The following is a 72,089-nucleotide window of genomic DNA, read 5'->3' as shown; positions in this document are numbered from 1 at the left end:
AGACCCCCCTCCAGCAGCAGACAGGCTCATCTTCGCACTAAGGGAAAGAAAGACACACAGAGGCAGAGTGAGTGAGTGAAGCCCATCTCAATCAAGGTCATACAAACTTGCAGCACTGCATAGCATAGTACTGGAAGTGCCCCACTCGTTCCTAGGCCATTATCTCAGCAATGAAGACTTCATGAACCACAATGCACATGTAATGATCTGGTTTAACAAGAACACATTGTGTGGTCACCCGTAGTTTGTAGAATACTTCTTGTGACAAATGTCCATGAAAAGTATCATAACATTTGGGCTAGTGGTTCCTAAGATATAGCCTTGAATAGCTCAGCCAATCAAAGGCTTTGTTTTTTGCATTTTTATTTTGCTAATGCCATTTCCATGTTCTACATCTACAACATAGTCCTTGCTGCTATCTTCACATTCCCACAATATGAGTGACAAACATTTAAAATGTTTGTACTAAGCATAACAAAAGAGCAAAAACCAAATCCAACTACCAAATTAACAATCAATTGAATCTCATTATCAAACAAGTATTAATTCAGAAGACATGTTTTATTCACAGAACAGGAGCAAGGGCTGCGAGGAGTAAGCCCTGGGACTTGAAATAGGAATTCTGTGTTTGTGAGTTTAGGAAGATGACATGCTTTCCCCTTGGCTCGCGGAGAGCCACCCTCACGAAGGTGAGACCGAACTGATCAGTCTCGGAAGCAAGCATTACTTCCCCCAGGGGAAAATGAAGCACGTGATAGAGGATACATTAATCGCCCCGATTAACAAGGAACACCTACATGCAAATTAACATGCAAAAGGACCAGAGAGGAACACTGGCATAGATGAAAGCAAGTTTTTAGTAAAGAATACAGAGTTTCCCCCTGGCTCAGGGAGAACTGTCCTCTTAGAGGTGAGACTGAACATGCTGCCCCCAGGGGGAACCTGGAATGAGAGAGATTGTTAGATTTGGTCGGGGGTCCCTCTGGCTCTCAGAGGTCGAGGACAGCTCGGCTGGGCCTAAGCTTGGGAAGTGAATGTCACTTGCCCCCAAAAGAGGACCCCCCAGCTTCCCGTACCTGCGTCACAAGAAACACATAGGTTAATTAGTGAATATGAATACTGAAGGATTTTTTTTTTAATGTATATAATTAAAGGACTAATCTCACTGCTCAGCGGAGAGGGAAAAAAAACCAAAATATAACACTGTGTATGAAAACTTTATTATATGTTTATTTAAATACAAAAGTGAGTTTAAAGGTTGTTTTTTTTTAATAAGATACTATTATAGAATTTTGAGTACCTGAAGTTTTAAATTTGCAGGACCTGTGTGATTTTGTACAGTGCTGTGACACAGCAATAATATACAGAAATGTAAGTCCTCTCATTCAGGAAATGCAGTGCTCCGATTGGCTTTTTTTACACAACGTCATGTGCATCTGATTTTACGTGTAGTCTTCCTGTCACCATTGGCATAAAATGTGTGCAACATTTCTGTTGTGGAGAGATCAATCTCATCTCTGGAACAGTGCAGCAGGGCAAGACCACAAAGACGATCTCCAGACATGGAAGATCTCGTCCAGTCCTTCAAACAATGAATAATAATTGCGATGATTAATTATTTGTTTGCATTATAAGAGCATTACTTAAAATGAAGAGCAATTAATTTTATTCCGCCGCCTTCGTTCACTGAAGTAGAAAGACGTCTCAGTTAATTGCCTCGTTTCACTTAATAAAAATAGTCGTCAAAAAACATATTCAAAGGCAAGTACATTCTTCAGAAATAAACCCCAAAAACCAGAAACCCTAGATATAATTTAAACACCGATATGAAATTGAAATACAGACAGCACTGAACACATCAAAGCAACTGTCTGTATACCTGCCACTCACAAAAGGAGAGCAGTGGGGGCTATACAGAGACTCCACATAAGCAAATAGTCACAATGTAAGCAAACAGCATGTCCAGCTGCACAGTGCTTGACAACACGAAATGACCATTTATACACACAATTTCCACTGTGTATTGGCCTATTCATCACGGTGCCCAATGTTTGGGTCTCGGGACCCAGCTGTGGCGACACCACAGAAGGCCCTACATGTATGAGGCATATTAATGTATAGTGAGTTACAGTGCCTATCAGGGGCAAGCCCAACAAACCCCTGCCTAAAATGACGTAATAATATTCACAACCTGCATCCTCTAAACTATTGTATAGAACTGTTCAAATGTGCATAACCTGGGTCCTCAAGTATTGTATAGAATTGTTCAAATGTGCATAACCTGGGTCCGCTAAACTGCAGTTTACAAGCCACTTCTACTGGTGGTTTAGAATTTAAATAATACGCTGGGCTCGCTAAACTACGGACTATAGAGGGAATGCATTTATTATTATGCCGATATGTACTTCTTTCTAATTAACATTATTACTTTTTCCTCACCTTGTAAAAAAGTCGCTAATAAGCCTTGGTGGTTTCAAAGCCATTGGAACACGTTTAACTAGCCGTATGAACTGAACTGAGCCGTATGAACTGAACTGAGCCGTATGAACTGAACTGAGCCGTATGAACTGAACTGAGCCGTATGAACTGAACTGAGCTGTATGGTGTCGCTGTGGTCTGCAATGACAGTAAAGATTCTGAAGAGCACAGAGGCTACAGATATCAGTGGGACCTTTGTATGCAGCAAAGCAACATGTAAGAGAGCCTAAATAATAATGAATATGATTTTAACCGAGGTCTGTTCTGCTGTCGATGCACGTCAGAAACAAACTACTTGATGTTCAGCGCTAGAAGAGAGGATGCCAAGTGCGACCGTTGCAAATGTGAACATCTGAAAAAAAGGGTTTAATAAATTTTTTGCCTATTCTTTAGAGCGTCGGCTGCTATTTTCATTTTATGCTTTTTGTATTTTTTTGCAGATTGCAAAAGTAAAAAAAATAACCTTGCTCCTTTTACATTCATGGTCCATCTCTCACTCCTAAAGTCTATTTCGTACATGCCAATGTTGATCTTTCATATCGACCAAGGGTGGACTGTAGTTGTGTGTGTGTGTGTGTGTGTATTCTTCTGCAGCGTCTCTATGTAGGGCAGAGTAGGATAGGGAGCTGACAGCTTTAAATGAATTAGCGTCTAAAGACGAGAAGTCAGCTGTTCCACTTTGGGGTGCGGGGGGAACAGGCCACCTGTCTATGTGCTCTATGTGCATACCCCCTCTTCCCCAGCCAATGTGAGCATTCCTGACAAGCAATTCAGCTGAGAGGCAAACACACAGAATTTCCCTGCTACAGAAACTGCGGTTTAGATCTCTACAAGCAGCATGTCTATCTGAGAGCTTTTCCCTGATGATGCAATGGGTAGGGGTCTAATCATACAGCTTGTCATGATACATATCACAATACGAACGGCATAAATCGGAACAGTGCAATTTGCTCAGTAATTTGTTTAAATGAATGCAAGACAGATTCCAATATGAGATCCGACAAAAAAGTAGTCCTGAAACATTCTTGCAGTAGCTCTTCTGTTAAATGAGGATGATCCGATTACGGATGAGCCTCCTGAGAGACATTTACGGCTGTCCTCAGGAGTAAAATAAACAGCACTCCATTAACGTTCATGAAGCATTCTGTTTATATAACAAGTACTATGAAAAGAAAGCTATGTTTCAACCTAAATTAAAACAGCTGAATTCAGAGCATTACTTTCCTTACACCAAGCTCTGCATCTGCTGAGCAACGTGGCAGTAATTGGAGCGTTGCGATTCACTGGGTCATTCTGTCATTGGATTTGAATGAATTCAATATGAGATCTGCAAAAAAACAGGTTTTACTGTAGTTATTCCACAAATGAGGATGCCCAAATAACCAATGAGCACTCGAAGGGGTGTTTACAACCATCCTCATGGGTCCTCTGCTGTGGAAATCATTTATTCCTCATTTAAGAACCATTTGGTGGGCTAAATTAGCTGCAGACAGTATAATTAATCTGCTAACGTCTTTTTACTGCCACTTAAAATGACATCTACCTCCAGCTTCAATTGCACTAGATGCTGTTCCTTAAACAAAGCTGAATGCTCTATCCTGCGGGGAGGGGAGGGGGTGATCAAGGAGCACGGGAGGTTGAGCCGGCATCTGGAATACCACCACCACCACCACCCTCAAGTAGATCAGGGGGAACCAGTACAGCCTACCCCTCAGCCAGAGACGGCTAGAGATCAGGGGGAACCAGTACAGCCTTACCCTCAGCCAGAGATGGCTGGAGATCAGGGGGAACCAGTACAGCCTACCCCTCAGCCAGAGACAGCTACAGATCAGGGGGAACCAGTACAGCCTACCCCTCAGCCAGAGACAGCTACAGATCAGGGGGAACCAGTACAGCCTACCCCTCAGCCAGAGATGGCTGTAGAGCAGGGGGAACCAGTACAGCCTACCCCTCAGCCAGAGACAGCTAGAGATCAGGGGGAGCCAGTGCAGCCAGGGACTGCGTCTCCCAGCAGCAGCTCTTTACAGCAGCTACTTTACCTATATTGCTCCAGTAAAAACCCAATTGTATAAATGGGAAATTGTATTTAAAAATAATGTGATATCTTGTAACAGTTGTAAGTCGCCCTGGATAAGGGCGTCTGCTAAGAAATAAATAATAATAATAGGGTGCTATATATTGTGGACAAAAAAAACTGTAGTAGGCCTGTACTACTTGAGCCTTTGTAGCTTACTGTTTAAAATAACTTAACTATTTTAAAAACAGCAAATCCTATCAGAGCCATGCTATTTCTGTGCCTGGAGATTGCTGTGGGTACTGTGTGCTGCACAGGCTATATACTTACTTGGCTGTGTTGTTTAGCTGCTACACGTCGTTGTTTTATTGGGGTTTTCGGTGGATTTATTACTGTAGTGAATACCTCTGATGTACACCTGTGTTTGGGGGATTCATTAAAAAATAATAATAATTAAACATGTAAATAAATATTTCTGTTGGAACCCTACGCAACTACTTGAAAATAACATATCTTCATCTGAAGTCCAAAACCATTGTTTTAATAGAATTAAAAGTAAAAATAAATAAATAAATTAAAACATCTCCCCAAATCCACTTACCTCTTGGCGAGCTGTCTGTCTCTCGCATGGTCCTGCATCCACTCCCGTCGCCGAGGCACTGTTTTCTGGTTACAGACCCGTTTCGCTCCCCTTATCTTTCCGTCAGTCTCAGATGTTTTAAACAGCAAATCACTTGTGGACTAAATGCCACAAGTATTTGGGACTTGCTTTTATAGTTGTGATCGGGCAGGTGTCGTTGCTCGTGGTTGCGGCAGTTTTTGTTTCAATAGCCTACATACACATTTTTAAAAGTTTATTTAATTTCAATTACACATTATTCATTTTGCTGTCGGTTTCGTCTTTACAAAAACGTTGTTGTTCTTCTTTTGTGCAGTATTTACGAGAATGCTGTTAATATCATCTAGTCTACTTTACGCTCAAGCAATGCTTTTCTTTATTTTTTATAGGCTACTCTTTAGCAACGTGTTCCAATTCAGAAGGGTTTTTTTGTTTTGTTTTGGGGTTTTTGGTTTTTTTTTTTTTTTTTTTTTTAACAGTTTCAATTATGTTTTTCTAGGAGTCTTGCATTGTCAGTCTTGTGGTGTTGGTTGTCTCGTCCGTTTTATTTGGCTCCTTCGTCTGGTCGCTGAAAGCTGCGACGTTCCAGTTGAATCATAAGGTTACTGCCAATTCGGAAGCTGGCGTTCTCTGTGTACAGACAGTACACTACTTTCTCATGCAAGCAGTCTCGCTCGGCGTCCCGTCTTGTCTCTGTATAGTTCCCTGTGTGAAAGAAGCAACGGCCAATCCCAACATCACCTAGATTCACACAAGTGCCGACATAATTTCTTTAATTTACTTTTGATTTCTACCTACATCTTTCACTGCTCACTCCGAAAACCATTTTTTGTAGTTTTGCTCTGTTCTCTCCACCTAGCTCTCGCTTGTCCGTAGCGCTTGGGGTTTCTTTGTTGTTCAATCCTTATGTTTTTCCCCGATTAGGATTTCATTCACAATTATTTCAATTCATATACCTTTCTTTGATCCTATCTGTCACACGGAGTCCGCCTCCCGCAGGCTCCTCTAGCTAACTCGCGGGTCCTGTCGCTGTCAGGCAGAGAAAAAGGACGTCAATGAATCTGGTGTTTGTGTTTAGCATATTGTAGGACAGAGGCGCTGCAACAATTTTTATAATGGGGGTGCTGAAAGCCATTGAAAAAAAAAAAACGGTAACCCCTGTATATGATGGAAGCAACTAGCACCCCTAGTTCCAGCGCCCCTGCGGGTGCATTGTGGTGAGTGTAATTACTTCCTTTTAAGGGTAAAAAAATACGTTAAATCGACACTTTGTGACATCTGCAACAATATAACAGACACAAACAGCCTGATTATCAGAAGGGGCAAAGTGAAAAACACGTCGCAAAACACCTTTGCGACAGCAGATAGGTGGCAAGCTATTTTCAAAAGTCGTATGTCAGTTGCGCAATGGCATTTCAGGGTATGCGCTTTATGAGAATCTACTCGTAATTAGTTCTATTTAGGAAATAGCATCTTATTTTCAAAAGGTACAACACACTCACTAATTAAGACATATCAAAAAAGGCATGTCGTATGCAGACAGGCTAAAAGAACTGAATCTATTCAGTCTTGAACAAAGAAGACTACGCGGTGATCTGATTCAGGCATTCAGAATCCTAAAAGGTATAGACAATGTCGACCCAGGGGACTTTTTTGACCTGAAAAAAGAAACAAGGACCAGGGGTCACAGATAGAGATTAGATAAAGGGGCATTCAGAACAGAAAATAGGAGGCACTTTTTTACACAGAGAATTGTGAGGGTCTGGAACCAACTCCCCAGTAATGTTGTCGAAGCTGACAGATCATTCAAGAAGCTGCTTGATGAGATTCTGGGATCAATAAGCTACTAACAACCAAACGAGCAAGATGGGCTGAATGGCCCCCTCTCGTTTGTAAACTTTCTTATGTTCTTATGTCTCGACATGTCGTGTCTTATTGTGCGACAGCCGATAGGATTACTCAACAACAAAGAACGATATCGAAGCGCTTTTAGTTCTCCGACTACAGACGAGAGGGAAGAGAGGAGGAGAACACGACCCGACCCTGAACCCGTAAGAGTTTGTCCCCGTCAGACAATTCTAGCGCTAACTCCAATACAAGTTATGCGTAGATACGGATTGGATATATGGGGCTATAACAGACGTCTGCTTACGTCTGAATCACAAACAGACCGCGTCACGTCGTACCTGTAAGGTTACAGCAGCCCTACATTATGCAACAGATGCCACCCGGACAATAGATGCGGACAGACCAGGCATCTATCTTATGTCAAAGATACGGGCTGATGTCACAGATGGACTTTTCGGTAGGGCAAGGGAGTATAGAAGATTCCCTATTGAGGAATTAGAACAAAATCGACCCAAACACAAATGCTTTCAGTTGTCTGGCTTCCCAGGCGTGCTCGGTGTAATAGATTGCACACATGTTGCAATATCCCCAGTTTCAAGGGATGAAAATGCTTTCTGAAACAGAAAACATCATCATTCTTTAACTGTGCAAGTGTTGTGTGATGCTCACTGTATTCTCACGGATGTAGCTGCGAGTACCCTGGCACATGCTACAACTCATTTATCCTTGTTGGGCCCACATCTGCGCCTCCTTACCGTTTTTCCAGTTAAATGGAAGTCCAGCCTTTTGAAATGTGACTAATTTGCTTATTAAGGAACCTGAAAATCAATTGCCGTTTCAATTTAATCAGTCGTAATCAGAAGTCGCAAAAGGTTTTGCGAGCAGGAGAAATTAACCTGCCTCTGTTGAATATAAAGACGCACAATTAGGTGGGAAAAAAACAAAAAAACAACCTCAGTGCAAATGCATTGCGACCTCTATTTTCTCTCTAAAAATGCGCCTTCTGAAAATCAAGCCCCAAGTTCTGTGTACATACCGTATAAACAGTAAACCAAGGGATGCCTAAATCTGTTACCAGCACTGCAAGAGAGAAACAGAAAGGAGACCCATTTATAACCAGCTGGGGATCAGGAAAAACTGCTTTGGCAATACTTGAAGCTATGTCATCATGCATAATGGTCATTCGAATTTGAATTAACTTCATCCATGCTATTTTTTATATTGTCCTAACAGTTTACCACATCTGGCTTTATTCATTGTAATTATGTTTATTTAATATTTTTATTTGCCATTGGTGCCTTTTACATCTGGGGGCCTGGGTTTGACCCCGACACGTTGCAAGAGAATTGAGTTTGGCGGTCTTAACGCCCCCCAGTGGACATTAGTGTAATGCACCACACAATTCAGCACAATTACCAGCCTCTGCTTGAGAGAGACCTAGAAACTGAATGCCAAACAGGGGGTGTTCAGTTCAGGATCTGTCACTTGCAAAGCTGGGGTGGTGCCTGCCTGTAGCTATTCTGATGAGTACTATATTCACAAGCACCATAAATAAATAAAATCCATTAAGCTATATAAAGTAAAAACATATAGTTGGTATGCAAATAATCTAAAAACATGGCTTTATTACCCCCCTTGAGTGTTTTAACCAAGCCCGAGGTAATTTTGCTAGACACTTCATTATATCACATTATATCAAGTTGATGAGTTTTAGTCAGACAAGTTGATATATCAGTATTCCTCTGTGTTCTCGTAACCCTTTCAGTCCTGAATTATTTTGTAGAGCTGACGAGTAAACTCTTTATATTGAGTTTACATGAGAACAGGACAAACATTTTTACATTTATTTACACACTACCTCAGACTGGGACCTAGGAGTCCCGTGAGGCTCCAATGTGATTTCCGACAGCATGTGTAAAAATAGCCAAGAGTTAAACACAGCAGAATGAATACAATCTGTTATGCAATATACTGTAAACATGCTGATTTGTTCAACTTTTCTGTAACAGATTTTTACATTTATACTCCAAGCTTAAGGTAATCTTGTTTTGTTCCGTGTTAAGGTGGTTTGACTCAAACTCATTCTCACCCACAGGGTTGTTACATATTCTGCAGCTGTCATGAAGGACAATAAAGGGAGGGTTAATCATTTAAATGCAGCTTTTAATATGTAGGGAAATGCATTTTAAAGCACTCGTTTAATTAGGAAATAAGGAAGACCTGTCTAGTACTGCACAAGAGGACTTGATTCGCTAAACGTATCCATGTATATATGAACAGTTTTCAACGGCCTCAAAATTACCAGACAGCATGTGACAGAGCAGCGGTCATCTGATTTAAATACTTCACAGACATTGGTCGTTTTGTTTTGCTGACTATATGTGGGGGGAAACTCGCACAAATAATGTAATTACTGTTGTATTGTTTTGTGCTGCGCCTATGTCATGGTGGAGTGTGAGGCAAGGAATAGGAAGTTCAAGGATGCCATATGGTTGAGGAGTGCTTAAGAGACATCCAGTGGGCTGGGATTCCTGGTTGCAGGGGAGCCATTCAAGTAGTGAACAAAGGAGGGGGAGAACTGTATTTATATTTGTGTGTAGATATCATATTGTTTTTATAGGGCAGCAGTGTAGAGTAGTGGTTAGAGCTCTGGACTCTTGACCGGAGGGTTGTGGGTTCAATCCCCAGTGGAGGACACTGCTGTTGTACCCTTGAGCAAGGTACTTTACCTAGATTGCTCCAGTAAAAACCCAACTGTATAAATGGGTAATTGTATGTAAAGATAATGTGATATCTGTATAATGTGAAATAATATATAATGTGATATCTTGTAACAATTGTAAGTCTGCTAAGAAATAAATAATAATAATAATAATATTGTAAATTGGGTGCATTTAAATTGTGTGGGGAACAATAATGAAGCAGGTGGACAATACCCGGACGATATCCCTCTCTAACCCACGGGAGACTGGAAACCTGAATGTGTTTGAACCAGCAAGCTCCTCATCGTATGACTCGACTTGCACCCCACCCAGCACTCCATAGCCTGCCATCAGCATTTTAAAAGGTACAGGAGTATTATTATAATAAGCATTTCTGAATTATGATGCATTAGACAGTGGATGCACTTATGGCTGGTAGCTGCAATTAAGTCCGTTTCACTGTGATTTCAATCTAGCAGTTTGCCTCATGATAAAGATCATTAGTAAATTGCTCTAGTTTTACACAGACATTTTCTGCATGAGGAGAATGGGTTCCTGGATGTGGTGGGAAGGCAAAAGAGAATACATTGATTAGACTCCCACCTGGAACAGCTATTCCTGGAATTAAGTCAGATCCCCATTTGAACTAATGAGTGGAAACAAATATCGTCAGTCTGAGACTGTTGTATCATATTAATGCTCTGCAGTTCATATACAGTCGTGTGCAAATGTATTAGAACGCCTCAAGATTTGGCATTTATATCCTTTATATATCTACATGCATACAAACCTCAGTGGGAGAATTTCCAGGCAGTAATCAGTGATATAGAAACACTAGGCACCCGTGTGTGAAAATGTAAGCCCACTTTATGCTTTTAATTAGGCATCTTAAACAACTTCTAAAAAGTCTCATGCATTTTACCATTTGTGGCTATGTGCTCCTTTTCTCTTACTATTCTAAATGAATTGTAAGTGTGGCCTATTAAAGTCATCAATTAAATTAGACAATTGCTAATTTGCTTATTTTGACAATTTCCCAAGATTTTCAGTTCCAGTGGTTTGATTTCATATGCACTACAAATCAAAACTCCAGGAGCAATGGGGTGCTGTAATAAATGTGCACACTACTCTAAGTGCTGTCCTTATAAAGTACTGACCCCAGTGGTTTAGATATCCAATCAATTGCTTTTCTGTGTGAATGTGGTATTAATTAATTCACTTCAAATGTCATTTAACACATTTATGATATTTTCAATTATTCTAAGTAGTTCTGGGTTCTGAGCGCCAATATTAAATCTGTGATACTATCACAGCCCCCCCCCCCTTTATTTCAGCTGAAGATCTTTAGGTTCTTTGTTTGTATTTTATTTTTCAATATGCACATATTTTTGTTTGTTTTGTTTGGGGTGTCCAATCACAGTCCTGGTTGGCCATTCCACTCCAGGTTAAACAGGTAAAACTAGTATAATTAACTTCAGGTTAATTGGAGGTTTTATTGGTTAAATTAAACTATTTAGAAGAGGGTTGGTACAGAGACCAGGAGTGAAATAGTCTCCTATCTTTATAGAATATTCTTCCACTCAGAGAAGTGTACATCAACACTGTACCTGGTTTTATCCTCACAAGGAATTGCTGTGCAAGAGCTCCTCTTGTGGTTCAAAATAATACTGCAGATTTTAAATATATAATTACAGGTATTTTCAATGTTTATGTTTTTTAACTATGGCATTGTGCTTGAAGAAGCTGCAAATCCCTGTAGTCCATGTCCCTTATAAAGCCTTGGTTAATTTGATCAATCTAAGCCACAACATTTAACTGCACCAAGGAATCCTGCTGGATCCCCACTTATGTTTATTAAAATCCTAAGACAACCACGGAAAGGTGGTTGATACAGTCTAAGGTGATTCCCCAGTGCTGTAAACAAGTCTAACACTTCTCTTTCTGTCTTTCAGTCCCTCCATTCTCTGTCTGTCTTCCTTTTTCCACCTTCGTGCTGCCAGCATTGCTCACCAGTGGAGGTGTGATTGTTGGGTTGCAGTGGTATGATTGTCGGGTTGCAGTGGTATGATTGTCGGGTTGCAGTGGTATGATTGTCGGGTTGTGTGGAGGTGTGATTGTCGGGTTGCAGTGGTATAATTGTCGGGTTGCAGTGGTATGATTGTCGGGTTGCAGTGGTATGATTGTTGGGTTGCAGTGGTATGATTGTCGGGTTATGTGGAGGTGTGATTGTTGGGTTGCAGTGGTGTGATTGTCGGGTTGCAGTGGTGTGATTGTCGGGTTGTGTGGAGGTGTGATTGTCGGGTTGCAGTGGTATAATTGTCGGGTTGCAGTGGTATGATTGTCGGGTTGCAGTGGTATGATTGTCGGGTTGCAGTGGTATGATTGTTGGGTTGCAGTGGTATGATTGTCGGGTTGTGTGGAGGTGTGATTGTTGGGTTGCAGTGGTGTGATTGTCGGGTTGCAGTGGTGTGATTGTCGGGTTGTGTGGAGGTGTGATTGTCGGGTTGCAGTGGTATAATAGTCGGGTTGCAGTGGTATGATTGTCGGGTTGCAGTGGTATGATTGTCGGGTTGCAGTGGTATGATTGTCGGGTTGCAGTGGTATGATTGTCGGGTTGTGTGGAGGTGTGATTGTTGGGTTGCAGTGGTGTGATTGTCGGGTTGCAGTGGTGTGATTGTCGGGTTGTGTGGAGGTGTGATTGTCGGGTTGCAGTGGTATAATTGTCGGGTTGCAGTGGTACGATTGTCGGGTTGCAGTGGTATGATTGTCGGGTTGCAGTGGTATGATTGTTGGGTTGCAGTGGTATGATTGTCGGGTTGTGTGGAGGTGTGATTGTTGGGTTGCAGTGGTGTGATTGTCGGGTTGCAGTGGTGTGATTGTCGGGTTGTGTGGAGGTGTGATTGTCGGGTTGCAGTGGTATAATTGTCGGGTTGCAGTGGTATGATTGTCAGGTTGCAGTGGTGTGATTGTCGGGTTGCAGTGGTGTGATTGTCGGGTTGCAGTGGTGTGATTGTCGGGTTGCAGTGGTGTGTTTGTCGGGTTGCAGTGGTGTGATTGTCGGGTTGCAGTGGTGTGATTGTCGGGTTGCAGTGGTATGATTGTCGGGTTGCAGTGATGTGATCGTCGGGTTGCAGTGGTATGATTGTTGGGTTGCAGTGGTATGATTGTCGGGTTGTGTGGAGGTGTGATTGTTGGGTTGCAGTGGTGTGATTGTCGGGTTGCAGTGGTGTGATTGTCGGGTTGCAGTGGTATGATTGTCGGGTTGCAGTGGTGTGATTGTCAGGTTGCAGTGGTGTGATTGTCGGGTTGCAGTGGTGTGATTGTCGGGTTGCAGTGGTATGATTGTCGGGTTGCAGTGGTATGATTGTTGGGTTGCAGTGGTATGATTGTCGGGTTGTGTGGAGGTGTGATTGTCGGGTTGCAGTGGTATGATTGTCGGGTTGCAGTGGTGTGATTGTCGGGTTGCAGTGGTATGATTGTCGGGTTGCAGTGGTATGATTGTCGGGTTGTGTGGAGGTGTGATTGTCGGGTTGCAGTGGTATGATTGTCGGGTTGCAGTGGTGTGATCGTCGGGTTGCTGTGGTATGATTGTCGGGTTGCAGTGGTATGATTGTCGGGTTGTGTGGAGGTGTGATTGTTGGGTTGCAGTGGTATAATTGTCGGGTTGCAGTGGTGTGATTGTCGGGTTGCAGTGGTATGATTGTCGGGTTGCAGTGGTATGATTGTCAGGTTGCAGTGGTGTGATTGTCGGGTTGCAGTGGTGTGATTGTCGGGTTGCAGTGGTGTGATTGTCGGGTTGCAGTGGTGTGTTTGTCGGGTTGCAGTGGTGTGATTGTCGGGTTGCAGTGGTGTGATTGTCGGGTTGCAGTGGTGTGATTGTCGGGTTGCAGTGGTGTGATTGTCGGGTTGCAGTGGTCTGATTGTCGGGTTGCAGTGGTGTGATTGTCGGGTTGCAGTGGTATGATTGTCGGGTTGCAGTGGTATGATTGTCGGGTTGTGTGGAGGTGTGATTGTCGGGTTGCAGTGGTATGATTGTCGGGTTGCAGTGGTGTGATTGTCGGGTTGCAGTGGTGTGATTGTCGGGTTGCAGTGGTGTGATTGTCAGGTTGCAGTGGTGTGATTGTCGGGTTGCAGTGGTGTGATTGTCGGGTTGCAGTGGTCTGATTGTCGGGTTGCAGTGGTGTGATTGTCGGGTTGCAGTGATATGATTGTTGCAGTGGTATGATTGTCCAGTTGCAGTGGTGTGATTGTCGGGTTGCAGTGATATGATTGTTGCAGTGGTCTGATTGTCGGGTTGCAGTGGTGTGATTGTCGGGTTGCAGTGGTCTGATTGTCGGGTTGCAGTGGTGTGATTGTCGGGTTGCAGTGATATGATTGTTGCAGTGGTATGATTGTCCAGTTGCAGTGGTGTGATTGTCGGGTTGCAGTGATATGATTGTTGCAGTGGTCTGATTGTCGGGTTGCAGTGGTGTGATTGTCGGGTTGCAGTGGTATGATTGTTGCAGTGGTATGATTGTCCAGTTGCAGTGGTGTGATTGTCGGGTTGCAGTGATATGATTGTTGCAGTGGTATGATTGTCCAGTTGCAGTGGTGTGATTGTCGGGTTGCAGTGATATGATTGTTGCAGTGGTCTGATTGTCGGGTTGCAGTGGTGTGATTGTCGGGTTGCAGTGATATGATTGTTGCAGTGGTATGATTGTCCAGTTGCAGTGGTGTGATTGTCAGGTTGCAGTGGTGTGATTGTCGGGTTGCAGTGGTCTGATTGTCGGGTTGCAGTGGTCTGATTGTCCAGTTGCAGTGGTGTGATTGTCAGGTTGCAGTGGTATGATTGTCCAGTTGCAGTGGTGTGATTGTCGGGTTGCAGTGATATGATTGTTGCAGTGGTCTGATTGTCGGGTTGCAGTGGTGTGATTGTCGGGTTGCAGTGATATGATTGTTGCAGTGGTATGATTGTCCAGTTGCAGTGGTGTGATTGTCAGGTTGCAGTGGTGTGATTGTCGGGTTGCAGTGGTCTGATTGTCGGGTTGCAGTGGTGTGATTGTCGAGTTGCAGTGGTATGATTGTTGCAGTGGTGTGATTTTTTTAAAAACTTTAAAAGAACCCTAAGGTTGCACAATATATACCACAGTATGAATTATTCTATTAATAAGATATATAATTTGCTCAAAACAATGTGGTGCAGCAGTTTGTTAGAAAAATTTTATCGTGTAAAAAAAATAAAGTACTTTCTTCAGCTGGTGGTAAATAAAATTAGAGAACGATCGGTTATATTGCTTAAAATACAAATATATTTACCAATACATGCTATTAGTTAAGAGCAGAGATGAGTGGTTTATTTTTGGCACGGGATAAATAAAATAGCAACACCATTAAAATGTAGTTTATGCTAAAACCGTACGTTATTTGATGTTAAGTAAGCTTCCAATTAATAACTATTACACATGGAGTTTGTACAAAAAAAAATATTATTAACTTACCTAAAAAAAAAAAAGTTTGAATACTGTAAATAACTTAAACATCACTACTTTGAGAAAAAGTAAACTATCCTGCTGCAGATTTTAATTGAGATATTGAAACCTCTATGCGTCGTTGACAGTTTCCTTCAAACCCATTATCAAAATACTGTACTGATTGACATGATCTTCCGCGCCTGTCTGTCTCTGGCTTTACACAGAGTCAAGCCTAGGGGTAGAGTTTAATGATTTAAGCAACAGCAGATTTAACATAGACCTATTTCTATTGGGTTTGTATTGCACACAGCATTGACAACAATGTTAATACGGGAGGATTAATACATTGCACCTGTCATGACATGCATAATACCTCCTATGTCCTCAAAGTGGCAGTATTTGTTGTACAAATAAATTATAACTGCTCTCCTTGCAGGTTCATTAGTCCATCATTAACCCAGTCATGGCCCGCTCCATTTCAGTTCCCCTAACTCGTGATTGGCCTGCGTCTCGCCCCACTCACCAGTGGACCTACCCGTGTAGCGACATGTGAGTGAAACTCACCGTTATCATCCACCTCAGCAGTGTCTGGCTTACAGGGGCTGGGGTGGGTAGGGGTGTACCAACAAAATGGTCCCTCATTGAAGGATCATTTGATCTCATTCTGCATTGTACAAGTATCCCATCAGGACCATCACGTATTGTGACACATCCCTTATAAAAGTGTACCACTGTATTTTTGTATGTTATTTTTGTAGTTTTACCATAGTTATCTATAGTTTTACTATGGTTTGCCATGTTTTTTTTGTTTTTTTTTAATATGCTTTACCATACTTTGCTGGTCTTTACAATGCTTGCCTATACTTTCACTGTGCTTTATTACTTTGCTGTGATTTTATTATGGGGAACTAAGGGATATCTTATCATAACCTGCATATCTCCATAAGTATCATGACATCAGTGTTCCCATAGCGTAACCGAGCTGTTAACCAGCAGCAACAGTTTCACGAATGTCAAACAAAATTAATAATATGCATCTCTGTGTGTACTGGTAGAAGACTATTGGATTACTAATATGCCCAGTTGTCCTGTCCTAGGTGTAAGGGAGAATTTACACCACTTACAATGATACGATTTCTGATTGCCATTTAATTATAGAAATACAAAGCAAATATATGCATCACTGTAATGCTATTAAAACTGCATGCTATGCTTAATTTTATTAAACATATGAAATTAATACCACGGCGCCAGACTTTCCTTGATGAGGGAGAGAGGGGGGGGGGGGGGGGGGGGGGAGCACAACAAAAAATGAAGGGGGCTACACCCCACTTTGTGCGCGCCTGCAAGCATAATGCATTCCAATCATTTTCCTTTCAGAAGTGGACCAGGGTGAACAGCAAGCATTCAAACAGCAACCCTAAGGAAATATACAAGCTACAGCAGAGGAGTCATTATTTGAAGAAGTTAAATAATAATAGTAAACTGTAAAAAAAAAAAATTCGACATTAGGTTATGGAGTATACTGACGCTAATGGGAATGAATGTGCATACCGAGTGTGTGACTAAACTGACGTTTATTGATTGAGGGTAGCTTACATACAGAGTGTGTTGTAAACAAGAAAGCAGAAGCGTTATCACCAGATAAAACGCAGTGAACATTTGTTGCTGTATTATGGCGTGTTGCCAATAAATATCGCTTGTTAGGGGACATATAAATGCCCTGTAGATAGCGGCGACCTTTCAAATGCGTATCTGCACCTCGCATTTGTAATGCAGGACAGCTGAGCAGGGCTGACAAATACTATCACAAAAACCTGCCTACTTCTTCCTGAAAAAAACTTTAATAATAAGAAAAGCATTTATCACTGCGGTGCATTAAGTTCTGTGCAGCTGGATGTCTTTGAGATCGGCACAGTTTGTGTCATTTACAATGTCTTTGACGATCTCAGACAATAATGCACAGTGGAAATGGAGGTGTGATCTGCCCTTCTCTTTTTGGTGTTTATCTCCAACACGGGTGCTACTTGCAAGCAGTTTGTTATTTTATTCAGGGCAGAATGTGCAGTAGCATTGGTAATATGTTTCATTTTTTTATGTCATTATGGTGGACTCCTGGATCAGCAATTAGCCACCCTAAAAAAGAAGACTTTATTTAGCTATTTACTTTCACTGTTTAAAGATGAGCTCTCTTAAATTACTTATTTTCAAATACAATGAAAACTGAAAAATATCAGTATGAATAAAAAGCTCTGTATGTTTTATTTGAAAATAAGCCATTTTATAAGGGAGTTGCTCTTAATCATGGTCAATTAGGGGTCATTTATTTTATTAACTGTTAAAGTTAATTTTGTTAATTTTCATTTAAAGTAGGAGGCTAGAATATATTATTATTCATTTCTTAGCAGACGCCCTTATCCAGGGCGACTTACAATAGTTACAATATCACATTATACATTATTTCACATTATACAGATATCACATTATTTTTACATACAATTACCCATTTATACAGTTGGGTTTTTACTGGAGCAATCTAGGTAAAGTACCTTGCTCAAGGATACAGCAGCAGTGTCCCCCACTGGGGATTGAACCCACAACCCTCTGGTCAAGAGTCCAGAGCCCTAACCACTACTCCACACTGCTGCAGGGGGCCTACTCTATATGAACAAATGTGAATTTTAAATATCTATATATATAAGTGACCTACATGTATTTAAAACTTATTTAAGTTTTATTATTATTATTATTATTATTATTATTATTATTATTATTATTATTATTATTGTTATAAGGGAGTTAATTTCTTCTGCACCTTAATTGTTTTGACCATTTCTTTATGCCGTTTCCCTTTTAAGTCTAATTGTTTCTGTATTTTCACATAATAAATAGTTGCACACCCTCTATTTTCAGGATCCTGGACAGCAAGCTGCCTCTCAAGAACCTCAAGCTGAATTTAATGAATTTGAACTTTCACACACTAATATGTGAATATCTTGTATAAAATAAAAAATAAAAACTTGAGAATTTTGAAGAAATATGGCATAAGGCATCAGCTTACTGACATTGCTATTCATTAATACCTCATGTTACTATTTTCATGTTTGTATTGTTTCTTGTAATTAATTAACATGTTCAAGTAAAGGGTTGAATATAAATATAAATTGAACTGGATGTAAAACTAAAACTTGATTTCTTTATTTATTTATCATTACACTTTTATGCTCTATAGACAGTTGCGAAAGTATTGGCACTCATTGGAAACAATGTTATTCTCTGATTTATTTAGTTTAATAAGTATTGTATATTAAACTGTGCTTATTTAGCAATGCTATGTTTTTTGTAGTTTGTTGAACACTCACTCATGCTGGCGAGTACTGTACAGATTGACAGGAGCTGCCAATACGTATGACCGCCACGCCATAGATTTCTGAAAAGATATCATTGATAAGTATAGTTTAATGAACAATATTTATTAATGAACAATATTTATTAAAGTAAATGAATCACCAAATAACATTGTTTCAAATGAAGGGTGTCAATACTTTCAACCATGACTGTATTGAATGTATTTACTGATTGGGTTTATAAAAAAAATCAATACAAAAGGTTATAAAAATGTCATATAGATGTTCCCACATGGTTGTGGAAATGTCCTACAATAACAATGTTGAGGCAACGTTCCAGCTACCTTCACATTTATGTTGTTACAGCGTTATATTGCAATGTTGAGGCAACGTTGCTGCAATGTAATTTTGTTAGCTGGGTTGAAACATCTTTCAGATCGCCACCCTGATCTCTTTGCTGAAGTTGACTTTTTTTCTTTTACTGTAGTTTCTTCCGTTCTTTTAGTTTAAGTGAGTGAATCCCCTGTGCGTATTACTAATATAAAAAGGCACAACAAAAGATAACATATAAAACAGGAATGCACTACAAGCTGATCAAAAGGGAGTTTGTTAATGCTTGTTTATTTCGTCATTACAGTGCATTTGCTACAAGCTGAAAAATGTACTTTGCAGTAAAACTACCGCATGTCAAAAATGTTAGTGATGTTTTTATATTGGAGCCAGAGCTTTTTGCTGTTGTGCTCCTTGGTTGTGGAACTCTATTCTGATTACCATTAGGCAGGCTGAAACACTGGATTCTTTTAAATCTAAATTTGAAAACATACTTTTTTTTTAATTGGTTATAACTGGAGTGTATTGTACACATGAGCTGTTTTGGTTTTAACTTTGTACAGCGCTCTGGGATGCCTTGGTGTGAAGGGCGCTTGTGATCCCGATGTGAGTGATGTGGTAATAAGTAACTGTCCAGAAGGTATTCCTCCATCCATGTTTATTACAATCAAAATAAGAAGAGCCACCCCTCTACCAACAATGGTATCGGGGGGGGGGGGGGGGGGGGGGTGTACACGGCGGGCTTGCAAACCCAAACACAAACTACACAATAAATCCCCAATCCACGTCCACTGTGCACGTAACTGTGCTCTTCAAATCCAGGTCATAATGGTGAGTGCAACCACTCTAATTTCAGTGCCTGGACATCGATGAGGCGATCGCTTTTCCTTGTTGTGTCAAGGCAATAATAAGCCGTGCAGAAATCAAATATTTTTTTCTGCGCCTTCAAGCAGTGTTGCCAATTTAGCGAATTTCTCGCCAAATCTAGTGACTTTAAAGGCTGACTTGGCGAGATTTCTTGTCAAAAGCAACTAGCTATAAATCTAGTGATTTCCAGGACAGTCATCAGAGAATTTTAGAGATATAAAATCGGTAAAACGTTTCGATAATCCTCTATTAGCAACGTCCTTTTATAAGAATCATTGTCAGGGTAATTAAATGAAATCCAGTAATGGTCCGCCCCATTTGAATACGCGAGGAACTTCAATGTCCTTTGCTGAGCAATGGGCTCAACAACCATGAGCCTGTTCCCAGGGGAGATCAGATTTCACGTGACACCGCACCGGCATGATCACCCCGCCCTCCCAGCGTTCCTGTACTTCCAGATTTAGGACTACACCACTGCTCATGATATGGATCCATAACATCAGCAATAAGTTTTTTAGAACAAGAAACAGTGATCTAAGATGTTGAACATTTTACGATTAAAGAAATGTGAACATTCCTGTTCTGCCTCTATAGTTACACCGGCCCTGTCTGTGTCTGTACAGTGAAGGAAGTGCCTCGTGCACTACTCACCCTCTGCAATATACAAAACAAATAACGCCCCAGCCGTAGATTACGTGTTCAGTGCAAAAGGCCGTACTCACGTAGCTGCGTCCTATTTGTACTGCCCAGCTCCTCCCTGCAATCAGCCCGGCGCCCCGGTGTAACCAATCGCTGCCTGGGCCACAGCTGATCGCATGGGAATCGTTTCGCGTACGTGCAGCTACGCACTTCCTCCAAGATGGCTGACCTGCAGCTCCTGCAATTGATTTTAGTCACCTTGCAGTCCCTACTCCTGCCAAAACAGATGCTGTTCTTGCTCATATGAGTTCTTTTTTCAGCATTTCAACAATCAATTTCAACTTTAACAACCAGAATTTCTGCCATTGAATTCTTGAGTCAAAATAATATTTCCGTGCCTCAATCTACAGGTAGTGGACAGAAAAATGGAAACACCTGGGTAAATGAGGGACACCAAGTATATTGAAAGCAAGCTTACTTCTATAAAGATGGAACAGCTCTTACTTCTATAAAGATGGCACGGCTCTTCTATAAAGATAGCACAGCTTCTTCTATAAAGATGGCACGGCTCTTCTATAAAGATGGCACGGCTCTTCTATAAAGATGGCACGGCTCTTCTATAAAGATGGCGCAGCTCTTACTTCTATAAAGATGGCACGGCTCTTCTATAAAGATGGCGCAGCTCTTACTTCTATAAAGATGGCACGGCTCTTCTATAAAGATGGCACGGCTCTTCTATAAAGATGGCACGGCTCTTCTATAAAGATGGCGCAGCTCTTACTTCTATAAAGATGGCACGGCTCTTCTATAAAGATGGCACGACTCTTCTATAAAGATGGCACGGCTCTTCTATAAAGATGGCACAGCTCTTACTTCTATAAAGATGGCACGACTCTTCTATAAAGATGGCACAGCTCTTACTTCAATAAAGATGGCATGGCTCTTCTATAAAGATGGCACAGCTCTTCTATAAAGATGGCACGGCTCTTACTTCTATAAAGATGGCACAGCTCTTCTATAAAGATGGCACGGCTCTTACTTCTATAAAGATGGCACGGCTCTTCTATAAAGATGGCACGGCTCTTCTATAAAGATGGCGCAGCTCTTACTTCTATAAAGATGGCACGACTCTTCTATAAAGATGGCACGGCTCTTACTTCTATAAAGATGGCATGGCTCTTCTATAAAGATGGCACGGCTCTTACTTCAATAAAGATGGCATGGCTCTTCTATAAAGATGGCACGGCTCTTCTATAAAGATGGCGCAGCTCTTACTTCTATAAAGATGGCACGACTCTTCTATAAAGATGGCACGGCTCTTACTTCTATAAAGATGGCACAGCTCTTCTATAAAGATGGCACGGCTCTTACTTCAATAAAGATGGCATGGCTCTTCTATAAAGATGGCACGGCTCTTCTATAAAGATGGCACGGCTCTTACTTCTATAAAGATGGCATGGCTCTTCTATAAAGATGGCACAGCTCTTACTTCTATAAAGATGGCACGACTCTTCTATAAAGATGGCACAGCTCTTACTTCAATAAAGATGGCATGGCTCTTCTATAAAGATGGCACGGCTCTTCTATAAAGATGGCACGGCTCTTACTTCTATAAAGATGGCACGGCTCTTCTATAAAGATGGCACAGCTCTTACTTCTATAAAGATGGCACGACTCTTCTGTAAAGATGGCACAGCTCTTACTTCAATAAAGATGGCATGGCTCTTCTATAAAGATGGCACGGCTCTTCTATAAAGATGGCACGGCTGTTACTTCTATAAAGATGGCACACTCTTCTATAAAGATGGCACAGCTCTTACTTCAATAAAGATGGCATGGCTCTTCTATAAAGATGGCACGGCTCTTCTATAAAGATGGCACGGCTCTTCTATAAAGATGGCACGGCTCTTCTATAAAGATGGCACGGCTCTTACTTCTATAAAGATGGCACGGCTCTTCTATAAAGATGGCATGGCTCTTCTATAAAGATGGCACAGCTCTTCTATAAAGATGGCACGGCTCTTCTATAAAGATGGCACGGCTCTTCTATAAAGATGGCACGGCTCTTACTTCTATAAAGATGGCACAGCTCTTCTATAAAGATGGCACGGCTCTTCTATAAAGATGGCACGGCTCTTACTTCTATAAAGATGGCACGGCTCTTCTATAAAGATGGCACGGCTCTTCTATAAAGATGGCACGGCTCTTCTATAAAGATGGCACGGCTCTTCTATAAAGATGGCACACTCTTACTTCTATAAAGATGGCACGGCTCTGAATAAACCCAGTGGTGATGGTATTGGATTGAGCAGAAAGCGCTGGGCTGCAGTGTGGAAGGCATTGAGTTTGAGTAGCTCAGTGGTTAGAGTGCTGGGCTGCAGTGTGGAAAGTCGTAGGTTTGAGTAACTCAGTGGTTAGAGTGCTGGGCTGCAGTGTGGAAAGTCGTAGGTTTGAGTAGCTCAGTGGTTAGAGTGCTGGGCTGCAGTGTGGAAAGTTGTTGGTTTGAGTAGCTCAGTGGTTAGAGGAAGTGCTGGGCTGCTGAATGGAATAAAACAACTTTTCTTTGCTGTCCTCTTTTAGTGTGCATTGTTTTCATTATGAATAGAGTAACCAGACGTCCCGGGAAAGAACCCAGTTTTCAGCATTCATTTTTTGTCCCAGTCAGAAACAGTAAAATTGTTAAATCTTCCCGGTTTTGCTATTTTGTATTCACAATTTTTAAAAGTACAAAACTCGAGCAGTGTGCTCAGCAAGTTAGCAGCACAGTAATTTATTATACAAAAATAAAATAAGCGTATGGATTATACCTGTGTAATAATTCTGACTATGTGTTTAATAATTAATATTCTGTTTAACTTCCATATTGTGTTTGAATTAAGTTAACACAGCCCTTTTTTATAACTGATTTACAGTGACCCAATGTTTACTTTTAAAATTATGACTGTGTTATTATATAATTATTTTAACTGCTTCAGAGATGCTACAGCTTCATTGGATTGAAGAAAATCTACTAACCCTAATTATGAAATAGTTTGAAAACTCATAAACGCACACACGAATACGAACACTGTGCCTTTAAAATGCGAGATGTGTGTGTGTCTCGCTGGCTGCAGCCGGTTCCATCCGGCCCGAGATTAACATTTCACGTCCGGTGGGGAGGGGTTGCTAGGGGAGGAAACTGCGAGGCCTGATCAGTGAAGAGAGTAGATTAGACGAGCAGTTGGCTAAGGCACTGTGGAAAAGAAGTGAAAACAGCAAATAGGGACACTGTCAGCATTGTTTTATAGCTTTTAATATGACAGAGATTTAAGCCCTAAGGTCCGCTTGGTTAGAAACGCAAGAAGTATCGTTGCCCCCGGCCCCAGTGCTCAATATTGCCAGGAATAATAATTATAAGAATAATACTAGTATATGGTGGCGTTCGTAGTAAAGGGGTGCCATGAGTTTTTAAATAGTTTAATATAATATTGATACATGTATTAATAACGGCTCCGGGAGTGGAGTATGAGCTGTAACCGGGAGCAGCCAGCAACACTTCAAGTTCAGTAACCGCTACCGTATTGAGAAGCACAACCGTGAGAGCCATGGTGAGTTTAACATGTTACAATGAATTATGTGTGTGTGTGTGTATTATAACGCAGCTGATTCTTAATATTTGCAGACCTGTCGTGTCTGGTTGTTTATTTGAAATGGAGAGGACGGCGCTGCACGCCAGTGTTCCGCTTTATTCCTTTCTTGTGATGTTTCTGAGCCTGGTCTGTCGCAGTTCAAATCTACTTTCTTGAGTTAGTCAAATGGATGCTAAAATGGCATTCCTTTAGCCTGTAGAACACGAAGCCACTTTATCAGGAACAATGGCCTGAAACCTGGTTCCGGGAGACCTAGTTTGAGGCAACTTTGCTGTAACTCCCCCGATTGTCCAAAGCAGTCGCTTGAAACCAAATTCCAAACCAAACCAAAGTCCTCAGCATTATTCAAATTTAGGAAATGAGATGCACACCAGACAAATGTGCTAAATTTGCAGGTTTTTATTTTTTATTTACCTTGGGTGCCACTTGTGAAGCATCCAAATTTTACTCCCAGTTGTGTTGTATGACAAAATAGCCAGCGTTCAGGTCTATATCCTGTGTTTGGGATGTAAATACTGTATATCAATTGTTAATTTAGGCTAGAGACATACATAGTTAAATTACAATACTGTTTTACAAGCTCTGCTGTAGCATGCTCTGTAAGTCTCACAACAGTGTATATATGCATCACTGAACCAATGGTGTTCCAATTACATAATGAGTAGAACGGAATGTCAAGAAGGTAAAAAAACGTTAGCTCATTACTGTTTGAGATGTAACAGTGTTGGGGTTTCACAACGAGAAGTCCATGTGAGTAAAGGCTAGTTTATTGTCACTATTCCTCTATGAATATTCTACTGCTGTGCAGTTATTGGTAACAGATAAAGGAAGGAAAGGCCCAGGAAATACAATGCAAATTCACACAAACCATCTTACCAACTGTGAAGAGATGCTGTGCCTTAAACCTGCCTTTTTAGATAGCATGTGTAGCAGTATTTTGTAGGGGTTACTGTAGGATGCAGTAAAACCTGAAATGGATCAAAGTGCTATGCAGGAAGAATCTTAATTAATCCATGGACCTTGGTAATAGGGCATTCCGCCTATTATTATTATTATTATTATTATTATTATTATTATTATTATTATTATTATTTATTTCTTAGCAGACACCCTTATCCAGGGTGACTCGCAGTTGTTAAAAAGTGTTGCATTACAAAATATCACATTACAGATTAGAGCAGTTATAAAATCAGTAGTAAGTAGTGCTGGGACAAATATTTGAACCAATATTTTTTGAGCATGCCAGAGAGTAGGAGAGGGAGGGGTCGAGGGTGACAGCGAGGTTTCTGGTGGATGAGGGAGAGAGGGTTGTGGATTCAAGAGGAATAGAGATAGAGAGATCAGTAGTGGGGGAAAAAAGAATGGATTTCCATTCTATAAAAATACAAAATGTACATTATAAAAATGAGTAATTCCAATTGTATGGTAGCACACATTGATATAATTCCATCTAAACCTTTCGACACCCCCACTCCGGGCCTTGTGTACTTTCAATTATTATTTTCCACTCTCTATTTATGCCTACATATTTGTTGAATTAGGTCACATTTTAAAACACACAAGAACCAAAACATTCTGTTCCTTGAACTTTCAATAAAATCGCTAATTGTACTGCTGCAACTGATATAACAGTCGTTGAATCTTTGGCAACATAAACTCATAAATGTGATTATAGCAAGCCACCAGCTTCAACAATTCTTAAAGATGCAGTACCACATCCCCCGCCATGTCTGTATGCATTGTAGTCTATCAAAACATAAAGCAGAATTAGCTCAGAACTGAGATCACTACCCACAGCAGTTTGTGCTGGAATGAACATGGGTTTTTCATGTTAGAATATTCTTTTAGAATGCCAATATGTTGGGGGTTTTTTTGTGCCTCCAAATACATGATACATGGAAAAATGTACATTTATTTCATACGTACATCCCAGTGTTCTCCCAAGATTTCATGTCAGGGAGGCAGAATAAGCCTGTTGTCTAACAGCTGTAAACAGTGCCAGCTGTGGCTAACGGAAGTAATTGGAAGCGTAATCCTTCACTATGGTATGATACTAAAACACCATTGCAGCGCAATTTAATTAAGAGCTTATTTTTATTTAAAACGTACTTGCTGTAGGTTTACTGAAGTATGAAACATGCAAACAAAATTAAATGTATATTAATCTTTGACCCTGTCTTAAATATCTGTCGTTTGTTCGCTGATACCTAAATAGAAGTGTCCGAGCCAGCGTTGAGGTGCGGAGTCAGTATTGAACGGGAGATGGGTGGTTTAACAGTCATGATGGCGAGTTAGGACGTGGAGCTCTGAGCTGCAGAGACATCTAAACCCCTTGAGGTTAACAGTGAGCACTGCGTATGAAATGGGCCTCTTTGGAGACCTGCCTGAAAAGGAAGTGATTTTTTTTTTTTTTTTTTTTTTTTTTTTTTTAATGAGGGGGAAGATGAAGCTTCAATGAAAGCCTTTTATCAGCTGATTACAAAGCATACAGACTGGCTTCCTGGTGGTCCATCTGGAACCTGTACCTTCAAAATAATGTGTGTGTGTGTTAAAGGTGGTTAATTTCCAATGAACTGGTTATGTACAAAGCACTTCTCTAATATACAGTGCCTTGCGAAAGTATTCGGCCCCCTTGAACTTTGCGACCTTTTGCCACATTTCAGGCTTCAAACATAAAGATATGAAACTGTAATTTTTTGTGAAGAATCAACAAGAAGTGGGACACAATCATGAAGTGGAACGAAATTTATTGGATATTTCAAACTTTTTTAACAAATAAAAAACTGAAAAATTGGGCGTGCAAAATTATTCAGCCCCCTTAAGTTAATACTTTGTAGCGCCACCTTTTGCTGCGATTACAGCTGTAAGTCGCTTGGGGTATGTCTCTATCAGTTTTGCACATCGAGAGACTGAAATTTTTGCCCATTCCTCCTTGCAAAACAGCTCGAGCTCAGTGAGGTTGGATGGAGAGCATTTGTGAACAGCAGTTTTCAGTTCTTTCCACAGATTCTCGATTGGATTCAGGTCTGGACTTTGACTTGGCCATTCTAACACCTGGATATGTTTATTTGTGAACCATTCCATTGTAGATTTTGCTTTATGTTTTGGATCATTGTCTTGTTGGAAGACAAATCTCCGTCCCAGTCTCAGGTCTTTTGCAGACTCCATCAGGTTTTCTTCCAGAATGGTCCTGTATTTGGCTCCATCCATCTTCCCATCAATTTTAACCATCTTCCCTGTCCCTGCTGAAGAAAAGCAGGCCCAAACCATGATGCTGCCACCACCATGTTTGACAGTGGGGATGGTGTGTTCAGGGTGATGAGCTGTGTTGCTTTTACGCCAAACATAACGTTTTGCATTGTTGCCAAAAAGTTCGATTTTGGTTTCATCTGACCAGAGCACCTTCTTCCACATGTTTGGTGTGTCTCCCAGGTGGCTTGTGGCAAACTGTAAACGACACTTTTTATGGATATCTTTAAGAAATGGCTTTCTTCTTGCCACTCTTCCATAAAGGCCAGATTTGTGCAGTATACGACTGATTGTTGTCCTATGGACAGAGTCTCCCACCTCAGCTGTAGATCTCTGCAGTTCATCCAGAGTGATCATGTGCCTCTTGGCTGCATCTCTGATCAGTCTTCTCCTTGTATGAGCTGAAAGTTTAGAGGGACGGCCAGGTCTTGGTAGATTTGCAGTGGTCTGATACTCCTTCCATTTCAATATTATCGCTTGCACAGTGCTCCTTGGGATGTTTAAAGCTTGGGAAATCTTTTTGTATCCAAATCCGGCTTTAAACTTCTCCACAACAGTATCTCGGACCTGCCTGGTGTGTTCCTTGTTCTTCATGATGCTCTCTGCGCTTTAAACGGACCTCTGAGACTATCACAGTGCAGGTGCATTTATACGGAGACTTGATTACACACAGGTGGATTCTATTTATCATCATTAGTCATTTAGGTCAACATTGGATCATTCAGAGATCCTCACTGAACTTCTGGAGAGAGTTTGCTGCACTGAAAGTAAAGGGGCTGAATAATTTTGCACGCCCAATTTTTCAGTTTTTTATTTGTTAAAAAAGTTTGAAATATCCAATAAATTTCGTTCCACTTCATGATTGTGTCCCACTTGTTGTTGATTCTTCACAAAAAATTACAGTTTCATATCTTTATGTTTGAAGCCTGAAATGTGGCAAAAGGTCGCAAAGTTCAAGGGGGCCGAATACTTTCGCAAGGCACTGTATCTTTCATTGTGCTCACAGTTATAAAATAAAGAGGACTGAGTTGCAGATTTGTGGCATTTGTGAAGATCTTCCCTGTTATGCAATGGCTTCTTTCTTGTCGTTAACCAACCAGCTGCTTCGTCTATTGACTGACCTGTTTTCAGCCAGTGACATGCTTTGACCTAGAAGCAGAGAGTGCGAGTGGGGAGCGGAGCGTGCCGATCTGTATATGGAGTGGGGTAGTTGCTGGAGCGGAGCGGACATTTCCGGCCCGCTCTTCCACATCTCTGGGAAGAACTAAGCACGGTTACATTTTTTTTTAAATACATGTTCGGCCATGGGGGGGCAAATACAGATGCAGTCACTTTTAGGGCCCTATGAAATCCTGTTTATTTTGAATTTCCTAGGGCCCTACACTTTGCAGTATTTTCCATCATGTGCATGTTAACCATTAATTTTCCAGTTGCAAACCAAAATTAGGCACTTTGTTTTGCAGACTTGAGATTTACATTTTTTTAAAAAAGCTTGATTGGCATTGCACTTTATAATTCATTATGGAGGGATTGTGATTCTGATTTTGGAGCTGCATTTGTGCCATATAAAAATGTGAGAAATGTCAGTGTGTCCATCTGTCTGTGGTTATTACATAGCCTATTTAAACATAGCACGGTTTATGTTTTCTGCATTCAGGGGTGTGCAATTTTTGAAAAAAATGATTGTCCGTGGGACAAAATGCTAAAAAAAAATATACTTGTCCTTAAAAATGTACTTGCCCCCTGCCCGTCGCACAAAAAACACACACACACAAATATAATATAACTTTTAGAAATTTGCTTTATTAAACAATAAACAATCGATTGGGGAGTAATAGTTTTTGCTTCATGAAATCAAATAAAGAAAACATAATTCAGAACATACTTGCCAAAACTGAGCCCATCTAATTTTTGTGCATTGGCAAGTCAGACTCCACGCACCAGGCCAGTAGAGATGCATTTTAATATGAGGTGCAGCATTTCATCATCTTAGGTTTCAGTTTCGATTTCCGTATACCATGATTTTAAAGCGCAGCATTACTGGAGAGCATACTGAATTGCTTTACACAACTAAGAATGCTAATGCTGAAAGAGAATATATTTTTTACATAAGATGCTAATAAGTTGACAGATCTATCTGATCTAACTTCTAAACATTACACACCCGTCAAACAGTTTGGTGTAAAATGAAAGCCAGACACGGTACTTGCCACATTCTTTCTGATCCTACTTCCTGTGTTGTGGCTACCACTGATACTTTTACAGTTTGTAGGTAAGAGACCTCTAAATTACACTTAAGGAAACATTTCTGAAGAGAAATGAATTTGAGTACATTTTAAAATGTAATCCATAGGGTATATTTCATCATAGTGAAAACGTTATTCTCTTAATCATCTTCAGATTCTCAGCTGTTTAGAAAGGTGTAATACGCTGTACTTTTGGTGGATATTTGTCCTGATACACAAGCCGAAAGTCACGTTATGTCAGTCAGACCTCAACCAGGTAGACTGTTCACTGGAGTGGAAGGGTTAAAGGATTGGTTTGTAAACTACATTACCCAGAACAACAGCAGTGACGCTCTAAACTACATTACCCAGAAGAACGGCGATTGCACTCTAAACTACATTACCCAGAAGAACGGTGAGGACACTTGTTTAAGACGGTTTTGTTTCCTATATGACTACTGGATGAAGATAAATCATTTTGCTTTGCGCTGTCGGTCTCACAGCACAAAATTGTATTAAATAGTCAATCCTATAGCTTTACAAACCTACTGCCAACCACCCGATTTTAAGTAGCTTTTTAAAAAAATAAATTGCCAAGCCGTTACATATAAAATAGTTTATATAGATTTTTGTAATTATTAAATATTCTTCTTAGAGCTGGTGGTCAAACATTACTGGGTCCTACTGTAGACAAAAGGCAATGTAATAGTATTGTTGCATTAATTTAAATATGTTTTGTTATTGTGTGTGCCCTGATGGTTTGTTAATTAAAATGTGTTTGTGTAATTCTGTAGGGCTGCAACGAAGGGTACATTTTGACCTTCGAAGGTTTGGAACACATTACCGAAGGAAGGTTCGACCCTTCAATGGTACTCATTTGCATAATTTACTGGTGACGTCACCATAGCTACTTGTTTATATTTGATTGAAAATCCTATTTTACAGGTCATCCATATAAATTGAATAAAACATTCACATGTCGTTTAAAAATGTTATATAGAACAGTAATCGTGTTATAGTTTCGATAAAAATACATGTTTTATATACACTTAATTGATGCTGCATTGCAGCAGCACCAACTGCAGCTGACTTAGACAAAAAAAGCTTTATTTAACAGTCATCGTTCCAAGCAGGTTATCGGTCACATTTTACTACTACTAAAAATATTAATAATATTGTAGCGTTTCAGCAGGGCAGTCAGAAAACAGGAGAGACACTTTTTCTTTTTCAAAGCTTTATTCAGCACGCCTTTCTCCACACACAGTCCAGAGCTCTGTCAGCTTCTCAGGTTACATGCACCAAATACAGGAACCATGGCAACCAGAACAGAACAACATAAAATGGCTGCGCAGTGTCTTCTTATAACTCTAGCCCCGCCCCTTTATTCTAATAGGGTATTGGAACTTACACCTCCCATTGGTTCTCAGCCGCACACCTCGGGAACACACAGTGACTCAAACAGGACCAATCACAGGGGCGACACAGACCACGTGCAGCACGACTGACACGGACAAACAGAGGACCAATCACAGGAGAGACACAGAACATGCACTACGAGACTGATGCAGAGGGACGGCAGGAAATACAGAGCTGGGAGGGAACACAATTACAATGGGAATTGCAGTACAACACAAATGCACAGTTCTTTACAATATGAACTTAAGCTTGTCAACTGACCCCGGATATTGGTTGTGCCTCCATGATACTTTCAATACATTACTTTCAATGCAGCTTACAACGCTTTGCTGTCGAGATGGCGAAAGAAGAAATTAAAGGTTTGCCTTTGGATAACACAAGCTGGAGGGGGAGGGATGGCGGGTGATGCTCAGTTTTCAAAATTGAAATTTTTAGTGTTGGCGTATATTTTTTGTATGTTTCAAGCTTATTCTACCATAGCACTTTTCTTGCACTTTCTGTACAGTAGGTATTCAGTACATATTTTACTGAAGCGCTACATCCGCTATAGGTACCTCCCCAGTGCTTTGGCTACTATATACCCTGCTCCATACATGGCAGGGGCGCCATATAGAGTTGCTACGGATAATGATTTGGTATTGGATTTTAATACTTTAAAACTTTTGTTTACATTATAAATCACATATGAGAAATCGGCGAATCACAGAGCAGCATTTCCAAACATTGCTATACCTCTTATCTTGTGTATAAATGTCATCCCGTGCATAGAATCAGCGGTATTATAAAAATAAAAACACAGCAAAATGGAAAATCCTGTTATTAACTTCGACCTATGTTTTAATCTGGATAAGTAATTGGGACATATTACTTCCTGATGTCACTGGCTGTGAATGTGTCACTCAAACATCAGCATTACAGACCAAAAATCACCAAGGTGGTCTTAAAGTCCCAATATCACCGATATACAAATGTACTCTCAGCCAGATTTCGAAAATTGCCCTGTAAAAAGCTATATGTTTTCAAGCTTTAAGCTGTACAGCCATGGCTTTTTCAAATTTCCACAAAAAAATAAATAAATCTGATGACATCTGGTATGGGAAGCATCCCCTCGGTGAACGTTTTATTGGCAGTTTGATGTAAAACATCTCCATAGAAGCTGCTCTCTACAATATACACCAACCACTGTGTTCGTGCCACTTGTTGCCAAGTTTTAAGTGATGCTGGAGTTGAAGACAGGCACATTATTTCTGTTTCTGGACACAAGAGCGAACTCAGTCTCAAGCATTACGTGACAAACACGGAAGAAATAAAAAAAAGGGAAATAAATACATTTCTTCATGCAAGTCTTCAGGAACAAGCTCCCCCTGCTGCGACAGCGATGCTAGTAATACCTTTCCTACACCAAATCGGAGCAACTGTTTCAACTCTTCAGTTACTAACGATGCTTCAGGACACTTACATGCTAGTGGTGCAAGCTTTACAGTATGTGCATTTGTTTAATAAATAGCTTAGTTTATTAACTAGCCTGAAAAAACAGCGCAGAGCAGCTACAGTACGTCAGTTACGGTCAATCCTGGACCAAACCATTATTAGACTGGGAGAAGTTGAATGTTATATTTAATGAAAATAAGTTATTTTCATTGTAAAGATATTTGCGTGTTTGCATAGCTAATGGAAGTGCAAAACGGGTGAGATTCATGCAATTTTGTTAGCTACTGTACAATTACTTTTGAGGCACAGTTCGCACACAGTCGCTGCACAATAGCGCGCTCTCAAAGAGATTCCTGCTCCCCACAGTACAGGGGTTCCATATGAACGCCACACTAATTCTGAATGCTTCATGCAGGACTGTTGAGTAAAAACATTTGCTCTAGTTTGTTTTTTTCTTTTTTTTTCTTTTTATTTGAAAGCATATATATCCCATCACCAAAAAATGGTCCCCTTGAAATGGAATGACCCCCTTAGCCTTTTGAAATGCACAGTAACCTGTAATGAGAGGGCTTGTGTGTTGGGACTTGCTTGTGTTGCTCATGTTCCACTCTGCAGGACTGAGCGGGGATGTTGGTCTAAAACTGCATGGGAAGTGTTGGTCAACACAAGGCTCTCGGGGACATGGGTACTCGTGTCCTTTATGTCCTCAGGAAGCTAATGACGCTTTGAAAATGGCTCCCTGTAGGACATGGATGATTCGAGATGGGGCAGTAAAGCTTTGGTTTGTTTTCTCAGCAGTAGGTCACGTTGCTGCTTGTGTACTCGGATAGTCTTTTGTTGGCGATTTTTAATACACGCATCACTATACTGTTCTCAGATTTAAGAAGTAGGATATTTTAGAAGCAAAAAATGGTTCAAAAAGGACATCTTAAATTCGAAGGAATGCAATATATGTTTTTAAACCATGCAAGGGAATACATTTGCGTTGTGTGAAGTGCGAAAAGGACTGAACACTACTGAGTTCGCCTTTCATGTGACCTCCAGTGAACTGTTGCGTGTTTTACTGAAATCCATTTCAGGCTTTTGTGGATTCTGTGCAATTTTGTTATTTGTTCTTTTAGACAGAAACATTATTTTTGTGCTTTCACTGTTTGTTTCATATTGTTAAAAAAAGTTGTTAAACCTTTTAAAGAAAAAAAAAAAAAAAAAAATTACCATACCATTAAGACTTTGTATTGGGGTTACCAGATGTCCCGGGAAAAGTGGAATTGTCCCAGTTTTCACCTTTTAATTTTTTGTCCTGGTCGGAAACAGTAAAATTGTTAAATTGTCCTGGTTTTGCTATTGTATTCAAATGTTTAGAAGTATAAAACTAGCAGTGTGCTCAGCAAGTTTACAGCAGAGTGATTTATTATTCAAAAATAAAATAAACCAACTTTTTTATGAATTGTTTGATAATTCAGTTATCTGTTTAATAATTGATATTCTGTTTACAGGGCTCCAGACTACTAAAATGGTTGCAATGCGACTACAGTTTTGTTTTGGCAACTGTCTTTTTGGATTTATGGACCACGGGCGCAAATGGTTATTTCCCTTTGAAAACGAGTGTCAATATTTATTATGACGTCGGTATTGCAAAAAAGAAAAAATGCCTGACGTGCGAGAAGAACGTTAACAATCTGATCGAATATGAGTTAGAAACACCAGCAGAAAATGTAATAGTTACCCCAGTTTCATGCGACAGGTGTGATGGTGACCAAACGAGAGTGAGTACTGTTGTGTAAAAATGTACCTTCAAATGAACAGCTTTCAAGAAATGTAGAATAAGAACAATGAAAAACCAAAATCAAAATACATGAAGGGTTATGTGTTGCTCACGAGCCATTAACATAGTGACCAATAACTTTAAATAAAGAAAATAATTATAATGAAGAGCTGAAACACAGCAAAAAGGTTGAATTAGAAAATAAATACAAAAAGCGGGAGTGAAAAGGTTACCCTACCAAGCAGAAAAGTTTTCTTTGTGAACTCCAGTAAACCAGTTATCTTTCAGTGAAATTGTAGGGTACCTAAATAAAATGAATCAACACATTTTTTTTCTTCCACCTATTGCATCATCTTTAGCAGCCACATCTATGACACATTTAGTGTCATAACAAGTTGTACTTTTAAGCCGTTGAATATGGTAGCAACCAACCTGCTCCTACAGTAGCACCCAACAGTTGAATATTGGCTCTTAGGCAAAAGTTTAGAAGCCCTGTAACTTAGTTCATTTTTTAATGATTTTAGGCTTCGAGATTTAAAGAGCAAGTAAAAGTTACTTGCGTGTCTATGAAAAGTAATTACAAAACAAAGTATTTATATTAGAATTTTAAAACCACAAACTTGTCTTTGCACACAGTACATTTTAAAGTGAAGTCCACATATTAAAGCAAACTTTTGTTTGGTTTTGCAATAATTGCACACAGAAAAAAGTGGTGAAAGAAAGGCCGAACCAGACACCAATGAAACAGAGAAATTATATTTCAGGCACAAAAACAATGTCACATTATATAGATACCGTAATACCAAGTGAGACTGAAGAGAAAAATGTGAAGCAATATCTAAATTAAAGACGATAAGAAGCAGTATTAATTGGTAGTAAATTTGAACATAGAAAGGGTAAGTCATAAGCTGTATTTTGTTTTCTAAATACATAACTATAAATAATGTATTGGCATTTACTTGAACAGCGCAGCTTGAAACTAAAAGTCCAGTACATAAATATCAAGTAATAGGTATATGAAATGGAAATGACTTCTCAAATGGAAAATCACTTTAGTGTACAAATTACATACACAAATGGTGTTGGATATTTCTTATTCATTTTATTAATGCAGATTCACACAAACCGACATACCACTTTCTTAGGAGATTAGCATGAGCTACTATAGGAAATCTGGAGCAGCTTCCCATTTTGGTTGGTGGTTGCAGTCTGATACAAAACACATTAGCTTTAATTTGTATTAAATTAAAGTATGGCTACTTACTGTAGAAATCAAATTAATGTTTATGTAGTTCCCTGGTCAAGGGTAAAAGTTATTACCATAGATTGTATACACTCTATTTTAGACTTTCAGTGAAATACTGTTGTAACTCAACAGAACAGGAGGAAGAAGAGATTCATACTGTACATAAGTTTAAACCTACGTTTCCATTTGACTTGAACTTCTTAAAGGGAATTTAGATAGTCTTCTAAAAATAACGAACTTAAGTACCGTTCCTATTTAAACATATAGATAATCGCAGTATGTGCTTATGCGTATTTTTACCTGTGTGTGTGTGTGTGTGTGTGTGTGTGTGGGTGTACTTTTTATCTGCATTTTGTTGGAACTGTCAATAATATTACTTGACCACAGTTTTACAGCAACTGATTATGCAGCAAAAGATCTGACCAGTACATCTTGTAGCTCCTATAGTGATATTTTTCATTTAATAAAGACTGAATCAGCAAACCAAAGCACATAGAAATAAAATAATCAGTCATATTCATTAATTGAGGAATGTGATTATCGTTTCCTGAATTAATTGTTTATGCTAGGTTTCAGATTGATCTAATAAGTCAATGCATGACATTTTACAATGCTGCAACATATACTCACTATTTTGTACAGAGTAAAAAAGAGGATCTAACATAGAAAACGTAGGTTTTTTTTTTTTTTTTTTTTAAACAAAGTTATACAATGTCATAACTGCACTGTTTGGCCAACATTGCTCGTAAGCTCGAAACTGATTGGTCATTCGTGATTGTTTATTTTGTTCCCGTAAAACAACCATTTTGAAAACTATCAGTGGAACATACAAGCACTGTAAAAACTAGTTTTTATTTATTTTTGAAATAACTGTTTTAGCCGGCTCATCTCTCAAATTAGACGGCAGTTTAGCCGGATGCTGGCTGGAAATGAGAAGGCTGGTCACGTGTTTCAATGGGAATAGCTGATACTTTTTTGTTTTGTTTTTGTACATCCTAACATGTTTTGGTCAGATGACGTTAGAAAGAATACAATACATTTTTATGATCTGCAATAAATACACCTGGTATTACAAACTTAATTTAACTGCTTCAGAGTTGCTACGACATCAGCAAATGAAAGAAAAAAATATCCTGGTTTTTCACTCTGGAAATCTGGTAACCCTACTTTGTACTTTACTGGGACCCCCAAAAATTCTTCTGGGACCGTCCGTTTTATTAATTGAGAGTCCTGGACCCTCAATGGGGGAAAACGTTTGAGAACCCTGTCACCACTCTGTGCTCAGCTTGTTTTACCACTCTTAGTGGTTTATTTTTTTTCCGGAAATTAAATACGAGAAAGAAATTGCAAATGGAACTTCTTTTGACCAAAGCTTTAACAGAAATACTGAACGGCAAATGAAGGGAGTTTTAAATTGGCATAGTACCAAACATTAGGAAGGGTGAAAAAGTGGAGTGTCATGTAGAGGGTGATGTGATCTGACCTTTCACTTTAGTAAGGAGGATCCTATCTATATCTTCATTGTATCTGTCTGGTACAGTCGTAGGAATTGATCTGTACCAATATCTTGTGTGAAATATTAATTGATTTTAATCTGCTATTTGCAGCAACCATAGAGAACAAATACAATTTACCAATGATTAAAAAAATAAATAAATAAAAATAAAAACTTAAAGTGCTTTCATATTTACACTGATGGCATCATTTGTAATGTGCACGTATAAGGATGTTAGGTTCCTTTTAATTTTTGCGACCAATCAGAGAAGCACTTCATTAGAGTGATGTTACTTTGTATGATACACTACAATATTAATGTAAACGAGACTGGATGTGTACATCTGTGTGGACATGGATAAGAAATAACCTTACACTGCATACATTTAACTATTGACATGCTAAGTACAGTATCTGTTTAAAAATGCATGTACCTGTCCAGCAAGTGTTTTTGTATGTATGCTGATCCTCCTCGAATGGGTGGTATCCAGTTTCTTTCCCTGTGTATTGGTCAGGTAATCTAGCTCTGTAGTGGGTGTATTGTAACGCATCCAGTAAGTGTCTCGTCTCCACAGGCGTCAGAGGAGGCCTCGCTGCGTGCTCTGGAGGCCCTCATGATTGAATTCTTCCACAGCTGCACCTCCAACGAGCGCAAGAGGGAGATCGGTGAGCCACTCTTCCTAAACGCTTTGCAACAAACATGTACAGATTGCATAGATTTGAATCTTCATGTCTAGTGTCTTGACACACCGCTGCACTTTATAAGGCAACCCTCTAAGAAACCACAAAGTACAGTGTTTGAATTAGATAAATAAAAATAGTAAATGTTACTCCATGCTAAACTGCCATGTGAATTGATGACTGAGGCTGGAAGTCTGACTCCTTTCTCTTTCCCTGTGGCAGAGGAGCTGTTGAATAACTTTGCCCAGCAGACGGGTGCATGGAGATACTGCCTCTACTTCCTGTCCAATACTCAGAATGAGTATGTCATGATGTACAGCCTGACAGTATTTGAGGTAGGAACTCCGTCTTCACTGCCTTGTTCCCAGGGGGAGGTTACGAGGAGGGGTGTACTTTCATGAAATTCCTCGAAAGCCAACACCACCACTGGGTCCTGTGTGAATCGAACTGGTCTCAGCTACAGGCTGCAGCAAGCTTGTAATACGCACATACCAGGGAGTAATAGACCGGTTATAAATATCTAGGCACAACCTACTTTTTAAATGAGTGCTAACCAAGCAACAGCATTGGCAACTCTGGGTCCTATTCCCAAAGCTTAAACTTGCTTTTTCAACTCTGGTTTGATGGTCTAAAGAGTTTGCTTTCATGAGTGTTCTAGATTAGTAAAACAAATGTCCCAAGATTTATAATAATAATAAAACACAAACAGAAAAAAGACAGTCTTCCTGTACCCTGATGTTATGATAGACTCTCTGATAGATCATTTGTGAAGCTCCCTACAAAGTTTCGTCACAATCAAGTGGTCCTCAAAATGAATGCAAAACTGAAGTGCGACGTGCGTTTACTATATCCCTACATAAGGACATTAATACCCAGGGGCGATGAGAAGTTAACAAAATGTGTATCCCTAATTTTAGAGGAAGATGCAAAAAGAAAAAAACAAGTCAAATATTCTAGAGACTAGGCAGGCAGGCTTCTGCACTGTGCCCCTTTTCCAGAAGTGAAAGTATTTCCAACTTTTTATTCAGTTGTAAGCACAACTTGCTTTCGCTTGTAGTCATTTTGCATTAGCGCTGTACAGTGAGTGGTGTTTTGTCAATTTAAATTTATTTTATTTTTTTAAACCATATAATTTTGGGCAAAGTTAGTTATAAAAAAACAACAAAAAAACAGAATAGGTTCCTGTTTTTTGTTGTTAAATGAACCTTTTAAGAAACACTACTCTAAAAACATTATACTATCCGAAAATGTGTTCAATGTGTATATAGTATATAGTTATATCTCCACTAGCAACTTCAATTACAACCATAAATATAAACATTTCAGTATATACTTTGTGCACGTGTGTTTTTTTTTTTTTTTTACTTTGTAGTTAAGTCTTTGCCATGTTAAAACATTATTTGCTTATTTGCTTAGAAAATACAAACCAAAAGCACTTCCCTAATATATAGAGAGCCTATATATATATATATAGGCTCTCGGTTATAACACGCCTTGGATATAACACTCCTACAGCATGTCCCCCAATTCCCTATACTAGTGATTCATGCAATATTTCTACAGTGAATACAGTACTGGTGGTGTTCAAACTAGAAACGACTTCTCAGTCTAACTTCCGTTTCTGTTTCTCCCTTTTGATACAGTATCTGAACTGAAGAAAAGCTGTGCTTGCACTTTATAACACAGACATCTTATTCAGCATTCGTTCTATAACTAAATACATATTAGGCCTATTACATGGTTATCTTTCTGAATGCATTTACTTTTTTGCTGCGAGAGGAGCTGCGGCTTTCTCCAGGAGACAAGACGCTTCAGCCACACTCTGGCAGCCGAACCTGGGGCGAGCCCATTCCCTCTTCCCCTCTCCCGACCCGCTCTCCTTCTCGCACTTAGTTTGCTTGTCTGTCGCTTCGAACTGAACTCCCGACCGCCGTTTAGCCAGGCTATTTATAGTTTAAAAACTGCTAATTAAAATGATCCACGAGTGGGAATGTTTATTTTATTTTTTTAAGCGTTGATTACATTAAGCATAATTCACGGAAAGTTACATTTTTGCTTCATATATGTGCTTTATAGAGAGGGAATTATTTTATTTTGTATTTGTCAGATGTGTGTTGTGTCCCGTTCATATTGTGTGTCCTCAGACTTTTTTTGGGGGGTGGAAGCATTTGTTCAAACTTTTATATTGCTCTGTGAGCAGTATTTTGAGATTTATGTTTTTGGTGTTATTTAATAAATAACCACATTAACCTGTCTCTGTCAACTTCCTGGTTTGGGTACTTCACCACACGACTGTCCTGTCGCACATGTTTTGGCTTTTTTTTTGTTTTGTTTTACATTTCACATTTTGCTGACCTGTACAGAGCAAAGTGGGTTGGGCTTGATGTATTGTACTGCAGCCCAGAGAGTTTAGACAGGGGAAGAGGTGAGCTGAGCAATGTGGAAGTAAAGGCTAAGTGTACTGTTGAAAGACTGGCAATACACTGCATTGACATTACATAAATATAAAAGCAGGGGCTTTCAAATCTGTAATAGGGGCTTTAATATGCATTAAAAAAACAAACCCAGCTGTGTTTGACTGCATGTTCCGCCCTGTGCTTTATCCACAGAACCTGATCAATAAGATGTGGCTGGGCTTGGCATCTCAGGATAAAATGGAGATCCGCTGCTGCCTGCCCAAGCTGCTGCTGTCCGAGCATAGGGTGCTGCCGTACTTCATCCGCAACAAGCTGTGCAAGGTGATCGTTGACATCGGCAGGCAGGACTGGCCTATGTTCTACCACGACTTCTTCACAAACACTCTGCAGGTACTCACTGCACAGTGTTCTCAGTTTCAAACCAGGATCAACCTTACTATCCAGTTTTAAAATCAATACTACAAGCTTGCAACACCTCCTCTCATTGTGGTGAAAACCTTTTGGTTATTTGCTGTAGATCAAATGAACTGGCTGCTTCCTAGTACCTAATTATTGCCTGTACTGCAGGCCCCTGGTCTGATTGCAGTTGGACCTTGTGGAGTAAGTGATAATGTTGATGGTGCTAAAAAGAAATAAGGATATATATATACTTCATCTTAACTGGTGAGTAATGAAATACCTAGCATCAGTCCGAAGGTGTCCAATCACGGTCCTGGAGGGTCATTCCACTCCAGGTTTAACAGGTAAAATGGTAGAATTAACGACTTCAGGGTATGGATGGAGGTTTTATTTGTTCAATTAATCAATTTAGAACAAAGACGAGAAGTGGAAGAGCCCATTTTGGCCACCCCTGATCAAATCACTGTGGTTGGAATAGGATTTGCAGTTAATTCCTTCACCTCTGTTTAAGGGGTGCATCTTGTTACTGCAGCAGCCAAAAGCTCAACTGTAACCTCTTGTTGTTCCCTGTTTTAAAAGAGAAGTGTGAAGTAATATTTCAGTGTTGGGATGACCCATGTGGCCGCCCTGTCCTATTAAGATCTGGTGCTTTTTAGACTCCTAGTTGTTTTTACTCGGCCTTAATGTTTAGAGCTGTACCAGAGTGTTTTGCTAGGAAGCAGAAAGTTGGCTACAGCTATATTGATGACTGGTAGCTATTCTCTGCTTGGCCACAAAAATCTGTGTAATTTCTAACCCATGTTCCTGCTTCTCTCAGCTGGTAAAAAGGATAGTAAATAATAGATTGTCACTGAAGGTCATGCATTGGTTAACAGCTCACTGACGCAGCACCCAACCTTGTGTCCATGTGTAGCACTATGCACAAACTCCACTGGGAGATAGTAGCTGTAGTATGTAAGCTGAAATTGTAAAACAACAATAATTGATCAAGTTCAAGCAGTGTGTGTGACCCTGAGCAAGTCACTTAACCTCCTTGTGCTCTGTCCTTTGGGTGACATGTAAAACTGAGGTACTATTGTAAGTGACTCTGCAGCAGTTTAATGCATAGTTCACCCCCTAGTCTCCTAAGTCGCTTTGGATAAAAGCATCTGCTAAATGACTAAAATAATAATAGATGCAGCAGCTCTGAAGCCAGCTGAGAAACGGCTATCTGATCTATGGTCCTGAACCAGGTTTCGGCCTCAAATAGATCCAGAGGTTTGTTGGGATGTAGTCGAATCTTAGAACTGGGACCCTTAATAACCTCTAAACCGCTGGTCGGATTTTAAGCTGTGGCTTTTATGGTAAAAAAGAAGTTATTCCGAGTGCCACGTTGACATTACCCTTCCCTGTCCCAACTTGCTGTGGAAAGGTGTTGAGGATAGCTTTGTGACATCTGCTTGTTTGTGCTCCCCAGCTGATCCAGTCGCCTGCCATGGCCCCGCTGGGTCTGATCCTGCTCAAGACCACGTCGGAGGAGCTGGCTTGCCCGCGGGAGGACCTGAGTGTGGCGCGCAAGGAGGAGCTGCGCAAACTGCTGCTGGAGCAGGTGCCCACTGTCCTGGGCCTGCTCACAGGTGAGTGAAACTGCCAGGCCTCCTGCCAGCAACCCAGAGGGGCAAGTGTGTGGAGTCCTTTGATTCTCAGAGACTTTGATATGTAGATATTTCAAATAACAACATATCACAAAGTCTTGGGAGATGCCACTGTTGCCTGATGCCAAATAACTGCCTGTGCCCCAATGATGTAACATACAGCACAAAAAATCTCTAGGGTTCTATTACATGTATTTTTGAAAGAAAGGATAAAAAATAACCACAATATTTTAAATTGTAAGCCAGTGGATCACTTATTTTAATTCCCTTTTAGGCTGTGGTCACATTTTTTCCTTCAAATTTTATGATGGTGTGTTTTAGTTTGCAATAAAAAATAGTTGAAAAGTTTCATTTATTTTTTCTTTTTTACAAAATGGTGTTCTTCTGCAGGAATTCTGGAGTCGATCTGGGATAAACACAGTGTAACGGCAGCCACGCCCCCTCCCTCCCCCACCTCTGGAGAAAGTGGTATGGTCCTCAAGTGTGCAGATTCTCTCCCAGTGTTACAGCTCATTTATAGTTCTAATATCACTGTTGCATTCTTCCATATAGTGTAATGAGTAAAGACTAAACATTCTTATCCATATATTCCAGCTGTCAAGCCATGATCGGGATCAATTTAACTTTGAGAATGTAGTCATTCTTCTTTTCATACAACCTTTGGAAAAACAAACAGTAGGTTTATTATAGGGTGTAAATAGTGTTGTAATGCTCCCATGCTTACATTATAACTTGCATGTATACTCTTTCTAAATTGACTTGTATACATAATTATAATTACAAAAAGAACATGCTATTTAAGTGAGATCAGCATTCCATATACTGGCAAGATAATGAAGCAGTGTTTGCTGCTTCTGATTTCTGATGAAAAAAAAACAGAGATGCTTGAGTTTGATTTAATACAGCTCTGGTGCTGTTTACAAACAAGTTCCGTGTTGCATAGTTTGCATTTTACTTGCATTTTTTTAAAATGATGTCATACAAGGGCCAGCTTTTACACACTCTTAAGATGGGTTTAAAATGCAAAATTAAATGTAATTATGAAAATGGGGGGAGGGGCATGCATATAGCATAATAGCACAATTCTTTTGACCATACTAAGAAAAAATAATGTTATTACAACACAGTTTAACATACTAGGACCCCTCTATGTTTTTAGTTTTTAGTTTCAGTTCTGTTTGTCTGAACTGGATATTCGTACCCACCAGCAGTTGCGTGATTCTCTGCATATATTAACACATTGGGCTCACTGCAGTATGCCGTAGTAACTAGTAATTTAGAATATTGTTGCTACAGTTTACAAGTTTCATTAAATCTAATACTAATATGTCTTGCATCCATTTGATCTTTTAACTCAACAACTTTTGTATAGCAGGTTTAGGGACCCCGCACAAGTCTTACATTTAATATTGTGTATGAAGGGGCAGTATAAATTCAAAGTAAAAATGCAACATGATCTACAGCAAAATAGGACTTGTAAGAATGCTGGTGATCAAATGATAAATCCACGTTCCACATACAATAAGGTGTTTCCCTCTTTCCCCCTGTAGGAGATCTGTTGAGCAGTCTACTGCAAGGCCCATACTACTCCAAGCTGCTGTCCCAGCCCATCCCCATGCTGAACTCTGAGAGCGAGCACCTCTGCTCCCTGGCCCTGGAGAGCCTGGCACACCTCTTCAGCTGGATCCCCCTGTCCACCAGCATCACGCCGTCCTTGCTGGACACCATCTTCCACTTTGCTCGCTTCGGTTGCGATGTGCAAGGGGCGAAGGGCAAGCTGGGCGGCCCTTCCATGAACGGCAACACCCAGCTACCAGACGGGGCGGAGCAGGTGAGGCTGGGCGTGCTCGCCATGACCTGCGTCAATGAACTCGTGTCCAAGAACTGCGTGCCCCTGGATTTCGAGGAGTACCTCCTGCGCATGTTCCAGCAGACCTTCTTCCTGCTGCAGAAGCTCACTCGGGAGAACAACACCCACACAGTCAAGAGCTGGCTAGAGGAGCTTGACGAGAGGTAAAGACAGGGAAAAGCCCCCACAACAGAGCGCCCCTCCATCTGGGTGTCTTTCATTGCTCCCCAGGCTTCACACCGTCAGTGTTGGAGTATTTAATTCCCTGGGGCTCTGCAGTTCTGTCTCCATTTGGGGGTCGTCTTGTGTCAAGATCTGCTTTTCGCAGGTGCTGTTCTTAGCTCACCCCCACCCCAGTGTTGAGTGTGCTGAGCAGCAGGGAGGGCCAGAGAGAGAGAAAGAGTGAGTGCAGGTAGGTGTGACAGGTGAGTGGCTCTCCTAGAGCCTTCAGAGCGGTTTCGTGTAGCAGTGTGAAATGTCAGCTTTTTGTCTGCACAGAGATTACATAAGTATGTCTAGGGTGTGTATCTTCATCTCAACAGGCTGTAACCTAGTGCAGTGCTTTTCAACCTGTGGTACGCGTGCCAGTACTGGTGCGTGACAGGCTTGCAACTGGTACGCACTTGCAGGTGTTCTTTTATAACGATATGATTCCTCAACCATAATACTCCCTCAATCACACCATCGGAATGTATCAATCGCTTTGTACCACTGAATCACAGAGAAATGAGAAATTGTGATGCAGGGCTCCAGACTGCGATTAAAATATAATTTCCGACAACAATTTTTTGACAGCAGTTTTTTTTGGATATATATATATATATATATATATATATAATATAAAAATAAATAAATAAATGTGTGTGTGTGTATATACAGTACCAGTCAAAAGTTTGAGTACACTTGCTGGAAACTAGGTTTTTTTCATAACTGACAATGTTTTACGTCGTATACGTTTCTGTAAATACTTGAAAATGAAAACACATGTTACAATATACAAAACAAAACATAAGGAGTATCAAAGCAATGTTCAAGAAAATTGAAAATTGTCTCTAAATCTTGGATTCCTCAGAATAGCCACGAGGCATTCGGTTAACAAGTTTCAGCAGGAAATTACCCGACATGTCTTCCCAGCTCTTCTGCAGCAATTCCCAGAGATGTAGGGCACTTGTGGGTAGCTTTGCTTTGACTCTTCTGTCCAGTTCGTCCCATACAAGTTCTGTGGGATTGAGGTCTGGAGAGGGCAGGCCAGGTCATTAGATTGAGTTGTCCTTCATTTTCCTTCTTCGCCAGATAGTTCTTGCACAACTTTGAGGTGTGTTTCAGGTCATTATCTTGCTGAAGAATGAAGGACTGCCCAACTAGCTATAATCCTGATGGAATGGCATTCCTCTGAAGTATGCTATGATAGCCATGCTGGTTGAGCTTGCCATGGACTTGGTAAAGATCACCAACTCTGTCACCAGCAAAGCAACCCCAGACCACGAAACTGTCTCCTCCATGCTTGACAGTGGGAACCACACATGGAGAACTCATGCGCTCACCCTCTCTCCATCTTACAAATACTTGGCGGTTGGACCCAAATATTTCAAATTTTGACTCATCGGTCCATGACCGACTTCCACTCCTCAAACGTCCAGTTTCTGTGTTTTTGGGCCCAGGCAAGTCTTTTCCTCTTATTCTGCACTCTTACCAATGGTTTCTTTGCAGCAATTCTTCCAGTTAGGCCAGCTTCACGCAATCTCCTCTGAACAGTTAATGTTGAAACATCTGTACTTCTAGTAGCATTTAGCTGAGCTTGTATTTCAGGGGCAGTTAATTGCCGGTTTCGCAGACTTGTGACTCGAATGAACTTGTTCTCTGATTCTGAGGTCACCCTTGGCCTGACTGACCTTGTTCGGTCCCATGAGTGCCAGTTTCTTCAAATCGTTTGATTGTCTTGGCCACAGCAGTTACAGACACTTGCAAAGCTCTTGGGATTTGTCTTAAAGATTGACCTTCATTTCTTAAAGTAATTACAGACTGTCTGTCTTTTTTCTTTACTTAAGTGTATTTTGCCATTTTCTGCTCCCTTACATTCAGGAATGACAAACTTATGCCTATGCTACCTATATTTATAGTAATCATGGACCCTCACCTGTTAACAATAATTGGTGACAAAAGGTTAATTAGGTAACATGCTAGTTAACTCGGAGAACATCTAACAAAGACACTTTTATAGTTAGGCCAGTGTTCTAACACTGTGTTATACACATTTCAGACTTTTAACTGACTTGGGCTTCAGACTGAAATCCCCTTGCTTTGGGTGACCATTTCGTTGAAATTGACAAGATTTACATTTTCATTTAAAAATAAAATTTTTGAATGCAATTCACTTATGATTATCAGCTTATATAAGTACATGTATCATATAATGAAATATTAAGTGTTTATAGACAAGTTTATACAGTTAAAAGCACAGATAATCATGAAAAGCCTGGTTTCAAGCAAGTGTACTCAAACTTTTGACTGGTACTGTATATATGTGTATGTGTGATATATATATATATATATATATATAAAGCATATCACATGTTTTAATAAACTGAAGTGCGAAAAGGCCAGTGAATAAAAATGCTTGTAAGTGCAGAGAGGTGCTGTATTAACACCAGCAGAATACGCGAACCACAGTTTCTTGCAACAGTTGTGATGGTGACCAAATGTGTGCGAGTACTGTTGTATAAAAATTGTGCTTAAAATAAACAGCTGCATTTAAGAAATGTAGATCAAGAGCAGCGAAAAATAAAAGTACACTTGAGGTTTGTGTGTTTGCCATGAACAAAATGCCCTGGAAACTTAGAAATAAATAAATAAAATAATTCATGAAGGGCTGTAATGCAGCAAAAAGCTAAACATTTAAACAAAAAAGGAAGTGAAAAGGTTATTGAATCAAGCTGAAAGTTATCTTAGTGAACTCCAATAAACCAGCGTTCTCTTTCGCCAGTCAAATCATAGTGCATCAGTAAAGTTTTGAGTCAACATGCATCTTGCGTCCTAGATATAATAGATTTAGTTACATTGCAACTAACTCGCTGCAATTTTAAACTTGTTTTTACTGAAAAGTAAATGGTAACATGTAATCATAAGTGTTATATGCTGTCAAATCAGGACTTCACTAAAACATTGAGCATGGGAGCTGCAGCATGCTGTTTCCGATATTACAACTGGACTCAATTAAAGGTCTACTGTTCCATACACAACACTTGTAAAACAGTTAAAATATAAACATGCCAAGTTAATTGCAGTCAAAACGGATAGCTAATGCTAACTACAGCTTTTATCATATACAGAACTCAAATTAAGGCTGAAACTGTGACAATCCCATTTTATACAAATAATTGTAATTATTTATTAATTAACAATTATTTTTATAATATTTTGTTTCAGGTTGCCATTCTTTCTTGTATTAAGTTATATTTAATGAGTTAATAAACTTCCAGCCTATTATTATTATTATTATTATTATTATTATTATTATTATTATTATTATTATTATTATTATTATTAATATTCTGTTATGCAGCATTATCAACCCTGGAGAGTTAGTGATTCAAAAGAGCTTAAGAGAAGATTTCAGGCAGTTGAGAGCAAGAGAGTGCTTTTTATTTATTAATTTTTTTTAGCACCCAAACAAAAAACAACTCTAGAAAACACAACTATCCTTAAACGGGATTCCTTGGCAAGTCATAATTTTAAAACCTTAATTTTTCCCCTTCAACAGAAGTAATTGAAATATAATCAGTAAAATTTGTTGATTATAAAGAAATGCCTAAATATATCTACAAAATGTAGCGATACCAGATACAGCTGTACCGTTGGTCTATTAATTTTTGAACACCATTTGTTTGCGCATCTTTTGGCAAACTGTTAATTAATAACCGTAGTTAATAACAACTGTCTTTCGTTGCGTGTGACATCATTATCACAGCTCGGCTCTGCAGTGGAAAAACAACCCAGGCTCTCCTTAACTGTTTGTAATTTGACTTGAATTACACGTATTCAGTCAACTACATGTTTAGACCTACAGTGATTGTTTTTATCAGATTGTGCTTTCATAGACGTGTGAGCTGCACAATCAACACCATCGTGGATAAATTAATAATACTGCTTCTCGATTCTTCGCCAACTCAAACCTGGTAGACCAGCTAGTAGATAATCGAACGCACCAACAGTATTGTCATCCCCCTTCCAGTGTGATTGACGCAAATGAGAAATACTTGTGTGTTTTGTTTTTTATTTATTTATTTTTAATTTAGGCATAAATTATCCTACATAGGGTAGTTGGTCACTTTTGCTAAGCAGAAATTAGTAAGCTTAGTTCATATTGTTTTTAAAGTACACAATTAGTTTTGTTTTAAAAGCATTTACAATTTTTTATTAATATTCTAAATGAATTGTGTTTTTTTGTGTACATTTCTGATCTGTTCCTTTTTTTCTTTTGCTATGTTTTGCTCTGCAGCTACGTGGAGAAGTTCACAGACTTCCTGCGCCTCTTTGTGAGTGTCCATTTGAGACGGATTGAGTCTAACTCACAGTTCCCAGTCGTGGAGTTTTTGGCACTTCTGTTCAAATACACTTTCCACCAGGTATGGCTACTGTTAAACTGGGTCACCAGCATTGGCTTTCAAACTCTTGACCTTTTTAAAAATTCTGCAATTCGGAATTGTCTTTGTGATCACAGATTGGTAGGGGATATTGTAGTGCCCTTTTCTATACAGCTGTGTTGTGTATTTGCAGCCCACTCATGAAGGCTATTTCTCCTGCCTGGATATCTGGACTATTTTCCTGGACTACCTGACCACTAAAATCAAGAGCCGCTTGGCAGACAGAGACACAGTCTTAAATAGGTAAGATTCTCAAATGAGGAAAATGCATGACCTGTTTTAATGTGCACATCACGTTCTTGCAGTCTGGTGCGTCCCAGAATGCCAGTTTCCCAATACTAAAAAGACTAAATGTATTGATCCATTTCAAAGTAATGCTTGTTCTTAATTTGCCTTGCATTTGGGGTTTTCTGTCTGACGAACGCTAACCACTGCCACGTGGCCTCCGTCTGATGTGCAAGAATGAGATAAAGTGAAAGTCGTACTATAGGTTGCATCAGTGTAAGGAAGGAAATTTCAGGACTCACGATGCAGAAGTGACACTTTGGGCAGAACGGGGGGCATAGACTCCATAAACACTGCAGCTCACCCTTCTGAATTGTTCCCACAAACACAGGAAATTGTAAAAAGGAGATTTTTATTTTTAAATGAAAACCCCTCAGTGGTGTAGGTGACTGCGCTTATCACTTCTGCATTCCGAGTCTTTACAAGCCAAGTGCCCAGCCACTTCCTTATATAGGTCCCCTGTAGTCTTGCAGCAAGGCACCGAGTTGACCACAGTATGTTCATTTAAAAGCTTTATGTGTAATGTAGTGCTCTGCTTCCTCTATTTGGGTGAAACATTCCTAGTAATTTGTCATAGCAGGACCTTTATTCATGCTGTACATTGTGCTTAAATAACGAGGAATTGGTTGCAAATAACTTATTTGCACCAACTACTCCCCCATATAAAAAAATGTATCTATTCAGTAATGCTGTCACAGTGGACAATGTTTCTCTTATCTAGAGAATTGTTTGTGATGACACTTGATCCTGCTTGTTCACTATAACCATCCCTTATGAGCATTCCTGCCATTGAGGATACTTATGGGGCGATATTGGAGAGGCTACTGTGCCAGCCATTCGAGGGAGAGCCTTTACTGTGCCATGTCTGTCCCCCAGGTACAAGGACGCACTGGTGCTGTTGCTCCAGGAGGTGCTGAACCGGATCCAGTTCCGCTACAACCAGGCCCAGCTGGAGGAGCTAGACGACGAGACACTGGATGATGATGTAAGCAAGAGACCCCCGATCCAATGTGTACAGAGACACTATGCATAGTTTAGCAATTAATCTTAATGAGTATTTGTGCAGATTTGGCGAGTCCTATTGAGGATATAAGCCATTCGGCATGTGTTGGTCAACATTGAGTGGTCAAACTGGTAGATGTTCAAACAGACATGAGTTGCCTTCAGCATTAAATGAAGAGAAACACTAAACCGTTCCCACAGTGGCTCACCTGGTAAAGACATAATCCTGATATGTGCATGGTGAGCATCTGCTGTCAAGCTTCTGAGTGTAAAGAAGCTACTGGAGAGTAAGAAAGAGAAACTCAAAACAAGGACTCATTCTGTTTGTATAGTACCAGTAGTCCATTAATTGAGTAATCTAAGTATCCACAATGAAGATGAGGATTTGCGTTTTATCATTTTGTAGTGTGAATCGGCACGGCTGTGCAGGTTGTTCTCGCGGCTCCTCTTCATTTCATTTCCCTTCGTCTCCACAGCAACAGACAGAATGGCAGCGCTATCTGAGGCAGAGCCTGGAAGTCGTGGCCAAGGTCATGGAGCTGCTTCCCACGCACGCCTTCTCCACACTGGTAAAAATCATGCATTTCTTCATTCAAACAAGAATGTAGACATAACTTTTAAAGAAAGTAAATAAGGACTAAAATTTGCAAAGAAATGCACACTCATCAGTGAACCTTGATGTGTGTGCGTGTCACATGGAAATTGTTTGTGGGTGTGAAGTTACTGAAAGTCACTGCTGTCTGTTTTTCTAATTCTCCTGGAAGTCCTAAAGGTGGAGTACTAGCAGAATAAACTTACTGAAAATCAGGTATTAAACTGGGCCAGGTCTTATCAGTGGATTTTCCTGAAGTATGCTTATGCCTAGCTGCTAAACAAGATGCAGGATGTTCACATGCAAACCAGCCTGGGGTTGAGATTCTTCAACACACAATTCTTTAGGATTGATCTATCTGACAGTTCTTTGTTATCATAAAAAGTCTACAGCATGTTGTTGTGTCCTGGTTCTCATCCCTGTCTCTTTCCTCTTTCAGTTCCCTGTGCTGCAAGAAAACCTGGATGTGTACCTGGGGCTGCAGCAGTTCATTGTCACATCCGGCACAGGTGCGGCATAAATCTTAAGGAAGCTTTATAATCCCCAATGACAGGTGTTCTTGTTTCTGTATAAAAAGGGAATTTAATCTAAAATAGTACAGGTCTAAATATGCAGACAGACATTATTCTTAATGGATCTGTATTATACAGTATAGCTATGACTAGGCATGGATACAGTATTGATCATTATACTACCTTGTTGCTATGACCTAACCCAGATGTAAAAGGTGCTGTAGGATAGCACTTGGTTGTCAAAAAATATAATTAATGGATACAAACTGATGGGAGTACTTCTCAATCCTGGACCCAATTGGTGCACACAATCTTGAGGTTGTTCAACCTCAATAGTGATTGATTATTATTTATTTATTATTATTATTTATTTCTTAGCAGATGCCCTTATCCAGGGCGACTTACAATTGTTACAAGATATCACATTATTTTTACATAAAATTACATTATTTTTTTTACACATTATTTTTACATACAATTACCCATTTATACAGTTTGGGTTTTACTGGAGCAATCTAGGTAAAGTACCTTGCTCAAAGGTACAGCAGCAGTGTCCCCTACCTGGGATTGAACCCACGACCCTCTGGTCCAGAGCCCTAACCACTACTACACACTGCTGCCCAGTTTGATTGATTGCTTATAAATAGTGTTGGGGCCCAGCAGTAAAATGTGTTCGTCTCTCCCTACAGTACGGAGGCTGAACATCGCTGCGGAGAATGACTGCCGGCGGCTGCACTGCTCTCTGCGGGACCTGAGCTCCCTGCTGCAGGCCGTGGGGAGGCTGACGGAGTACTTCATCGGAGACGTGTTCGCTGCCCGCTTCAACGACGCACTCACTGTGGTGGAAAGGTGATTTGTTTCTCTCTTAATTAGCTTAATTACTAATGAAATCATTTCCATACAGGAACTCGGAGATAGCCTCATATGTCGTGTTTTGTTGTTTTATTTACCCTGGTTTCTAAGCCACCTAGTAAGGTGGTACTACTGTTTTCTCAGTCTGTCCTCGTGATCATGTTAAACCTAGGATTTGGGTTTAGTGGCCCTGGTGTAGGAATGTCATCTCCTATTTTTAGTGCTTTAACTGCCAAGACCAGCCTGAAGGCCTTTCTTTATGAAGTAGACTAATCTCAATGAGGTCTGAGAAGCTGGTATTGCTCTCACTCGGCCAGTGTCTGTCAGAATCATTCCCTGAAGTACCACTAGTAGCCACCAGATAGCAGAATTTCACATTTAGGCAGGTTGTTAATTCTAGAGGTCAACATTTCTTTTTAAAAAATAATAAAAATAAAAACAGATAGAATTCTCTTTGGCAAATGCTTAATAATGAGTGATACAGTACATGCTGTTTTCTTGTAGGTCTCTGAATTTATCTTTGTTTTTTTTTGTTTGTTTGTTTGTTTTTTTTCTTCCACTAGGCTGGTGGAGGTGACCTGCTACGGCTCTCGGATCAGTCTGTACGATTTAGAAACTGCTGTGCCAACTGTGCTTAAGCCAGACCTCATTGATGTGTGAGTACCCAGCTGAGCTGCAGTCACATCATCTACTTTGTGTTTATGAGCAGAACTTGATTTGGCTGTGGTGCATATTCCAAGAACGGTCTGGCAATGGTTAACCAAATAGATTGTGATTCAAGCCATGAACAAATCATGCTTTAATTTTTTTTAAATGTATACACAGGGTTCGTACGCAGTTTAGAAAGTGTGGGATTTTGAGAACCCCTTTTCCAGGTCTGGAAAAAGTATGGAAAATATACATTTTCGTTAAAGGGTCTGGAAAAAGTATGGAAATTTAAGTATTTTTATCAAGAGCAAATGAAAAAGCTGTATTGCGATGTCAATATGGCGGGTCTATAGTAGAAGCGGTGACTACGTTTCAGATCATCTGTTCGATATTGACAGTGTAAAAACGGAATGTGGTTCCCTTTCGAGTATGAAATGGAGCCATCAGCGTTCCCGCAAAGCTTTTTACATATTGAGAAACCTGCTGTTTTGACTGAGAGAGGGTAAATTACACTATGTAACACAATTTTTGTTCCTGGGTAGTAAGTGTTATTTCCTAATTGCTTATGCCTCAAAAGTATAGAAAATGGCTATTATTCCCCACAAACTTTGCTTTTGTGACCAGGATAGTGATATTTTGAAATTGACCTATTTCCAATGAGAAAACGGGCGAATTTGTGTCTTTTCGTTCACATAGTCAGAAAAAAACAACATATGAATCCAAATTAACATGTATTTATACTAAAGTAATACAAAAATGACTACAAAAGATTTAGAAGTGAGTAGTTTTTCGAGATTTACGATTATACTGTAAATCACTTTCACGAATCAGCCCCCAAATGTAGTCTCCCATCATGTTCTTGTTATACTGTCCTTGGTAGCGGCGTTCAAAGTCCAGTATATCCTGGTGGAAGCGCTCGCCTTGCTCCTCCGAGTACGCTCCCATGTTCTCCTTGAATTTATCAAGATGAGTATCAAGGATATGGACTTTGAGGGACATCCTACAGCCCATTGTGCCGTAGTTCTTCACCAGAGTCTCAACCAGCTCCACATAGTTTTCGGCTTTGTGATTGCCCAGGAAGCCCCGAACCACTGCGACAAAGCTGTTCCAAGCCGCTTTCTCCTTACTAGTGAGCTTCTTGGGGAATTCATTGCACTCCAGGATCTTCTTTATCTGTGGTCCGACGAAGACACCGGCTTTGACCTTTGCCTCAGACAGCTTAGGGAAGAAGTCTTGAAGGTACTTGAAGGCTGCCGACTCCTTATCTAGAGCTCTGACAAATTGTTTCATAAGGCCCAATTTGATGTGCAGTGGTGGTGGCATCAGCACCTTCCGGGGGTCCACCAGTGGCTCCCACTTGACGTCGTTCCTCCCCACAGAGAACTCGGTCCGCTGTGGCCAGTCCCGCCTCACACATCTTGGCAGATGCTTCCACGGACTACTTTTACGCTCTTGTCTTGATAAATTGGCCGCAGACATAGCAAAATGCGTCTGCAGGATGCTTGCAGCCTCTTGATGCCATCTCAGAAAAATGCAGATATGTATCCACTTAGGCAGCTGGAACTAAACTGAACTGGTGGGCTTAAGGCCCCTGTATTTATACTACTATTTATATTACTGGAAAGTTCTAGAAGTTACTCCAAGTTTACTCAGCACTGAATCTATCTGGCATGTTCTGGAAAATAGGTACATTTCAAAATATCACTGTCCTGGTCACAAAAGCAAAGTTTGTGGGGAATAATAGCCATTTTCTATACTTTTGAGGCATAAGCAATTAGGAAATAACACTTACTACCCAGGAACCAAAAAAAAAAAAATTGTTACACGGTGTTATCAGTGAGAAACCTTCAGCCACACATTAACCCATTTAATATATTTTTGTTGCATTATACAATTTTGAAACAATATTCCAACACAAGTATCTCAACAATTTACTTTAAATGTAAACAAGACATTTATTGCGGCTCTGCCTCTGATTCTGAATCATACTTTTATAGTATAATGTTTATAGATAGATAGATATGTGTGTGTGTGTATATATATATATATATATATATATATATGTATGTATGTATGTATGTATGTATGTATGTGTGTGTGTGTGTATATATATATATATATATATATATATATCTATATATATACACACATAATGTATATAATGTATGTATGTGTATATGTGTGTATATATATATATATATATATATATATATATATATATATATATATATATATATATATATATGTATGTATGTGTATATATATACAGTATATGTATATGGATATATACAGTGCCTTGCGAAAGTATTCGGCCCCCTTGAACTTTGCGACCTTTTGCCACATTTCAGGCTTCAAACATAAAGATATGAAACTGTAATTTTTTGTGAAGAATCAACAAGAAGTGGGACACAATCATGAAGTGGAACGAAATTTATTGGATATTTCAAACTTTTTTAACAAATAAAAAACTGAAAAATTGGGCGTGCAAAATTATTCAGCCCCCTTAAGTTAATACTTTGTAGCGCCACCTTTTGCTGCGATTACAGCTATAAGTCGCTTGGGGTATGTCTCTATCAGTTTTGCACATCGAGAGACTGAAATCTTTGCCCATTCCTCCTTGCAAAACAGCTCGAGCTCAGTGAGGTTGGATGGAGAGCATTTGTGAACAGCAGTTTTCAGTTCTTTCCACAGATTCTCGATTGGATTCAGGTCTGGACTTTGACTTGGCCATTCTAACACCTGGATATGTTTATTTGTGAACCATTCCATTGTAGATTTTGCCTTATGTTTTGGATCATTGTCTTGTTGGAAGACAAATCTCCGTCCCAGTCTCAGGTCTTTTGCAGACTCCATCAGGTTTTCTTCCAGAATGGTCCTGTATTTGGCTCCATCCATCTTCCCATCAATTTTAACCATCTTCCCTGTCCCTGCTGAAGAAAAGCAGGCCCAAACCATGATGCTGCCACCACCATGTTTGACAGTGGGGATGGTGTGTTCAGGGTGATGAGCTGTGTTGCTTTTACGCCAAACATAACGTTTTGCATTGTTGCCAAAAAGTTCGATTTTGGTTTCATCTGACCAGAGCACCTTCTTCCACATGTTTGGTGTGTCTCCCAGGTGGCTTGTGGCAAACTGTAAACGACACTTTTTATGGATATCTTTAAGAAATGGCTTTCTTCTTGCCACTCTTCCATAAAGGCCAGATTTGTGCAGTATACAACTGATTGTTGTCCTATGGACAGAGTCTCCCACCTCAGCTGTAGATCTCTGCAGTTCATCCAGAGTGATCATGGGCCTCTTGGCTGCATCTCTGATCAGTCTTCTCCTTGTATGAGCTGAAAGTTTAGAGGGGCGGCCAGGTCTTGGTAGATTTGCAGTGGTCTGATACTCCTTCCATTTCAATATTATCGCTTGCACAGTGCTCCTTGGGATGTTTAAAGCTTGGGAAATCTTTTTGTATCCAAATCCGGCTTTAAACTTCTCCACAACAGTATCTCGGACCTGCCTGGTGTGTTCCTTGTTCTTCATGATGCTCTCTGCGCTTTAAACGGACCTCTGAGACTATCACAGTGCAGGTGCATTTATACGGAGACTTGATTACACACAGGTGGATTCTATTTATCATCATTAGTCATTTAGGTCAACATTGGATCATTCAGAGATCCTCACTGAACTTCTGGAGAGAGTTTGCTGCACTGAAAGTAAAGGGGCTGAATAATTTTGCACGCCCAATTTTTCAGTTTTTTATTTGTTAAAAAAGTTTGAAATATCCAATAAATTTCGTTCCACTTCATGATTGTGTCCCACTTGTTGTTGATTCTTCACAAAAAATTACAGTTTCATATCTTTATGTTTGAAGCCTGAAATGTGGCAAAAGGTCGCAAAGTTCAAGGGGGCCGAATACTTTCGCAAGGCACTGTAGATAGATAGATCCCTTTGCAGTCCTATGTCGGACCTGGTCCGACATTGCAATTATTCCTATCAGGTCCAATGTCCTACCCTGTCCGACATCATCAAGAAGACGCAAAAAACTGGTTTTTAGTTATTTTTTCTAATGGAAAAGCCGAGAAAGCCGAGTGGGAGCGACAGGATCTGAGACAAGCCGACAAAAAAAAAAAAAAAGGGCGTATCTCATGAATAGTCAAACTTGCCCCTGGCATCAGATAGGGGCGGCCATAAGGAAACAAGCTGTCTGTTACTGAATCAGCGCACAGAGAATAACACAGACATTTGCAGAGCTTTTTTGAGATGTTATAGTAATAAAATAATGACTTGGATTGCATTATTGATAAGTTTGGTGATAAAACGAGTGATCAGGAGATGATCGATCGGTATGTATGACTATTATTATTATTATTATTATTATTATTATTATTGTTATTATTATTTATTTATTAGCATATGTGAAAGCTATAGCGAACGAAAGGGTGGGGCGGGGCTGGAAATGCCTAGTGAGTGCTTTGTTGATATGCAGGGCCTTTTAAACCCGTTTGACTGTGGGGAAAAAAAATACTTTTAAACAGCGCTTCTAAAATTAACTACGCGTGTGAAAATAAATTGGGCCTGACACGCACTTAATAAATGGACTGCAAAGGGATATAGATATATATAGATATAGATATACATATATATAGATGTTCAAAAGAAACGCAACACAATATCAAATATTTTAAACATGGATATCAAACAAAATCACAGAAAATACAAAAATACAGATCAAAGATTCATAAGTTTTCAGTAAGAAACGTGACACACTGTCAAAATGAAAACATTACAAAATTAGTAATGGGTATGACCTCCCTGAGCATTGTCACAATCCTGGCAGCGTTGATGCATAGACCTGATCAGCCTCTGGATAGACTGCTGTGGGATGTTCCGCCACTCTTCCTGTGCAGCTGCAGCCAGCTGGCGAAGGTTGGCTGGTCGCGGTTGTCTCCTGTGGATGGCACTGGCGATTTGGTCCTACAGATGTTCTATTGGTCTCAGGTCAGGAGAAAAAGCTGGCCACAGCAAGACCTTGACATTGTTTTCTTGAAGTCGTGCAATTGTAATCCTAACACTGTGTGGTCTTGCATTGTCCTGCTGGAAAATCGACACGTCTGGATTGGCTTGCAGAAATGGAAAAACTATTGCCTCAATGTATCGCTGAGCAGTAAGGTAGCCCTCAATCTGCACCAAAGGCGTTCTTGTGTTAAAGGAGATTCTCCCCACATCATCACACTTCCACCGCCCCACCGGTTGGCTTGAACAACGCTACCTTCAGACAGGCCACCTTCAATCATGCCGATAGCAACCAGGCAATCTTCATTACTCAAGTGGGGCATGGTTGTGTCTTTCGCTGTTCTTGCATTAATTAGTCTTTTGGAATGGCTATTAATACATATTCTTAATCAACTCATTTTGGCAATTTTAACTCAACTCAAATACCAAACCACTGAGCACCTGGCATTTTTATGAAATCGCATGACTTGAGCTCAGTATTGTGTTATCCCAAGGAACAATACTACTCAAACAATCAACAAACCTATATGCTCACTATTTAAAATGTAAATAACATTATGTATGTTCCCAATGAGCTATTGATGTAAAACTTAGACTGTTGTGTTTTCATTGTGTGCATCAGTGTGTGTATGTGTCTGTGTCTGTGTGTGTGTGTAATTATATATATATATATATATATATATATATATATATATTATAGCATTTATATATGGCATTTATATGAAGTTTACCTTTTTATGAAGCCTGTCTGAGATCCTATACAGCCCTGTCAGTTGTTATCGGATACAGACTGCATGCTTAACTGGTAGCCTGCATAGAATTGCTTTATACTACTGCATAAAACATTGGTGTCTGCACTGCCTTCAGTTGTAACCATCTTTAGGGCTACTATTTTTTTCCATTCTTGGGGAATCCCCCCCCCCCCCCCACCACTTTTTATCACTTTTTTTTTCTTCCCTAAATCACTCTTGTAGTAGTACGTAAAGCACCTGAAGACACTTCAAACTTGTCATAATGTTTATAGACATCATGGCTCATTGCTGGCATTAAAATAATTAGAAATTCCCATCCCACTCCATAGAAGCAGAATCACCAGGCGCCTGCTTTGCTCCCCCCCTGTACGAGTAGATTCACTAGCGCCCGAGCGAGCTCTGCATGAATGTGACGTGCATTTTTACAGAGGGAAATCAGAGAATCAGCTGCAAGACGGACACAAATATGCATATGTTATTGCTTTGCAAGAATGCTCTCAAAATGATAGGTTTACCTCGAGATGGTGGAGTCTCGATTTTAAGGTTGATATTTATTAACTGAAAGTTAATCCCATTGTGCCACTGGTACAGTAATTTAATATTACACACCACCGCATATGTGTTTTGGTGTGCTGCACTGGTTTGTAAGGAAGTGAAGAGTGACCACCCCTCTCTGTTACAGCCATGCCCAGTCCCTGGCAGCCCTGCAAGCCTACTCTCACTGGCTGGCCCAGTTCTACAGCGAGGTACAGCAACAGAACCAGGAGCGATTCGTGTCTCTAATCACCTCCGCCATGGATGCCACCACACCTCTCATTGGTTCTAAGGTGCAGCTACTTTTGTAAAACTTTATTTTAACCTGAACAATTCTAAGTTGCTAAATGGGCCTGGCACAGGGCACCATCTCTGTTTATAGTTATGACAATACGGTGACATACAATTATTATTATTATTTTTAAAACTGTCTTTAATTATCAGAGTAGAGTTTCACACACCATTTACATGTACTGCAAAAATCTGATGGATGTTATGTATGGACAGTGTGTGCACCATAACCACAGACGCATGATTTTATATTTTCCAGGAAGGTACATTTGAAATAGCACAAGTAGTAGTTGACAAGTACAGTACAATCTTGTTAGAACTAGTGGTTAAACTCATTCTTACAGATGCCTTATTTTGCTAATAATAATAATAATAATAATAATAATAATAATAATAATAATAATAATAATAATAATAATAATAAATTGGTCATTTAGCAGACGCTTTTATCCTAAGGACTAGGGGGTGAACAATGCATCAAAACTGCCTCTGCAGAGTCACTTACAATAGGACCTCGGTTTTACGCCTCGTCTGAAGGACGGATGTAACACTCACAGGTGATTGTGCCTCTTGCCGTTTTCAGGTGCCGGAGAAGTTGTTGCTGTCAGCGTGCCATTTGCTGGTGTCCATTTCCACAACGGTTCGGCCAGTGTTCCTAGTGACGGTGCCCGCAGTGCAAAACTTGTTCAACCTCATCACAGACAGTTCTGCTCGAAGGCTCCCCCCAGAGGTAAGCAGCCTACACTGAAGATCTTCTAACGTATGTATAGAGCGAGTGGACTTTGGAATTTGAATTTGTCCTTGTCTGACTTGTGCAGTCCTCCAAGACTAGATCATCTCCCATTTTTAGTTCTGCTTTCCTAAGCTACAGCTGAACTTGCTGTTGAAATTCAAAACCACCTCCCTTATTCCAGGTTGGCAATAAAGCTTCAAAGGGCTTGTCTGCCAGCATTTAAAAATATCTTAAGGGAATGTAAACCATCTGGAAAGCCAACAAGGTTTGGTGTCCAGTGAAGTAAAATGCACAGTACGCTTGGAAGAATGCTGCTACGCTCCAGACGCGATGCGACAAGCAAAACTGCAGCCGTGCGACAAAATGAATAGAACATATACTTTCACACCACAGGCGACACTGGAGCGACAAGAAATAAATAGAATTGAAACCTATTTTTTGCAAGTTGTCCTGCGACAACTAGGGATTTGACCAAAAAGAACAGCTTCAATGCACGTGGAAATGGAAAAATACAGTTTTATGGCAAACATTACTGCAATTGTAAAGATACAGATTTGAAAGGTAATATATGGGAGTCCACTTCGATGGCACTGGATAAGCCTGGTATGTATGATTTATTGCCATATGTGTTGAAATGCCGTCGGAGAAGACACTCATAATTACTACATCACGTTGACGAGTATATACCAGTCTTGATCATAGTTTTGTCAATAGCAATTGCATTGGAATTAAAAATGAAAAATGAAAAATTGCATCGCGTCTGATGTGTTGTGACCTTTAAACTGGAATCCTTTTAGTTTTTTAATAGCTTTAAGTGTTTCAAGCCTGTTCAGTGTGGTGTCTTCTGTGTTGCCAGGCCCAGGTGTTGGTGTGCAGGGCTCTCTCCAACATTCTGCTGTTGCCCTGGCCCAGCCTCCCAGAGAGTGAACAGCAGTGGCACACACGATCCACCAACCATGCCAACCTCCTGTCTGCCCTGACCCGCCACTACAGCCTGCTGAGGGGCAGCGCCAGCCTGCAGCCACGCAGAGTGGGCCTCGAGGACAGTAAGTTTTCATCACCTACCATTGGCTTTGGCTTGTGACTGGTTATGCTAATGAAGGCTAAAAGCCATTGTGACAGGTGGTTTGCAGTGTGCAGGTGTAGTGCTCAGGAATAACACACACAAGACCGTGAAAGTTTGATAAAAACATGTCCTTTATTTGGCTGGGTTGCATGCCAACAACACTTAAATAATAAACACGGGCGCTACACAACAATGTGTATCGCTCCGTGCAAAACAAGGGTTTCAGTCCCGAAATACGACGACACTTTATAATTACACCCAACACAGACTCTGTCACTTCTCCTGACAGTGAGTGCTCTTTGTGCAGGGGTATTGCAAGACAAAATTTCGTGAGACAGTGGTACAATGTAATCCGGGTTTGGTGCTGGCTTGTAGAGACAGCTCCCGGTTAGTGTTTAGCCGTCTGACAAAGACAAATGACAAAGAGTTAGAATGACAAAACATGTTGTTTTGTGTTGAGCAATTAACACTTTTTTTAATCCATCTAATATCTAACAACTTCAAATTTCTAAAGGTAATTACTCGGAAAATAAAAACTCTGGTGGTCTTTACCCTCAATTTACCCTCAATCCTTACGGTACTTTATTTACTGTTGCGCTTTGCCCTCTCCGGGACCTGGCCTGTTTAGAAACTATCATGCCTGCTATGTGGAGTGCTAGCTGCAACTTCAACACAGAGACCAGACCTTGTAAAGAACCGTGCATCCTCAAAAGAATAGCCCTTTTGATAAATTGCAAGTAAATATAATATTGTACATCTTAATAATGTTCTGCTTGCTTGTTTTGCTGTAAACACACCACTTACCAGGTTCAGTTTCCATTGCTTGGGAGTAAGCAGTGTTTTCATAAGGGCTTTCCCTATCCTAAACCCTTTTATATGCTAATGGTAACTAGAAAGCAAACAATGCAGGGACTATTTATAGACATGAGCACAGCTCTCTGGGGTTTGACTAAATTACCATTCAAGGCTTGTACTGTATAAGAACACAAATTTGTTTGAACCGTACGCTGCTGAATCACAGTTTAACTTTACCCATTGAGAAGAAACCGTTGAGGATTGATATTCTAGAAATTGCTGGGACACATCGGGTTCATACTCAACCTCAATTCAAAAGATTAAACTAGTGCAAAACATCCGACAGGCTACAAAGCATAATTTACATCCAGAGCACCCTTTGATATACTAATACAGCAGTGAAGTACCAAAATAAACTGTGCAAGTACAATCAAAGCAAAAACATATAAAGTGTTTTAGGGGCTAGGTTTAGTTAAACATGTGTCTAGTTATACAGACCCTGGTTTAGCACTAATCTTGGACAACTTAGTTACCTTAGGTAAGTTAGTCCAAAACTAGTGCTAGTCGGGGTCTATGAAGCCAGTTGTTGGTGCACAGCTAAACATTTAGTAGCAGTAAACTAGACATCCCTCCTTGTTACCGATACCTATTGCATTGATCTTCTAAAGGTTATATCTTGGAGGGGTGACTCTTCTTTAAATTTGCAGTGTGGTTTTGTTTTGCATGCAGTGGATGTTGATCATTTTGAAATGTTTTCACCTACCTGTAATGTGGCAGTCACATTTTTGGGAGGACATGTAACAGTTCAAACAGTGCTTCCCTTCTTCTCTTCAGTTACAATTTTTCAACTGATGGCGAGAAGGTAATACCAAGACGAAGTATGATGGTTGCCATTGTTTTTCCCTAATGCCTGTTGTGGATCTTGCAGTGAAAGCCATTGTCCACCAGACGCTGCGAGTTCTGAAGGATGTTGTGGACAGCATCTCTGGAGAGTCGACAAAGTCACGGCAGATCTGTTACCAGTCTCTGCAGGAGTCCGTGCAGGTCTCCCTGGCACTGTTCCCAGTCTTCATTCACCAGCCAGGTACAGCACACCTGCAATCAGAGGTGGAGGCAGGATTTCAGTCTGGGGATGGTGGGAAAGCAGAGCTTTTTCTATAATGAAATGTAATGCAGTCTCTTGAATTTAGTTTGACTCTTCCATGTATTTAAAACCCATAAATGTGATGGTTCTAAGCAAGAAACCGTGAATGTTCAGTTTGTTAGGACAATTAATTCCTAGAGGCATATTCTTTTGAAATACCTTTGTTGCTCTTCAGATGTGGAACTCGGAACAAAATAATAATTCAAACTGTGGGTCTTTGTGTGATACTTACTTGTGATGTATGTTCTGACTTTGACTGTCTCTTCCAGATGTGACAGATGAGATGCTGAGTTTCTTTCTTACTCTGCTCCAAGGCTTGAGGGTTCAAATGGGAGTTCCATTCACAGAACAAATCATCCAGACCTTCTTAAACATGTTTACAAGGTACCTTTCTATAAAGCCAAACACTCAATCTGGAGCTGTGCTGAGTAAGATGTGTTTGTATCATTGATGTAAACACCTGACTCGAGATTTTACAACAGTACCTTTTTGTGTGTGATTGCTGTATAGTTTTTGTTACAATCACACATTCTAGTTATGAAGATGGGTAGTGAAAAACTTGAGGATGAAATGGTGAGGGTTGATACAAACATACAATTGTTTGCCTAACCTGATGCTTTTGAGGGCGGAGTTGCTGACCTGCCCTTGTTGTTGTGTCCTCTGAGACTCTCTAGGTTCCCCTAGCAGAGTGGCTCTTGACTATATCTGTATGTATGAGTCGGCTAGAGTGGCTCCTGTCTCTGTGAGTCAGGCAGAGTGTCTGATGCCCTCTTGCCTGCAGAGAGCAGCTGTCGGAGAGTATCCTCCACGAGGGCAGTGCTGGGTGCCGTGTTGTGGAGAAGTTCCTGAAGATCCTGCAGGTGGTGGTGCAGGAACCCGGCCAGGCCTTCAAACCCTTCCTCCCCAGCATCATCTCATTGTGCATGGAGCAGGTCTACCCCATCGTGGCTGAGGTAAGGCAGGCCCAACCACCAGGACTGAGCTGAGCCAGTATGGCACAGTGGTTATATCTGAGGGACAGAGAGGGAGGCTGTTTTGTATAGAGCTGAGAAATTGGGATGTAGGCATAGTGGTTATTGCTGAAGGAAAGAGGGCTGTTTTGCATAGTGGTTATAGCTGAGGGATTGTGACAGCATAGCATAGTGGGGGGGGGGGGAAGCTGAGTGATCAGGGTGGCTGGGAGGTAAGCAGCGTGGCCTAGTTGTTGGGACTTGACTGGGATGGAAAGGACTGGAGAGTGGCATTGTTGCCTAGTGGATATGGCTGGAGGACTTGGAGGGTGGCAGTGTGGCATACTGATTGGAGTTAAGGAACAGTGTAGAATTGTTAGGTATTTAAGAAGCTACAGGCTGAAGCAGGTTGAGTTGTTCTCTTGGGTCCCCACATGTTTGTGTTCAGACTCTGCAGACAGGGTGTGAAGGTGGCTGTGTGTGTTTGTGTGTCTGCAGCGTCCCTCTCCAGATGTGAAGGCTGAGTTGTTTGAGCTGCTGTACCAGGTCCTTCATCACAACTGGAGATACTTCTTTAAGTCATCTGTGTTGGCCAGTGTACAGCGGGGTGTCTCAGAGGAGCCTATGGAGAATAAAGCCCAGTTCATCGCCATCATGCAGGTGAGCAGCAGGAGATCTACTCTACATGAAAACAGACCCGATTTTCCGTTCTGGGGAATAGCAAATTCTGTTTTATCCACTTTTTATGAACTTGGTAATAATTAAAGCTGGGATTTGACAATAAAAATAATTGATCGCTAATATAAGGAAATTAATAAATATTACCACAATTCTTTTATTTAAGTCAAGATTTTCGATCACTTTTGTTGCTGAAATATAAAAGAAAGAACCTGAAGACACTTCAAACATGTTCACATTGTAATTTGTAATTTTTAAATAGCGCCCCTTTTAATGTAAATGCATAATTAATCCTCCCAATTGTTTCTTAGCTAATTCTGCCTTATTTGCGATGTTTAACAAGAGGTGTGTCTCCAGACAGAATGTCTTTATGAAACAAGCGAAGTGTAGTGTAGTGACTACATACTCCTCTTTACACAGTAAAGCAATCAATTGAAGTGACAGCAAAACTTGTAGAATAGTATCCCACCATCTCGTACAGATCATCAGAACATGTTTTAGCTGTGTCTTGCTGAAACGTTGCATTTTTTTTCTTTGTCGGTGCAGCCACCATGTTGGGTTTCAGCAGAGAAGTGTCAGTGAAGTCACATGATCAATTAACTCAACTTGGCTGGGTGGAGTGAAAAACAAAAACCGCGGAAAGGAGAAAAAGACAATACTGCAGAATTGAGCAAAACTTTGTCCCTACTAATTCCGTGATCGTGGAAAATTAGTAGCCCCACTTTTTGGACCTCTTCTGTCTAAAGTGCCATTCAATATTAATATAATAGGAATATTTTGCTTCCTCACTTGTGTGTGCAGGCTATCTTATTTCCCCAGGACCAGGTGTTTTTTGGCTTTTTTTTTTTTTTTTTGAGTAGCATTTTGGAAATGGTGTCCCTTTTTTCAGAACACTCTGGGGGACATTGTAAATTACTTCAGAAACCATACAAACTTCTCTCCTTTTTTATTTTATTTTCTTAAATGCAAAGTGTTTTTTATTATGTATTCTGCTTAGAGATGCATGTATAAAAACTTGTTATTCTATGACCTGTGGGACCTTGCAATACTTCCTGAATATTTTGTTGGAAAATATTGATGTTTGGGCAAATTACAAGACATTGTTTCACCCGAGTGATTGCAATGACATGATACACGTTTATTTTCAGGGTCTTTAAGCAATAATGGACACTACTCTCTTTTTTTTTTTTCTCAAAATAAATATTTATAAATAAAATTAGTTATTCATTCCATTATCAATAATAAGGAAAAAATGTACTTGATGCATTTAGTTTATGAAATAGTATCTGCTTATATCCACTCGTTTCTTGATATTTTATAAATGTTGTAAAAATGTATATATATAATTGAGACAGAATACATTTTCTAATGTAACTGTCAAATACATTGGATTTAACTTTCTTACAAGTTTCTCTGACGCAGGCTGTGATGTCTTTTCTCTCTGCGCTGCCAAAACTTTCTCCTCCCTTTAGACACTAAATGCCCCTCTCAGTGATGTCATATGAAAAAAATAATAACTATCAGGAAGTGAATGTCAGTCCCTCCCCTATCCAATGATATGTGCTGCAAAGTACGATGGCCCTGTAAGTCATCAAAACAAAGTGCTTTTTTTTGTCGTGTTTACACGTTACATGTTTACGATCCCGCTCCTTAAAGGATTAATAAAGATTATTCATCTATTTTTGAATGGGCCTTGTAACATCTCCTGTATGTGGAGTGTGCAGATAACTGGAGAGAGCCATCTGATGCAGGCAATGTGCATTACAGGAGTTCTATAGTGACATAGGTTGACCTACAGAGTTTTATTAAAACATTAACGATTGTGCTGAATATTAGATTTGATTTTCTCAGCACAAAACCAGAATCCCTGCTAATAATTTAGGGCATCTAATATGTAAAGGTTTATATATAGACTAACTTCATGCCATATAGTGTTGAGTTCTGCTGTTTTCCTATTGTAACCTGTGTCCTGTATCCCTCCCCCAGGCTTTCGGACAGTCTTTTCTGCAGCCAGACATTCACATATTCAAACAGAATCTCTCCTACCTGGAGTCTCTCAATAGTAAACAGAAGCTCTATCACAAGGTGAGTGTTGGAGGGGGCTTCTCCAAGCGGAGCTTTGTCTGGGTGAGGTTGGAAATGTGGCATTTCTCAATTTATTTGTATTTTGCATGGATGCTTTACTTCCAGGAACTTCAGGACTTATTCTGTCTGTGTCTCTCGCTCTCTCTCGTAGAAGCTGTTCCGCACCACCATGCTGTTCCACTTCCTCAACGTGCTGCTGCAGGTGCTGGTGCACAAGAGCCACGACCTGCTGCAGGACGACATCGCCCTGGCCGTCTACAACATGGCCTCCGTGGATTTTGACGGCTTCTACTCTGCCTTCCTGCCAGAGTTCCTCAACAGCTGCCAGGGGGTGGACTCCAATCAGCGCACCGTGCTGGGACGAAACTTCAAGATGGACCGGGTATGAGTCAACTGCAGCCTGGAGCCAGGCTCCTGGGCAAAGGCCTTCATTGTGTCCTTCAAACCATGTAGAACGCATTTAGAAATACTGGAATCCTATTCTATATGCCTGACAGTAAATCTATAATTCTAAAATCAAGTGTTACAAATTCAACGGCTTGGGCTGTTCAGTGTACAGTAAATCCATCCCTTCTTCAAACCAGCATTCTGTATAATTTGGCATGGTTTTTGGTTCTGATCAAATCCGTATTGAAATGAATGGTGTGATAGCCTCTACAATCCAGAACCAATATATTCTGGAATCCGGCATGATTTGTGTATCTCTCTCCTGCCTAAAATTGATGTAAATCTGACTCTGTAATCCAGCGGCGAGTCGTGTATTGCCCCAGTACGGGCACGTGAAGGTCTTTCTATGGGAATGGTTTGAACAGGCTCCTGCTAATAACAGGTAAAGATTTTGTGGAGGCATTGTTGTGTTTATTGTACTGTGTGTGTACAGTAACAATGTCTATTTTAAAGTGTTCCAATAATCATTTTACCTTTTTAGGTACAGCATTAGATTTTTTTTTTTTCTTTTGTATTTCCAATTTGAAGACATTTTTTAAAATATTTCGTCAAATGTCTGTCATTAAATTTATTAGGTTGCTTTTATTGCTAAATAAAACTGAATAACCCAAGCTGCCCGATTTTGTGACTTGTGACGCTACTGTCTGTATAAGATGCGTTTTAATAAGCATTCCAAAGTAACATGTAAATATGACTTCTTATACCTGTTCTTGTTCTCAGGACCTGCCCTCCTTCACACAGAGTGTGCACAGACTGGTCAACGACCTACGGTACTACAGACTGTGTAATGGAAGTTTGCCTCCTGGGACCGTGAAGCTATAGCTGCTGCAGTGGACTTCATCGGTATTGCCAGCTGGATACTCCCTTCTTGCTCACCCAGGGCTCCCACAGGCTCTCTGAACCCAACTCTACACCCACTTCTCATCTCTTGGATCCTGACTTCTGGTGGCTCCAAGACGGCTGGCTGCCAGGCCACTGGAGCTGAGCCTTGTGTTGCAAGAAGGGAGCTGCGGGGAAGGACGGGACTTTTGCACCTTTTTTACGTCCGCAGATTTCAATGGATTTATCTATTTTAGTTTGTTTTTAATTCTTATTTACGAATGTCGATGCCAACAATCATGATGAGGCCAAATAAAGAAGGCTGTAGTATTTCAGACGGGTCCCTTTTTATATCATTCCACTGCGCTGAGGGAGGCAGCCTTTTGTTTCAGCACTTTTTTTCTTGATTTGTGTTTTTGACATTGCCTTCAGTTCATCTCCTGAAGGGGAGAATGAACCCCCAAGAGTCTTGAAACTGAATTTTTTGGTCATATCATTCCATGCTGATACTGAAGAGCCATGCTTACTGAATAAAGTGCTTATGTTCTACAAACTTGTTTTGTACAGTTAGTAGTTCATGTGCTGCTTATATATATATTTTTTTATATTATTTTTAACTGAGGCTTGCATTATGATTGTGTATTTGTTTTGGCCATTTTAATTTGAATGTGTTTCTCACTTTTAACCTTGTATGTTTTTGTACAGTTCACTTTTCTTACATGGACATCTATTAAAATGACTTTGTGTAAATGTGAAAGAAACTAATTGGGGAAATTAATATTTCTCATGAAAGCAAGGAAAAATATAAAGTATTTAGAACACTGAATTCTCAGAGGTATCTGGAACATTTTGGATTATTTTTTCATAGCTACTGAAAAATGAAAGGACATAAGGTGGCACCAACCGTTTCCCTCTGGAGGCCTGGGTTTGAATTCAGCTCAAGTGAAAAGTTGGTGGTCTGGTCATCGCCTCCAGTGGGTACTGGTCTGCATCACAAAACCACTCCATCATCTAAATGGTTAACTTGGTACTTTGCACAAATGATTTAGAAATATGAATGATGTACAGCAAAAAAAACACTAGGGTGGGGGATTTAGTAGGAATAATATTTAATAGATTCTTGATAAACCTCAAACCAGTTAACCTTGCGTAAAACTTGATTTCCTTGTAGTTCAGAAAACAGTGTTTTTAATTCTGCCCTGCACATGTGAATTGTTTGGATCAGATTGCAGTCCATGCACCTGCAGTCCTTCGCAATGTCCCTGACTCTTACTGATGAGCATACATGGGAGAGGGAGGCTAAGTAGCATACAGATTAAAAACATCTTTAAAGAGTAGCAGTAGTTTCAGTGATATGAAATAATCAGCTGCTACTGATAAGCAGATTTAAATTACTTTAATTGAGGGGGATTGGGTAATTTGTTGGCTACAACATTTAGGAAGTATTTTTTAAACAGTGTGTGAGGATCTACAGTGGAACAACAGTCTCTTAATGGATCCCATTCTGATATTGCCTGTTACATGTGAAAAAAGTTGATTTAGATGGCCTGCTAAAGATGTAAACTGTACTTTTCTGGTGTCTCATTAACATTATAAACCATGCCCCCATTCAAACCTGTTGGGGGCAACTACACTACACCAATTTTACTGAGTGTAGATCTTGCACTCCATGTTAATGACAAAGAATTTTAAATTCTTTGTCATTTAGGCCACAACAGAATCTATGTAGACAGATGATGAAATATGTTAATGGATATAGCTACCTCTAATCAAGTTGAAAGTGCATTTTCTCGTCATGTCCGTGAGCCAAGTAAAACAACATCTCGTTCATATCTCATAGAGCTGGTGCTGGTTCCGTCTGCGTTCTACAATACAGTCTGCAACCATAAGTTACACAACGGTCAAAGATAACTTGTGTATCGTGTTTCATAGAACTACCATTAGCAAATGACCAACCTCCAATATTTTCCTGATGGTATGTAAGGTTTATTCACAGCCCCTGGTTTTGCTTAAATGTTTATTTTCTGCAATCCACTGTTAGGTAACATCCTCTAGCGGAGCAAGTGGAGCACAGTCTCTCAGTAAGAATATCACTCGGAACGGCAGTTCCAGTTGATATTGCTCTGCTGTCAGTGGAAACGTATTGAATTCAAAGTGATTTCGACTCTATCCCAGTTGCAGGTGTCTTAAACTATAGGCTGAATTGACTTTTGGAAACGCTGGGGTCCTATTGCTTTTAACACTTAACCATTTAACTGGTAGGATTATGGCAGGATAAACGGGCCACGCCCAATAATGTCTGGAAAACCAAAATTAATTTGTGAGAATACTGTTCTCTGGCTCCTACTGTAACTTCTAATCATAACAGCACTTTTCTGAACGTTTTATGCCGCTTGGATGGCATTGTGAGGTGGTGGAGAGGACAGTTTACCCCCAAGAGACCAGGACTCTGAGATATTGTACACTGATAAAAAGACTAGCCGCACGCTACTGTTGAAAGATTTATTCCATGGTCGTTTCCCACCCCCCAAAACTCTTGTTCCTTGATTGCATGTTGCTTTTATTTGGCATGCATTTTTTCAGTGCATCTTGCGGCAGTAAAGGAGGGCAGACATATCTTTAATTCAGCCAATGCAAATTAGTCTAGATTTTAAACCTTAAAATGCACACCAGAAGGCTGGAAGTTAATGATACTACCTGGCAAATACTGGAGGCAGGTAAGGGATTAAAAACTGGATTGCACTGTAGACTGTAAAAGAGCTAGCAGTAGACAACCCCAGTTTCATATTCATTAATATTGTGTTCTAATTTGAAATCCATTAGTCTAATATGGCCAGCCTCCTACCTCAGTCATGCAGAGAAAACTTTGTCCAAAATGACCCTCCTACAAGCCCATGGTATTGAATTCTGTGGAAGATTACAGCACTGAGGAGCCAAGCACAACTACCTTAATGAAGCTCCAACATCAGCTTCAGCCATTTGTAAGGCTTTTGAAGCCCTTCGTGTTTACAACAGTCTGGCAAGTGCTCACGAGTCATGTAGCTCTGCACGTACACAACTTGCAACCGTTTTTGCATAACTTTGTTCTGTTGTGCTGCAAGGAGTGCTAGGTGCAATTTTGATGAAAACTGGCTTTGTGCCTTTGCAAGTCCTTAGAGAGAGAAAATCACTAGCAGGCAGTCACAGAAGAGTCCTTTGTTGGCTCCAAGTCAGTTGAATTGTTGCAAGCAATATGATTTTCATAACCTTAAAATAGTCGACAGACGTAACAGGAATATCGCTGATTGGTTACTAAAATGTTTGTTAATAGCAAAAAAAAGGTGTTTAAACCTTAAAGCACTTACCATTGGATGAATCAAGGGAGGTGGCACGTGTTGATTGGCTAAATGCGACTGACATAGCTTTCCACTTCCTATGTGATTAGTATAAGAACGCTTGTAATTAAAATATCAGGGCTCAGAATACCAACTATTGATGCCTTGGGGTTTGGTGCATGTATTACAATTGATTTGCTTTGCTCCAGTGTTTACTTTGTTCCTGAATAAACTCTTGATTGAAACTACCTGAAGACTGGCTTATTTTTTTTAAGATTTCAAACCTTACACATTTCTGTCTTCATCTCCTGTATATGGTATTCACATACATCTGATTGATATGGATGGTGACTTGTACCACACTTTCACTGTTGTTATATTGAATTTTTTTTTTTTTTTTTACTTAAGTTAAATCAGTTGTTTCAGCTTCAACACTCAGGTTCACTTCCTTTCTGTCTTACAGGTACTATGACTCCATGTGATACATACACTTGTTCTGTGCTGTCCATATGAATTTATGTGGGGTAAGGTGGAAGGGTCATATTACCAGTGACACAAAAAGTGAATAGGGTTATGTCTGAAAATGAATGCTGTGCTACATGCATTGACGTTGATACAATGGCCCTTCATCTGTTTACTCCAGGTGCAATAACACCATTTAAATGAAAAGGGAAGACCCCAGTAATGCTGCAAAACAAGTATGAAACAACTTGAATGGACTTCAGAGTCCCTAAACTAACCTTGAGTTTCAAGTTTCCATCACGAAGCAGCTGTCACAGGTTTGGATCAGGGTTCTCAGCCAAGCAGCTCAGTTGTGGCAATGTGATACCAGTATTTTTAAAGACATGAGAACCAACTAAAAGAAGTCCTTTGGCTTGTGGTATATCCACACAGCATGTGTTTAAAGTATTTTAAGTGTGTGTTGGAGAAAGATTCAGGAATGAGGACTGTAACCTCATTGCCTTGTTTACTATTAATGCAGGCCTTGAAAGTCCTGCTCCTTCATTTACATTACTGCTTTTTTGTTAGTTTTAAACTAGTTTTGGCTTTCAACAGAAAGAACATTAAACAACAAAATCGATACTCTTATCAGTTTGTTAACTTTGGAATGGGCTGGCCATTTTATCTAAATAAATGTTTTTCTATCTGCTATGAACAGAAAGATGTAGACTTTCTCCATCAGCCAATTGTAGGTTACTGTAATGCTGCGCCCCTAG

The 72,089-nt window shown here is 40.1% G+C and overlaps 2 protein-coding genes across 4 annotated transcripts in view; one reads left to right on the top strand and one right to left on the bottom strand.

Annotated features, from left to right (window-relative positions):
* Window positions 1-6,503, bottom strand: part of LOC117417602 (serine/threonine-protein kinase SBK1-like) — an 8,753-nt gene extending 2,250 nt beyond the window's left edge. Inside the window, exons 1-3 of one of the 2 annotated variants that reach the window (XM_059035654.1) lie at window positions 5,910-6,503; window positions 5,094-5,816; window positions 1-37 (exon numbers count right to left, since the gene is read on the bottom strand). The exon at window positions 1-37 is cut by the window's left edge and continues 163 nt beyond it. In XM_059035654.1, coding sequence (XP_058891637.1) covers window positions 1-37; window positions 5,094-5,131 — 75 coding nt within the window. In that variant the 5' untranslated portion in view covers window positions 5,132-5,816; window positions 5,910-6,503. Of the gene's footprint in view, window positions 38-4,822; window positions 4,911-5,093; window positions 5,817-5,909 lie in introns of those variants that run through there. The other variant, XM_059035655.1, reaches the window with a different exon arrangement.
* Window positions 6,504-23,410: 16,907 nt separating this feature from the next.
* Window positions 23,411-71,120, top strand: LOC117418197 (exportin-6-like). Of its 2 annotated transcripts, XM_059035653.1 has the most exons (25): window positions 23,411-23,881; window positions 37,325-37,415; window positions 37,653-37,765; window positions 40,040-40,237; window positions 41,703-41,862; window positions 42,271-42,348; window positions 43,431-43,893; window positions 48,228-48,354; window positions 48,506-48,615; window positions 49,534-49,642; window positions 50,136-50,228; window positions 50,691-50,760; window positions 51,453-51,612; window positions 52,179-52,271; window positions 58,699-58,843; window positions 59,425-59,571; window positions 60,431-60,620; window positions 62,364-62,519; window positions 62,849-62,963; window positions 63,361-63,532; window positions 64,028-64,189; window positions 66,194-66,292; window positions 66,444-66,674; window positions 67,040-67,121; window positions 67,460-71,120. In XM_059035653.1, exons 1-24 carry the CDS (start codon window positions 23,879-23,881, stop codon window positions 67,073-67,075), a joined length of 3,321 nt encoding a protein of 1,106 aa, XP_058891636.1. In that variant the 5' UTR covers window positions 23,411-23,878; the 3' UTR covers window positions 67,076-67,121; window positions 67,460-71,120. The 2 variants fall into 2 exon arrangements, with proteins under 2 accessions (XP_058891636.1, XP_033886823.3); XM_034030932.3 differs by lacking the exon at window positions 67,040-67,121.
* Window positions 71,121-72,089: the final 969 nt, after the last annotated feature.

The sequence above is a fragment of the Acipenser ruthenus genome, chromosome 13, assembly GCF_902713425.1.
Source record: "Acipenser ruthenus chromosome 13, fAciRut3.2 maternal haplotype, whole genome shotgun sequence".
NCBI classification, from domain to species: Eukaryota; Metazoa; Chordata; class Actinopteri; order Acipenseriformes; family Acipenseridae; genus Acipenser; species Acipenser ruthenus.
Note: the sequence above shows the minus strand (reverse complement) of the source record. Positions and strands in the feature narration are given on the sequence as shown.

Bases quoted from the DNA above. Each gene is read 5' to 3' on its own strand.
- LOC117418197 (XM_034030932.3), top strand. The intron at 50,761-51,452 runs GTGCGGCATAAA...CTCTCCCTACAG, and splicing joins CATTGTCACATCCGGCACAG to TACGGAGGCTGAACATCGCT. The intron at 51,613-52,178 runs GTGATTTGTTTC...TTCTTCCACTAG, and splicing joins GCACTCACTGTGGTGGAAAG to GCTGGTGGAGGTGACCTGCT.